The 72,089-nt window shown below is 45.4% G+C and overlaps 1 protein-coding gene and 1 long non-coding RNA gene across 3 annotated transcripts; both read left to right on the forward strand.

Moving 5' to 3' along the window:
* Positions 1-25,681: 25,681 nt before the first annotated feature.
* Positions 25,682-40,330, forward strand: LOC125509545 (kinesin-like protein KIN-7K, chloroplastic). Of its 2 annotated transcripts, none has more exons than XM_087520106.1 (25): positions 25,682-26,416; positions 26,536-26,633; positions 28,634-28,723; positions 29,098-29,150; positions 29,427-29,492; positions 30,214-30,267; positions 31,047-31,106; positions 31,932-32,010; positions 32,621-32,688; positions 33,510-33,566; positions 33,651-33,755; positions 34,047-34,151; positions 34,284-34,391; positions 34,478-34,609; positions 34,774-34,953; positions 35,073-35,237; positions 36,374-36,514; positions 36,918-37,037; positions 37,123-37,173; positions 37,285-37,332; positions 37,439-37,570; positions 37,882-38,562; positions 39,617-39,691; positions 39,827-39,927; positions 40,018-40,330. In XM_087520106.1, exons 1-24 carry the CDS (start codon positions 26,097-26,099, stop codon positions 39,884-39,886), a joined length of 3,048 nt encoding a protein of 1,015 aa, XP_087376232.1. In that variant the 5' UTR covers positions 25,682-26,096; the 3' UTR covers positions 39,887-39,927; positions 40,018-40,330. The 2 variants fall into 2 exon arrangements, with proteins under 2 accessions (XP_087376232.1, XP_048530492.1); XM_048674535.2 differs by having other exon boundaries at positions 25,685-26,416; positions 39,617-39,746.
* A 3,774-nt stretch (positions 40,331-44,104) lies between these two features.
* Positions 44,105-47,357, forward strand: LOC147991071 (uncharacterized). Its single transcript, XR_015611198.1, has 2 exons — positions 44,105-44,362; positions 46,994-47,357. It is a non-coding gene; the product is annotated as an uncharacterized LOC147991071 (long non-coding RNA).
* The last annotated feature ends 24,732 nt before the right edge of the window (positions 47,358-72,089 follow it).

Below are 72,089 nucleotides of genomic sequence, written 5' to 3' on the forward strand. Positions count from 1 at the left end.
ATAAAGGTGCATTACAGGTATCTCCGAAAGTGTCTGTTGGGTTGACACGGATCGAGACTGGGATTTGTCACTCCATATAACGGAGAGGTATCACTGGGCCCACTCGGTAATGCATCATCATTATGAGCTCAAGGTGACCAAGTGGTTGGTCACGGGATCATGCGTTACGGTACGAGTAAAGTGACTTGCCGGTAACGAGATTGAACAAGGTATTGGGATACCGACGATCGAGTCTCGGGCAAGTAACATACCGATTGACAAAGGGAATTGTATACGGGGTTGATTAATCCTCGACATCGTGGTTCATCCGATGAGATCATCGTGGAGCATATGGGAGCCATCATGGGTATCCAGATCCCGCTGTTGGTTATTGACCGGAGAGTCGTCTCGGTCATGTCTGCTTGTCTCCCGAACCCGTAGGGTCTACACACTTAAGGTTCGGTGACGCTAGGGTTATGAAGATATGTATATGCAGTAATCCGAATGTTGTTCGGAGTCCCGGATGAGATCCCGGACGTCACGAGGAGTTCCGGAATGGTCCGGAGGTAAAGAATTATATATAGGAAGTGCTGTTTCGGCCATCGGGACAAGTTTCGGGGTTATCGGTATTGTACCGGGACCACCGGAGGGGTCCCGGGGGCCCACCGGGTGGGGCCACCTGTCCCGGGGGGGCACATGGGCTGTAGGGGGTGCGCCTTGGCCTATATGGGCCAAGGGCACCAGCCCTACTAGGCCCATGCGCCTAGGGTTTCCACCACGGAGGAGTCCAAGTGGTGGAAGGCACCCCGAGGTGCCTTGGGGGGGAGGGAAACCCTCCCCTGGCCGCCGCACCTAGGAGATTGGATCTCCTAGGCTGCGCACCCCCCCCCCCTTGGCCCTCCTATATATAGTTGAGGAGAGGGAGGACTTCATACCTCAGCCTTTGGTGCTTCCTCTCTCCCCGTTACGTCTCTCTCTCGTAGTATAGGCGAAGCCCTGCTACTGTGACACCCTGCATCCACCACCACGCCGTCGTGTTGCTGGATCTTCATCAACCTCTCTTCCCCCCTTGCTGGATCAAGAAAGGAGGAGACGTCATCCGTTCTGTACGTGTGTTGAACGCGGAGGCACCGTCCGTTCGGTGCTAAGATCATCGGTGATTTGAATCACGTCGTGTTCGACTACATCATCCCCGTTCTTTGAACGCTTCCGCTCGCGATCTACAAGGTACATAGATGCATCTAATCACTCGTTGCTAGATGAACTCCTAGATGGATCTTCGTGAAACCGTAGGAAAATTTTTGTTTTCTGCAACGTTCTCCAACAACAATCATATACGTGAGCCAAAAGGCGCAAATGGTCCCGGGCCAGGGTAAGGAGACACCCATGGGAATACCGTGCGTGAGGCCGCAAAGTGATATGAGGTGTTACCGGCTAGATCGATGTGACTTGGAATCGGGGTCCCGACAGCTTTGGTATCAGAGCATGACTGCCTGTAGGATTTCCAAGCCAAACTGGTCGAAGTTGAGTCTAGAAATTCTTTAGCTATATAGGGGAATTGATTGTGGAAGGGAATGTAAGGCTCTTTTTACTCCTTATACCTCATGCCTTCTGATCTGAGTCATCCTATCTTTCCTATGGGGTTAAGGAACTAGGATTCCTCTTCCGTCTATCAGGATCACGTGTTACTACTCCGTAGTCTCTTAGGATTGTTTGATCAGAGTCTTATCCCAGTTCAAGTACTTCTAGTGTAGTCTGTTTAGTAATATCTCAGAACCTTGAGTGATGATGTTGAGTATGGTGCTACCCCGTCTTTTGCAGCATGTCTCATTTTGAGCATTTTACTGCCGTTGTGCTGCCGGAATTGTCCTAGGAGTTTGAGAGATACTAAATTCTTGTGCTACCTTCTACCTCCTTATGATGATACTGAATCCATCCTTGTTTTCCTTGGTTTCGTTCTTCAGGATGTTGCCGGTTAACCGAAGTTCTGTTGCTCATAGTCGGAACCCCGGAGATGGTAGGGATGAGGATCCTCCAGACCAGTCTTTGTTGGCAGAGTTTATGTTAGAGATGGAGAGGAACAAGCGTGAGTCTAACCGCTTGCTAGCACGTATTGAGGAGAACACCGCACCCCAGTGCAAAGAGTCAGCGACCATCTATGATTTCATTGGTCTGAAACCACCTACCTTCCCTCATTCCATTGAACCACTCGATGCAGATGACTTTCTCCGTAGTATCACTATCAAGCTGCGTTCTGCGAACGTAGCTGAAAGTGACAAGGTCACCTATGCTGCATATCACCTGGAAGGTCCTGCTAGTCTTTGGTGGCAGAACTATGAGACTATGCTTCCAGCTGGCCAGATAACCACCTGGAGAGATTTCACTAAGGCTTTTCGCGAGCATCACATTCCTCAGGCTCTCATTGACCGCAAGAGAGAAGAGTTCTGTAGTTTCACCCAGAGTAAGATGGCTGTTGATGCTTACAGTAGAGAGTTTGAGAACCTTGCCCGCTATGCTACAGAAGAGGTGTCCATGGACGCCAAGAAGCAGGCTAGGTTCCAGAAGGGTCTCTACCCCAAGTTGCGTTGTGATCTCCACCTGCATCACTGCGATACATTCCAGGCTCTTGTGAGCAAGGCCATTAATGCAGAGACAGCTCAACTCACTTACGAGGAGTCTCGTAAGCACACCCGTGATTTGGGTTCCTCCTCCGGTTCTAGTTCATAGAAGCGTCGAATTTGGGTTCCGAACTCCGCTCTTCCACCCGGTTATTCACCGAGGCCCTCTTATGTGGCGCCTCACCCAGTTCAGTTACATGCTCCACCCAGGCCTACTGGTAGACCGCTTGTCAATGCGGGTCCACGTCCTACTTCAGGGACTTGCTTCACATGTGGAGAGCCAGGACACTATGCACGTGACTGCTCTCAAACTAACTATGCTCCACCCCAGCCTGAGAAGTCTGTTGGCCGTGGTAAGCCATCACGCAAGATGATCAGTGTCAAGTCAGCTCCCACTGAACGTGGATGTGTGCATCACGTCTCAACTAAAGACGCTCATGATGATCCGGATGTCGTTCTTGGTACACTCCTTGTCAATTGTCATCCAGCATCGGTTCTGTTCGACACTGGAGCATCTCACTCATTCATTTCTGAAAGCTATGCTAACTTGCACAACATGTCATTTTGTGATATGCCCTCTCCACTAGTCATTCAAACCCCTGGATCCAAATGGCAAACTTCTAGTGTAAGCCATGGTAATGAAATCCTTGTTGACAGACTTGTATTCCTTGCCTCACTTGTAGCCCTCAAGTCTACAGATATTAACATCATCTTGGGTATGGACTGGATGAAAGCTCATTATGCCAAGATTGATTGTTACACCAGGTCCATTCAGCTTACACACCCATCTGGCAAGATAGTCACCGTCACCACTAGAGTTGCAAAGCGCCAACTCTGTTCTCTTAATGCCAGCCCTCTTCCAGACCTTGAAGATATCCCGGTAGTCCGTGACTTTCCGGATGTCTTTCCAGAGGAACTGCCAGGTATTCCACCTGACAAAGATGTAGAGTTTGTCATAGATCTTATCCCAGGAACCGCTCCAATCTCTAGGAGACCTTACAAGATGGCACCCTTAGAACTAGTTGAGCTTAAGAAACAACTCGATGAATCCTTGCAAAAGGGTTTCATCCGTCCTAGTTCTTCTCCCTGGGTTTGCCCCGTCCTCTTCGTCAAAAAGAAGGATGGTACAGACCGAATGGTTGTATATTATCGTCCCGTTAATTTGGTCACGATAAAGAACAAGTATCCGCTCCCCAGGATCAACGGTCTGTATGATCAGCTCGCTGGATCCTCAGTCTTTTCCAAGATGGATTTGAGGTTAGGCTACCATCAAATCAATATTAGAAACGGGGACATTCCTAAGACGGCTTTTGTCACTCGTTATGGTCAGTACGAGTACACCATCATGTCCTTTGGTCTAACCAATGCTCCAGCTACATTCTCTCGTTTGATGAACTCGATCTTCATGGAGTACTTAGATAAGTTCGTCGTGGTTTACCTCGATGATATTCTTATTTACTCGAAGAACGAGGAAGAGCATGCCGAACATCTTAGACTTGTGTTAGAGAAACTCAGAGAGCACCGCCTTTATGCCAAGTCTCCAAGTGCGAATTTTGGTTGCCAGAAGTGACCTATCTAGGCCACGTGATATTTGGTAAGGGCATTGCTGTCAATCCCGAGAGAGTTTAGGCCGTCCTTTATTGGACTTCGCCTGAAACAGTTAAGCAAGTTAGGAGTTTCCTTGGTCTAGCCAGTTATTGTCGCCGCTTCGTTGAGAACTTCTCCAAAGTGGCCAAACCTCTCACGGAACTTCTCAAGAAAGATAAAAAGTTTGAGTGGTCCCCACAGTGTGAGCACAGTTTTCAGGAACTGAAAAGATGCCTGACTTCTGCTCCCATACTTGTGCCACCAGATTTCACTAGACTTTGTTATCTACTGCGACGCCTCATGACAGGGACTAGGTTGCATTCTTATGCAGGATCGTCATGTGATTGCCTATGCATCTCGATAGTTGCATCCACATGAGGAGAATTATCCTACACATGATCTAGAGCTTGCAGCCATAGTCTATGCACTTAAGACCTGGCGACATTACCTTCTTGGTAAGCGTTGCGAGATTTACACCGATCACCAGAGTCTCAAGTATATCTTCACCCAACCAGATTTGAACCTTAGGCAAAGACGTTGGTTGGAGTTGATCTCAGATTACGACTTAGGGATTACCTACACCCCAGGCAAGGGGAATGTCATGGCTGATGCGCTAAGTCGTAAGTACTATTGCAACAATCTCATGTTGCAGCAGGGCCAACCACTTCTCCATGAGGAATTATGTAAACTTAACCTTCACATTGCTCCTCACGGATTCCTTTCTACCTTGGTGGCGAAACCTACTCTTGTGGATCATATCATAGAAGCCCAGAAGCATGATACAGGGATTACCCGGATCAAGAGAAACATTGCCAAGGGCATTGCTGGTAGTTTCTCTATAGATGATCTAGGTGTTGTTTTCTTCGGGAATCGTCTGGTGGTTCCCAAGAAGCAACATCTTCAGCAACTAATCCTTAAGGAGGCCCATGAATCTCCTCTCACGATTCATCCCGGTAGTACTAAGATGTATCAGGACCTGCACCAGAGGTTCTGGTGGACTAGGATGAAGAGAGAAATTGCTCAGTTCATTGCTAATGGTGACGTTTGTCGTCGCGTTAAGGCAGAGCATCAAAGGCCTGCTAGCACCATTCAGCCTTTAGCTATCCCTGAGTGGAAACGGGATAAAGTTGGTATGGACTTCATCACCGGCTTTCCCAGGACCAAGAGAGGGAATAATGCTATCTTCGTAGTCATTGATCGTCTTTCCAAAGTGGCTCACTTCCTACATGTTCGAGAGAGTATCACTGCTAGTCAGCTCGCTGACTTATATATTTCTCGAATAGTGTCACTTCATGGTGTTCCACTAGAGATCAATTCAGACCGTGGTAGTCTTTTCACTTCTCATTTCTTGGAAAGTTTCCAAACTGCCATGGGCACCCATCTTTCCTTCAGTACCGCTTTCCACCCTCAATCAAGTGGTCAGGTGGAAAGGGTCAACCAAATTCTCGAAGACATGCTTAGAGCTTGTGTTATCTCATTCGGTATGGATTGGGAGAAGTGTCTTCCCTTCGCCGAGTTTGCTTATAACAATAGCTACCAATCCAGCCTCAAGAAAGCTCCTTTTGAGGTTCTGTATGGACGAAGATGTCGAACACCTTTGAACTGGTCAGAAACCGGTGAAAGACAATTATTTGGACCGGATATGATACAGGAGGCAGAAGAGCAAGTTCGCATCATTCGTGAGAATTTGAAAACAGCCCAATCTCGTCAAAAGAGCCACTATGACCGTAGTCATAAGGAAGTGGCTTATGAAGTTGGCGACAAGGCTTACCTTCGGGTTACCCCTTTGAAGGGTACCCATCGTTTCGGTATCAAGGGCAAGTTGGCTCCTCGTTATATTGGTCCCTTTCTCATTCTCACTAAACGAGGAGAGGTTGCCTACCAGTTGGAACTACCCCCACATCTTTCTCGAGTTCATGATGTCTTCCACGTCTCTCAACTCAGGCGTTGCTTCTCGGATCCCATCCGTGGAGTGGACCACGAAGCGCTTGATCTTCAAGATAACCTCACTTATCGAGAGTACCCTGTTCGCATCCTTGATCAAGCAGAGCGTGTCACTCGACGTCATAACATCAAGTTTCTCAAGGTTCAGTGGTCTCATCATTCCGAGAGAGAAGCTACCTGGGAGCGTGAAGATCGTCTTCGACTGGAGTACCCCACTTTCTTTCCGCCAACTCCTGAATCTCGGGACGAGATTTCTTCGAGTGGGGGCTTCCATTTAAAATTGAAATGGGGATTTGTGAAACCCTTAGAATCATTCTGGAAATGACCCAAATAAAAAAATCTCTAAAAAGGGTCCAAGAAAATGCTCACGTTGCTCTCTGAAAATCTTGGACAGAGATAAAATTCAAACCGACATTTTCAGGAGCTCATAAGTATTTATTTTGGACTTTTGGAATTAATTCAATAATTATTTGCATTGGATTTATATTTGATATATTTCAAATATGATCCAATAACTCTGAAAGTTTGCAAGTGGCCTTGAATACTTTTAAACAGGCCACATAATAAATTTCAGAAGTTTATGAAATGATTTGGTATAAAAATCAAATCAAAACAAATATCAGAAAATAGAAAAGAATAACAAAAAGGGAAAAACCTCACCTGGCTTACCTGGCCCAGGAGAGAAGCCGGCCCAGCTGGCTGGCCAGCCCGACCCATCCCCACCTCCCCTGTCGTCTTCCTCCTCTTGCCAGGAGGACGAAGGGCGCGTGGTCGCCGCGCGCGAGCACACGCCGGCCACCTCCTGCTTCCCTGCTCGCCGCTGGAGGCACCCGACGATGCCACGCGCCCCCCGGACCCTCTCACTCTCGCCAGTCCTCTCCTCTCCTCTCCCTCGCTTTCTCGCTCGCGACCGAGCGCGTTTGTCGCCGCTACAGATCACCTCGCGCCCTCTCACTGCCACCGCTGGATGCGCACGAGCTCCAGCTAGCCGTAGAGGCCAACCGCGTCGCAAACCGCCGCCTGTAGCGCGAGCCCGAGCAACTCCGGCGAGCCTCCGCCGCGAGATGTGGTCGCCGGTGCTTAATCCGGTGACGCTGACGTGGCAAGATTAGTTTAGGACTAATCCCCCCATTAGTGACATTGACAGTGGGCCCTGGCGCCTTAATCTTTTAAGTTTAATTAGAAATAACCCCCTGTTTAACCTGTGACACTGACGTGTGGACCCCACACGTCAGGTTTGACCTGGTCAGCCCCGTTGACTCGCTTACATCATGCTGACGTAGTGCTGACGCAATATATCATTTTCTGGTATTAAAATAAATCAGGAAATTCCAGAAAATGATATAAACTTCAAAAATTCATAGAAATTCAACCGTAACTCAGATTGAAATAATTTATATATGAAAAATTATAAGAAAAAATCAATCTATCCATCTGTACCATTTTCATGGATGACAAACCAACTTATACCTACTGTATAAGTGAAACACTAAAATGACTTATATAAAGAGCTTATTTTGGAGATGCATTTGAATCTTTGGTTCAAATGGATTTCATCCAAATAAAAGCTAGTTGCATTAGCTCAATCAGCATCACATACTCATGCCATGATCATGCATCATATTGTTGCATATGCTTGTGTTTGATTGTCGACACCGTTCCTTCTCGATAGGTCCTGCTCCGGAGATCGATCCAGAGTACCTGTCAGGGGAGCAGTGCCCCCCTGTTGATCTACCAGGCAAGCAAACCCCCTTGTTCATTCCGATACAATCCTACTCTCTCGCTCCTGCTCTCATTTATTGCATTAGGACAACAACGATTCAACTACTACTTTGTGTTGCGGTAGTTGAACCCATTCCTCTGCATGACCTGTCATTGCCACAGTAACTAGTTGAAACCCACTAGCATGGTAGGAGTTGATTGAAGCCATTGTTGTGTTCCTACCATGCCATGCTTGCTATTGCTTAGAGTGTGTCAGGTCTGATTCATTGGGAATGAATTGGAGTACAATGCTATGTTCTGATGTTGAGAGTTAAGCGTGTGAACATGATTTGGTAAAGGTGGCGGTGAGAGGCCATGTAGGAGTACATGGTGGGTTGTCTCACTAGAACTGTCCTTAAGCACTGAGTTCTATGTATGTTGTCCAATGACTCGATACTACCATACATTGGGTTCCGGTAACTCGACCCCTCTCGACTTATTAGCCAACTTGATCTCTGTCCAGGAGTTGCAAATAGTTTCTCGTGTTTGTAGGTAGTGTTAGTAGTCTACCAAGTGGCACCCGGCCAGGTGGGCTTGGGACAGACTAGGCACAGTGGCACGGTGTACCAAGTGGCACCCGGATGGTGGGCTTGGGAACCCTGCTCACATCGTTTGGGGCCGTGAGCGACACCCCGGCCGGATCTCCTTGCAGATGGAACCCGAATAGGCGATAAACCTAGATGAGAGACTTGTGTGGTTAGTCAGGTCGTGGCCGACACCCTCGCCAGGCTTCCTCTTGAAGGTTGCCGAGGTACATGACGTGTACATGGTGATAAGTGGTGAGAGCGTGTGTGAAGAAGTACACCCCTGCAGGGTTATCATGATCTATTCGAATAGTCGTGTCCTTGATTATGGACTTCTTGGATGCTTACGTGGTACATTGACAACTTGAATTGGATACTCTAAAATGCTCAAGACAAGTGTGAGTGCTATGGATGGCTTTCTCGTAGGAAGATGAGGATGAATCCATAGTAGTGTATTGATGTGGTGTTTAGTGGACTCATGTGCGCTGCCTCACCTCAAAGAAGTTTCTCGTTGTCGTAGAACAGGATAGCCACTGAGTCAAAGCTGGCTTGCTGCAACTAAACCCCACAGTACCTTCTTGATACAAATGCATGTATGATAGGAACTGATGTAAGTCTTGCTGAGTACCTTTGTACTCACGTTTGCTTTATTTATGTTTTGCAGGTGAGACATCTGTCTCACTAGTAGTACCGCTTGGACTTCGACGAGTAGCTTGCACCTCAGCTACGATCTTCTACCTTGGGAGGGTCTTGTAGATAGTCAGGCTTCTCGGCCTTTTTCTTTTGTAGTTGTCTGTACTCAGACATGTAATGCTTCCGCTTGTTGCTTGTATGCTCTGAATGATGGGTCATGTGACCCCTGTTTGTATTTAATGCTATGTGGCTCTTCTGGGCCTTTATCTATATGAGTTGTGTTATGTTGTGATGCCATGTTGTACAGCACATACTTACATGTTATGCGTACGTGTGACGTGTATTGCTATGTGTGGGATCCGACAATCTAGTTGTTTATCCTTGGCAGCCTCTCTTATGGGGAAATGTAGTCTAGTGCTTCCTTGAGCCATAGTAGTCCGCTACAGCCCGGTTCACCGGAGTCCTGCTAGCCCAGCACTACTGCTCAGGACACTTGACTGGCCAGCATGTGTTTCACTTCGTTCCTATGTCTATCCCTTCGGGGAAATGTCACGCGGTGACATCCGGAGTCCTGCCTAGCCTGCTACAGCCCGGGTTCCCCGGAGTCCTGTTAGCCCAGTGCTACAGCCCGGATTCACACGCTGCTGACTGACATGCTCGATGTGAATCATGTATGCATGTCCCCATAGGTTAGTGCCGCTTCGGGTTCACGACTAGCCATGTCGGCCCGGGTTCTCTGTCATATGGATGCTAGCGACACAATCATATACATGAGCCAAAAGGCGCAAACGGTCCCGGGCCAGGGTAAGGCGACACCCGTGGGAATACTGTGCGTGAGGCCGCAAAGTGATATGAGGTGTTACCGGCTAGATCGATGTGACTTGGAATCGGGGTCCCGACATATTCGTACATGTATATGGTAAGTACAGAGCTTTTCTGCGAAGGAGAACTGTCCCATCGAAGGTCTTTTGTCCAATCACCATGTGTGAGGCAACAAACACAATTATGATACGAGCTAAGCCCGGGCACCAAAACACCCTAGTCATTTAGTTACACCTTGTTAGTTTGGAAAAATAATTAAAATGATGTCAAGCTGTCAGAAGATCACAAAATATGAAGTAAATTATGACATTTGAAAAAAGAAAAGTGAAATGCACTCTTAATTATATCAATATTTTCCTTTGATCCAATTGGACCCCAGTACCAATCTGACGTTCGATCTAGGGGACCTCCCAGTGAACTTAAATTTGAGGCTACCCCAAGCAAACTTAATATTCGCTGGGGAGGTTCCATCGATCGAACCATTGGCACTCTCCGAAACGTTAGCTACAGTGGAATTCAACCGTGGTTGCCATTGGCCCAAATAGTGAGCAGCAAAACAGACTAGGCCTAGTTGACCACATTTTTTTCTCCAAAAAATGCCATAAAAATAGGATACATAAAAATGAAGTGAAGCATGAGTTTATAAGTTGCCATGCCCTAACTTGCAAAAAGGCCGTGCTATATTATAAAAATGGGAAACAAAATGAATTTTAAACATGTCACATGAAAATTTTTACACATTCTCGTAATGTCCACATGACATTTTTCATGTTTTGAGATGACAAATTTCTCGCTTTTTGGTGTAGAAGGCATGGATTTTTTTGGAAAATCAAATAGGCAGATGGAAAATTGTACATATTTTTTCCTAATAGTTATTTTCTATATACATGGCAAAATTTAGAAATTTTCTCCTGGTCATAATGCAAATTTATGGAAGAATTTAGTTCTTCTTATAATTCTCCCATGAAAACAAATAGTCTCATGAAAACAAAAAAGATAACATAAAGAAGTCTCATGAAAACAAAAATTGCCAAGGGATGTTTAAAAACCAAATTTGCCATGGTGTATTGATGGCTCGTGTCCATGTCAGTATTTTCCCGAAGAGGAAATGATGATGCAGCACAACTACGGTAGGTATTTCCCTGAGTGATGAGACCAAGGTTATTGAACCAGTAGGAGAACCACACAACACTATGTAAACGGTACCTGCACACAAAAAACAAATACTTGTAACCCGACGCGTAAGAGAGGTTGTCAATCCCTCCCGGGTAAAAGATATATTGGTTTGTAGTAGATTGAATAAATAGATCTCGCGGAAACGCGAAATAAAATAAAATAAATGATGAATCCCTCCGTGATGGTGTCTAGATTGGATCTGGTGGTTCTGGAACTTGCGGCGGCTCGAATTGTGTTTCGTCGACTCCCCTAGGGTTTTTGGATTTTCGGGGTATTTATAGAGCAAAGAGGCGATGCGGGAGGCCACCGAGGTGGGCACAACCCACCAGGGCGCCTGGGCCCCCAGGCGCGCCCAGGTGGGTTGTGCCCCCCTCTGGGCACCCCTCTGGTACTTCTTCGGCCCAAGTTGTTCCTTCTGGTCTAGAAAAATTCTCCAAAAAGTTTTGCTACGTTTGGACTCCGTTTGGTATTGATTTTCTGCGAAGTAAAAAACAAGCAAAAAACAGCAACTCGCACCGGGCACTATGTCAATAGGTTAGTCCCAAAAAAGATGTACAATTGCTATAAAATGATTGTAAAACATCCAATAATGATAATATAACAGCATGGAACAAGCAAAAATTATAGATATGCTGGAGACGTATCATGTACAAGAAATGAATTTAGAATATATTTTTTCAAAAAATGTGGCATGTTCCAAAAATATGGCGCAAAAAATGAATTTGCCATGGTACCAAAAGTAAATTTTCCATGGCCTAAATATATAAATACTCCCTTCATCCTAAAATAAGTGTCTCAACTTTGTACTAATTTTAGTGAAAAGTTGTACTAACCTTGAGACAGTTACTTTGGGACGGAGGGAGTATGACATGATAGAAGAACAAAAATAGTATGTCATGAATTGTTCAATAAATTGTCGTGGTCTAGAAAAAGAAATTTGCAATGGTTCAAAAGATAAATTTGCCTTGGTTAGTAAGAGTAAAATTGGCATGTTGTAAAATAATAGTTGCACGGTCCGTAAAGTAAAATTGCCATGGTTCATAAAGTGAATTTGCCAAGGTCACATGGAAAATGTAAGGCATATTTGATATCGTCCGTGAAGTAAATTTCTCATGGCCCTTAAACTAAATGTTCCATGTTGCAAAAAATAATGGCAAAATATATGATTGCCATTTGCCATGGTTTGGAAAAAAAGAAATGTTTTGAAACTGCCACGTGATCGTACGAATATAAATTCAAAGTTACCATTTGTGTTGCATGAAAATCATAGAGTTTTCATGTCAGCATTAAAATATGTTTTAACAATTGCCATGTTTTGGAAAAAAAGTGTTTTTAAATTGCCAAGTAACCATAAAAAATAATTTCCAAAAATTATCATAAGTGGAGATAAAAAATCTAGAGTTTTCCATGTGAGCATGTAAAAATATTTATAAATTGGCCATATGTTGGATTTTTTTTCATAAATTTTCCATGTTCAAATAATTGACATATTATGAAAAACATATGGTCGTGGTAAAGATAATTTTCCATGCTATCTACAATGGCAATGCCATGATTCTTACAAAATGGTATTAGTTGCAAAATGTGTGTAAGTTTGCCAGTGATGACAAATACGGTGTAAAATTGCTATGGTGTATAGAAACCAATTACCATGGCAAAAGACACATCTTAAAAACTTCATGGAGACATTGAAAAGCATAAAATGTTGTCGGGACACATTATGATTTTACTGTTGGGAAACGTAGTAATTTCAAAAAATTCCTACGCACACGCAAGTTCATGGTGATGCATAGCAACGAGAGGGGAGAGTGTTTTCTACGTACCCTCGTAGACCGTTTGCGGAAGTGTTATATCAACGCGGTTGATGTAGTCGTACGTCTTCACAATCCGACCGATCCAAGTACCGAAAGCACGACACCTCCGAGTTCTGCACATGTTCGGCTCGGTGACGTCCTCGCCTTCTCGATCCAGCAAGAGGGGCGAAGTACTAGATGAGTTCCGGCAGCACGACGGCGTGGTGACGGTGTTGGTGAAGAACAATGTCCGCAGGGCTTCGCCTAAGCACTATGAAAACTAGGACAGAGGATAAACTAGAGGGGACGGGGTTGCCGGCACACGGCTTGGTGTTTCTTGATGTGTCTTGGGTGCTAGCCCTACCCCTCTATTTATATGTTGAGCCTTGGGGTCGAAACTTGGAGTAAAAGCCTCCACAAAGTCGGTTTCACCCGAAAGGCAAGAGTCCTTCTCGAACTCCAGGGCCAGACGCCAGGGTTCCCGGCGTCTGGACCCAGACGGCAGGGACCCTGGCGTCTGGCCCCTGGACTCCACAAAACTTCCTTTTGCGCTTTCCAAAAACCTTGTGGGCTTTCTACTTTGGCCCAAATAAAGTGTTCTTGTACCCAAACATTTCGGGAAACATCCGGAACCCCTTCCGGTGAATTCCGGAACCCTTCCGGTGACCAAACACTATTATCCCATATATCAAACTTTATCTTCGGACCATTCCGGAGTTCCTCCTCATGTCTGTGATCTCATCCCAGACTCTGAACAACATTCGGTCACCAACATACATAACTCATACAGTACTATATCGTCAATGAACGTTAAGCGTGCGGACCCTACAGGTTCGAGAACTATGTAGACATGACCGAGACACCTCTCTGGTCAATAACCAATAGCGGGACCTGGATGACCATATTGGCTCCTACATATTCTATGAAGATCTTTATCGGTCAGACCGCATAACAACATACGTTGTTCCCTTTGTCATTGGTATGTTACTTGCCCGAGATTCGATCGTCGGTATCTCAATACCTAGTTCAATCTCGTTACCGGCAAGTCTCTTTACTCGTTCCGTAATACATCATCCCGCAACTAACTCATTAGTTGCAATGCTTGCAAGGCTTATAGTGATGTGCATTACCGAGTGGGCCCAGAGATACCTCTCCGACAATCGGAGTGACAAATCCTAATCTCGAAATACGCCAACCCAACAAATACCTTCGGAGACACCTGTAGAGCACCTTTATAATCACCTAGTTACGTTGTGATGTTTGGTGGCACACAAAGTGTTCCTCCGGTAAACAGGAGTTGCATAATCTCATAGTCAAAGGAACATGTATAAGTCATGAAGAAAGCAATAGCAACAAACTAAACGATGAAGTGCTAAGCTGACGGAATGGGTCAAGTCAATCACATCATTCTCCTAATGATGTGATACCGTTAATCAAATGACAACTCATGTCTATGGTTAGGAAACATAACCATCTTTAATCAACGAGCTTGTCAAGTAGAGGCATACTAGTGACACTCTGTTTGTCTATGTATTCACACATGTATTATGTTTCTGATTAATACAATTCTAGCATGAATAATAAACATTTATCATGATATAAGGAAATAAATAATAACTTTATTATTGCCTCTAGGGCATATTTCCTTCAGTCTCCCACTTGCACTAGAGTCAATAAGCTAGTTCACATCGCCAAGTGATTTAATATCAATAGTTCACATCACCATGTGATTAACACCCATAGTTCACATCGATATATGACCAACACCCAAAGGGTTTACTAGAGTCAATAATCTAGTTCACATCGCTATGTGATTAACACCCAAAGAGTACTAAGGTGTGCTCATGTTTTGCTTGTGAGAGAAGTTTAGTCAACGGGTCTGCCACATTCAGATCCGTAAGTATTTTGCAAATTTCTATGTCAACAATGCTCTAGACGGAGCTACTCTAGCTAATTGCTCCCACTTTCAATATGTATCCAGATTGAGATTTAGAGTCATCTGGATCAGTGTCAAAATTTGCATCGACATAACCCTTTACGACGAACCTTTTTGTCACCTCCATAATCGAGAAACATATACTTATTCCACTAAGGATAATTTTGACCGCTGTCCAGTGATCTACTCCTAGATCACTATTGTACTCCCTTGCCAAAATCAGTGTAGGGTATACAATAGATCTAGTACACAGCATGGCATATTTTATAGAACCTATGGCCAAGGCACAGGGAATGACTTTCATTCTCTTTCTATCTTTTGTCGTGGTCGGGCTTTAAGTCTTACTCAGTTTCACACCTTGTAACACAGGCAAGAACTCTTTCTTTGACTGCTCCATTTTGAACTACTTCAAAATCTTGTCAAGGTATGTACTCATTGAAAAACTTATCAAGCGTCTTGATCTATCTCTATAGATCTTGATGCTCAATATGTAAGCAGCTTCACCGAGGTATTTCTTTGAAAAACTCCTTTCAAACACTCCTTTATGCTTTGCAGAATAATTCTACATTATCTCCGATCAATAATATGTCATTCACATATACTTATCAGAAATGATGTAGTGCTCCCACTCACTTTCTTGTAAATACAGGCTTCACCGCAAGTCTGTATAAAACTATATGCTTTGATCAACTTGTCAAAGCGTATATTCCAACTCTGAGATGCTTGCACCAGTCCATAGATGGATCGCTGGAGCTTGCATATTTTGTTAGCACCTTTAGGATTGACAAAACTTTCTTGTTGCATCATATACAACTCTTCTTTAATAAATCCATTAAGGAATGTAGTTTTGTTTATCCATTTGCCAGATTTCATAAAATGTGGCAATCGCTAACATGATTCGGACAGACTTTAAGCATAGATACGAGTGAGAAACTCTCATCATAGTCAACACCTTGAACTTGTCGAAAACCTTTTGCGATAATTCTAGCTTTGTAGATAGCAACACTACTATCAGCGTCCGTCTTCCTCTTGAAGATCCATTTAATCTCAATGGCTCGCCGATCATTGGCCAAGTCAATCAAATTCCATACTTTGTTCTCATACATGGATCTCATCTCAGATTTCATGGCCTCAAGCCATTTCACGGAATCTGGGCTCATCATCGCTTCCTCATAGTTCGTAGGCTCGTCATGATCAAGTAACATGACCTCCAGAACAGGATTACCGTACCACTCTGGTGCGGATCTCACTCTGGTTTACCTACGAGGTTCGGTAGTAACTTGATCTGAAGTTACATGATCATCATCATTAGCTTCCTCACTAATTGGTGTAGTAGTCACAGGAACAGATTTCTGTGATGAACTACTTTCCAATAAGGGAGCAGGTACAGTTACCTCATCAAGTTATACTTTCCTCCCACTCACTTCTTTCGAGAGAAACTCCTTCTCTAGAAAGGATCATTCTCAACAATGAATATCTTGCCTTCGGATCTGTGATAGAAGGTGTACCCAACATTTTCTTTTGGGTATCCTATGAAGACGCACTTCTCCGATTTGGGTTTGAGCTTATCAGGTTGAAACTTTTTCACATAAGCATTGCAACCTCAAACTTTAAGAAACGACAGCTTAGGTTTCTTGCCAAACCATAGTTCATACGGTGTCGTCTCAACGGATTTAGATGGTGCCCTATTTAACGTGAATGTAGCTGTCTCTAATGCATAACCCCAAAACGATAGTGATAAATCGGTAAGAGACATCATAGATCGCACCATATCTAATAAAGTATGGTTACGACGTTCAGATACACCATTACACCATGGTGTTCGAGGTGGCGTGAGTAGTGAAACTATTTCACATTGTTTTAACTGAAGGCCAAACTCGTAACTCAAATATTTTACTTTTGCGATCATATCGTAGAAACTTTTATTTTTGTTACGATGATTCTCCACTTTACTCTGAAATTCTTTGAACTTTTCAAATGTTTCAGACTTATGTTTCATCAAGTAGATATACTCATATCTACTCAAATCATCTGTGAAGATCAGAAAATAATGATACCTGCCGCGAGCCTCAATATTCATCGGACCACATACATCAGTATGTATGATTTCCAACAAATTTGTTGCTCGCTCCATTGTTCCGGAGAACGGAGTCTTAGTCATCTTGCCCATGAGGCATGGTTCGCAAGCATCAACTGATTCATAATCAAGTGATTCCAAAAGCCCATCAGCATGGATTTTCTTCATGCGCTTTACACCAATATAACCTAAACGGCAGTGCCACAAATAAGTTGCACTATCATTATTAACTTTGCATCTTTTGGCTTCAATATTATGAAAATGTGTATCACCACGATCGAGATCCAACAAACCATTTTCATTGGGTGTATGACCATAGAAGGTTTTATTCATGTAAACAGAACAACAATTATTCTCTAACTTACATGAATAACCGTATTGCAATAAACATGATCCAATCATATTCATGCTCAACACAAACACTAAATAACATTTATTTTAGGTTTAACACTAATCCCTATACTTTAGGGAGTGTGCGATGATGATCATATCAATCTTGGAACCATTTCCAATACACATCGTCACTTCACCCTTAACTAGTCTCTGTTCATTCTGCAACTCCTGTTTCGAGTTACTATTCTTAGCAACTGAACCAGTATCAAATACTGAGGGGTTGCTATAAACACTAGTAAAGTACACATCAATACCATGTATATCAAATATAGCATTGTTCAATTTGCCATCCTTCTTATCCGCCAAATACTTGGGGCAGTTTCGCTTCCAGTGACCAGTCCCTTTGCAGTAGAAGCACTTAGTCTCAGGCTTAGGTCCAGACTTGGGCTTCTTCACTTGAGCAGCAACTTGCTTGCCATTATTCTTGAGGTTCCCTTTCTTTCCCTTTGCCCTTTTCTTGAAACTAGTGGTCTTGTTAATCATCAACACTTGATGCTCTTTCTTGATTTCTACCTTCATCGATTTCATCATCATGAAAAGCTCGGGAATCGTTTTCTTCATCCCTTACATACTATAGTTCATCACGAAGTTCTACTAACTTGGTGATGGCGACTAGAGAATTCTGTCAATCATTATTTTATCTGGAAGATTAACTCCCACTTGATTCAAGCGATCGTAGTACCCAGACAATCTGAACACATGCTCACTGCTTGAGCTATTCTCCTCCATCTTTTAGCTATAGAACTTGTTGGAGACATCATATCTCTTAACTCGGGTATTTGCTTGAAATATTAACTTCAATTCCTGGAACATCTCATATGGTCCATGACGTTCAAAACGTCTTTGAAGTCCCGATTCTAAGCCGTTTAAGCATGGTGCACTAAACTATCAAGTAGTCATCATATTGAGCTAGCCAAACGTTCATAACATCTGCATCTGCTCCTGCAATAGGTTTGTCACCTAGCGGTGCATCGAGGACATAATTTTTCTGTGCAGCAATGAGGATAAACCTCAGATCACGGATCCAATCCGCATCATTGCTACTAATCATCTTTCAACTTAGTTTTCTCTAGGAACATATCAAAAATAAAACAAGGGAGCTAAACGCGAGCTATTGATCTACAACATAGATATGCTAATACTACCAGGACTAAGTTCATGATAAATTTAAGTTCAATTAATCATATTACTTAAGAACTCCCACTTAGATAGACATCCCTCTAATCCTCTAAGTGATCATGTGATCCATATCAACTAAACCATGTCTGATCATCACGTGAGATGGAGTAGTTTCAATGGTGAACATCACTATGTTGATCATATCTACTATATGATTCACGCTCGACCTTTCGGTCTCTGTGTTCCGAGGCCATATCTGTTATATGCTAGGCTCGTCAAGTTTAACCTGAGTATTCCGCGTGTGCAACTGTTTTGCACCCGTTGTATTTGAACGTAGAGCCTATCACACCCGATCATCACGTGGTGTCTCAGCACGAAGAACTTTCGCAACGGTGCATACTCAGGGAGAACACTTGTACCTTGATAATTAGTGAGAGATCATCTTATAAAGCTACCGTCAAACTAAGCAAAATAATATGTACAAAAGATAAACATCACATGCAATCAAAATATGTGACATGATATGGCCATCATCATCTTGTGCCTTTGATCTCCATCTCCAAAGCATCGTCATGATTTCCATCATCACCGGCATGACACCATGATCTCCATCATCTTGATCTATATCAATGTGTCGTCACATGGTCGTCTCGCCAACTATTGCTCTTGCAACTATTGCTATCGCATAGCGATGAAGTAAAGCAATTATTTGGCTCTTGCATCTTATGCAATAAAGAGACAACCATAAGGCTTCTGCCAGTTGTCGATAACTTCAACAAAACATGATAATCTTATACAACAACTTATATCTCATCATGTCTTGACCATATCACATCACAACATGCCCTGCAAAAACAAGTTAGACGTCCTCTACTTTGTTGTTGCAAGTTTTACGTGGCTGCTACGGGCTTAGCAAGAACCGTTCTTACCTACGCATCAAAACCACAACGATAGTTTGTCAAGTTGGTGTTGTTTTAACCTTCGCAAGGACCAGGCGTAGCCACACTCGGTTCAACTAAAGTTGGAGAAACTGACACCCGCCAGCCACCTGTGTGCAAAGCACGTCGGTAGAACCAGTCTCGCGTAAGAGTACGCGTAATGTCGGTCCGGGCCACTTCATCCAACAATACCGCCGAACCAAAGTATGACATGCTGGTAAGTAGAATGACTTATATCGCCCACAACTCACTTGTGTTCTACTCGTGCATATGACATCTACGCATAAAACCTGGCTCCGATACCACTGTTGGGAAACGTAGTAATTTCAAAAAATTCCTACGCACACGCAAGATCATGGTGATGCATAGCAACGAGAGGGGAGAGTGTTGTCTACGTACCCTCGTAGACCGTTCGCGGAAGCGTTATATCAACGAGGTTGATGTAGTCGTACGTCTTCACTATCCGACCGATCCAAGTACCGAAAGCACGGCACCTCCGAGTTCTGCACACGTTTGGCTCGGTGACGTCCTTGCCTTCTCGATCCAGCAAGAGGGGCAAAGTAGTAGATGAGTTCCTGCAGCACGATGGCGTGGCGACGGTGTTGGTGAAGAACAATCTCCGCAGGGCTTCGCCTAAGCACTACGAAAACTAGGACGAAGGATAAACTAGAGGGGATGGGGTTGCCGGCACACGGCTTGGTGTTTCTTGATGTGTCTTGGGTGCTAGCCCTACCCCTCTATTTATATGTTGAGCCTTGGGGTCGAAACTTGGAGTAAAAGCCTCCACAAAGTCGGTTTCACCCGAAAGGCAAGAGTCCTTCTCGGACTCCAGGGCCAGACACCAGGGTTCCCAGCATCTGGACCCAGACGCCAGGGACCCTGGCGTCTGGCCCCTGGACTCCGCAAAACTTCCTTTTGCGCTTTCCAAAAACCTTATGGGCTCTCCCCTTTGACCCAAATAAAGTGTTCTCGTACCCAAACATTTCGGGAAACATCCGGAACCCCTTCCAATGAATGCCGGAACCCTTCCGGTGACCAAACACTATTATCCCATATATCAAACTTTATGTCCAGACCATTCCGGAGTTCCTCCTCATGTCCGTGATCTCATCCCGGACTCCGAACAACATTCGGTCACCAACATACATAACTCATATAGTACTATATCGTCAATGAACGTTAAGCGTGCGGACCCTACGGGTTCGAGAACTATGTAGACATGACCGAGACACCTCTCTGGTCAATAACCAATAGCGGGACCTGGATGCCCATATTGGCTCCTACATATTCTATGAAGATCTTTATCGGTCAGACCGCATAACAGCATATGTTGTTCCCTTTGTCATCGGTATGTTACTTGCCCGAGATTCGATCGTCGGTATCACAATGCCTAGTTCAATCTCGTTACCGGCAAGTCTCTTTACTCATTCCGTAATACATCATCCCGCAACTAACTCATTAGTTGCAATGCTTGCAAGGCTTATAGTGTTGTGCATTACCGAGTGGGCCCAGAGATACCTCTCCGACAATCGGAGTGACAAATCCTAATGTCGAAATACGCCAACCCAACAAATACCTTCGGAGACACCTGTAGAGCACCTTTATAATCACCTAGTTACATTGTGACGTTTGGTGGCACACAAAGTGTTCCTCCGGTAAACGGGAGTTGCATAATCTCATAGTCATAGGAACATGTATAAGTCATGAAGAAAGCAATAACAACAAACTATACGATGAAGTGCTAAGCTAACAGAATGGGTCAAGTCAATCACATCATTCTCCTAATGATGTGATCCCGTTAATCAAATGATAACTCATGTCTATGGTTAGGAAACATAACCATCTTTGATCAACGAGCTAGTCAAGTAGAGGCATACTAGTGACACTCCATTTGTGTATGTATTCACACATGTATTATGTTTCCGGTTAATACAATTCTAGCATGAATAATAAACATTTATCATGATATAAGGAAATAAATAATAACTTTATTATTGCCTCTAGGGCATTTTTCCTTCATTTACAATAACATAAAATGTATAACTGCCATGGTGTGTTCAAGAAATTTGCCATGGAATATGTGAAATAATTTTCCGCCATGATATATGAGAAAAAGTGTTAAATTTGCCATTATGTACAAACACACACTTTCACCTATAATAGCCGTGTTATAATTGTTGTGTGATCGGTCCAAAAACATTTTGCACAACTTGCATGTTGTATAGATCAAATTTTCAAAAAGATTTGCCAAGTGACTATTACAACTTTTCTAATTATTGCCATGTTGCATGAGATAAACTCTTTATAATTTTTCCATGTGATCAATTAAACCATTGTTCTGTAAAATATACCATGTTGTAGAGAACAAAGTTTCTACAATTTGCCATTTCACTATTACGAAATCTCTAATTTTTGCCATGATGTTGTAAATAAATTTGCTTAGCAAATCTAGTAAACAAATAATTCCTTAGAACTTGTGATGTGCTGAAATCGGTGGAACAACACAATTCTAGGGGATTCATCCTCCACAGCTTACACACATGTTCATAAAACCCGGACCAACCAACATCTCAGTAAAAACATAATACAAGTGATCACAACATGATAAATCTAGAAAAAACATATTAATTAATTTGAATAGGACGGAGTAATACAAGCGAACACAACAAATTTGCCATGTGAAATGAATTTCCTATGCATTTATGAATAAATATAGTCCTTGGACATTATCAATGATGCGTATCAGCAAGTACATGACTTGTTTTAGGACTATGCATTGTATGATGACTGTCCTAAATGGTCCCTAGTCGAAAGGGCTGTGTGGACGCGCAACTGACTAGACTAGCATATGACACGATGGATGGCTTGGTCTCACTAGCCATGAAGCATTGGATGCTATTCGGATAATATGGGCTCGAAAGGATCCGGTCGGCTTCGACATGGTCAGATCCGGGTCAAGAGAAGGTCCAAGACAGACATACCCAACCATGAGATGCAACGATATGTCATCTGTGAGTCTCTAGCACAACATAAGTGTAGGGAAAGGTAGCATGCAATTTCAAAAAAATTCCTACGCTCACACAAGATCTATTTAGGAGATGCATAGCAACAAGAGGGGAAGAGTGTGTCCACGTACCCTCATAGACCGAAAGCGGAAGCGTTTGACAACACGGTTGATGTAGTCGAACTTCTTCTAGCTCCGACCGATCAAGCACCGAACGTACGACACCTCCGAGTTCTGCACACGTTCAGCTCGATGACGTCCCTCGCCTTCTTGATCCAGCAAGGTGTCGAGGAAGTAGATGAGTTTTGTCAGCACGACGGTGTGATGACGGTGATGGTGAAGTGATTCTTGCAGGGCTTCGCTTAAGCACCGCAAAACTATGACCGAGGCCGGGGGTGAAACTGTGGAGGGAGGCGCCACACACGGCTAACGATTGTTGGTGTGTGTTCTAGGCGCCCCCTCCGCACATATATATAGGTGGGAGGGGAGGAGAGACAGCTAGGGGCGCCCTAGGGTTGGCCGCTGCCCCTAGGGGCCCTGCCTTGCCCTGCGCCCCCTTTTCATGTATGCATGAAGGGGGAGGAAAGGGGGGGGTGAGGGAAGGAAGTGGGAATCCTAAACCACACTTTCCTTTCCCTTTCCCCCTTTCCTTCTCCTACTCCTATAGCCTTATAGGGCGCACGAGCTCTTTGTGGGCTGGTGTGTTCCTTCACAAGGCTCATATGACCCATAGGATTGCCGGGGGTACCCGAAACACCTTCCGGTGACCCGATAAGTACCTGATACCCCCCCGGAATACTTTCGGTGTTTGAATATCATCGTCCTATATATCAATCTTTACCTCTCGACAATTTCGAGACTCCTTGTCATGTCCGTGATCTCATCTAGGACTCCGAACAACATTCGGTCACCAAATCACAAAACTCATATGATACTATATCATCATCGAACGTTAAGCGTGCAGACCCTACGGGTTCGAGAACTATGTAGACATGACCGAGACACTTCTCCGGTCAATAGCCAAAGTCGTTGGTATCTTCATACCTAATTCAAGCTCGTTACCGGAAAGAATCTTTACTCGTTCCGTAATACATCATCCCGCAACTAACTCATTAGTCACTTTGCTTGCAAGGCTTCTTATGATGTGTATTACCAAGAGGGCCCAGAGACACCTCTCCAATATTCGGAGTGGCAGATCCTAATCTCGATCTATGCCAACCCAACAAACACCTCCGGAGATACCTATAGAGCATCTTTATAATCACCCAGTTACGTTGTGACGTTTGATAGCACACAAGGTATTCCTCCGGTATTCGGGAGTTGCATAATCTCATAGTCAAAGGAATATGTATATAACATGAAGAAAGCAATAGCAATAAAACTGAACGATCAATATGCTATGCTAACGGATGGGTCTTGTCAATCACATCATTCTCCTAATGATGTGACCCCGTTCATCAAATGACAACACATGTCTATGGTTAGGAAACTTATTCATCTTTGATTAACGAGCTAGTCTAATAGGGTCACGGTGGTTTTGTCTATGCATCCACACATGTATCAAGTTTCCGGTTAATACAATTCTAGCATGAATAATAAACATTTATCATGGTATAAGGAAATATAAAATAACAACTTTATTATTGCCTTCAGGGCATATTTCTTTCAATAAGTTATATGTCCTAAGACCTGAGCCGTCGCATGTACTTGGAATGGTGACAGACTTGCTTTGGGCCGATCAAACGCTACTCTGTAACTGGGTAGTTATAAAGGTAGGTTTCGGACTTGTCCAGACCCATGCTGCGAGACATGGTTGAGCAAGATGTGATTTTGCCCCTCCTGTCAGGAGAGATATACTCCGGGCCCCTCGTGTGATCCGACCAAGATAAGCATGGCCACACAACAAGGATTATGAGATAATCCTGTTTGTGGTCGGCATAATAGCAACGAGAAAGAGGTCGGGCTAGCACAAGGATGAAAAACTCGCCTTGAGCCCCACAACATATATCGTGTGGCAAAGGGAAGAGAAGTGTGACATGTTGTACAGGTTCACCAGCCAACTTCATTGTCTACTTGGTGGTCGGCACGTCTTGTTAGAGGCCGCTACCAACCGAGCAGGTCGGAGATGATCCGACCTGCAACCAAGCCAACTTGAGCCTAAGGGGCCACGCGCTTAAGAGAAGGAACCTGTGAGGCCTGATCCGACTCCACGAGTCAGATGTGATCTTACTCGAACTCGGATCCAGGCCGAACGGACTTTGGGCTTTAGGATCTGTGATCCATCTCATGTAGCGTGTTCCTGGATGTTCTGCGGGTAGGAATTTTCAATTTGCAGTTGACGCACCCTACCGTAGATCCCAACACGCACCCTGTGCCGCCATCCTCTACTCAACGCCGCCACACCGTCGTCGCACCTCACGCGTCAATTCGCGGCACAGCTCCCCGCGAGCAACCTCTTTTCCTCGGACTACCATATCCACACACCATGCCACCGACCTCTGTTGCGTTCCCCGACATCAGACGCGGCGCAACACCACACCGCTGGAATCCGCTGCCGCCCTCGCCCCCACCCCATTGTCACTGTGCAACATGCCACACATCAAAAGTGCGCGAGCGAGCATCTCCTCGCCCGCATTGCGTGTCCCTGGAGTTGAGCCATGACGTGCGCCACCACCCACTTCGGAGAACTGCTCGGGATCCGTCTGATCTGCTCATCTCGCCACGATGCGGGGGGAATGGAGGAGCAGGGAAAGAGAAAAAAACCCTAGGAAGACAGGGGAGTGGGGGTGTTTGCGGCGTTTGTCTTTTTTCATGAACGAACAAATTTATTTGGTGTCGTGGCTGATCTCCCATGCTCAAGATTCATGCCTCAATCCAACGGTAAATGAGACGTTTGCCCGCAAAGTTCAAAATTCTGAAGTCTTCATGTTTCTAGCTTTTGTGCCAAACATTCGGTAGTCGGTACTTCAGACGAGCGGCGATCTCTTTTGTAGGTTCAAATTCGTATTTCAAATCCCATCTCGAGAACAACAAAACCTCGGGTTTTAAAAAGTCCAAAGGATCCCGGCAAAAGAAAAAAAACCCAATAACAACAGACCAAGCAAAGCTGGTGACCACACCACACCAACCAGCTCCCCAGCGTCAGCGCTCAGTTGCCGCAGTGGCAGCAGATCGCGTGCGCCTCCAGGAAAGCCGCACGCTGCCACCACCCGTTTCACCACCGCACCTCAGTTTTTTTTTCCCCACCTCACGCCCGCTGCCTTCTTCCCTCCTCCCCCCGGCCACCGCTTCCCTTTCCCCTGGGCCCTGGCCCCTCCCCGAGACCCCGACCCCGAGAGCAATAAAAACTCCCGCAGAAAGCGAAACACGCCGCAGTTATTCCCGCCCGCCACACGCAACCCGGCTCACCGTCCTCCCCATTTCAAATCACCGCCGCCGACCGACGGGTGGGCCGCGCGGGCGTACTACCCCGGCAGCTCAGTGTAACTGCGCCGCCACGTGGTCAACGTGGTCCCCACCTACGCTCCTGCGTCGAGCAAGGGGTAGTAGCAGTGCAGCCTCCTCCGCCTCCTCCTTCCTCCCGTGCTGCTTCTGCTGCTTCTTCTGCGGCGTGGCGTCTCGCTTTTAAAATCCCGCGACGCAGCGGCCTCCCTTCTCTTTTGGATTGAATGGAGCAGGCCATGTGAAGCCTCTGACCTTCGGATACCTTCCCCCCACCTCCGCCTCGCTCCCCCCCGTCCCGCGCCGCGCCGCGCCCCACCGCCGCGTGCGTGCGTGCGTGCGAGATCCGCGATGTCGTCGCGGCCGTCCTCGTCGTCCTCGTCGAGGCGGAGCAGCTCGCCCTTCTCCGCGGGGAGCCGCCGCCCGCCGACCTCCTCCTCCTCCTCCAGCTCCTACATGGCCGGGCGGCTCATCCCCCGCTCCTCCTCCTCCGTCTCCTCGTACGGCGGCGGCGGGGGCTCCAGGTCCACCACCCCCGGGCGCCGGTCCGCCCCCGCCCCGCCGCCGCCTCCTGCTCCGGTGCCGTTCCCTAGCGCGGACGAGCTCGTCATTGAGGACACCTCCCGATCAGGCGACAGCATCTCCGTCACCATCCGCTTCCGGCCACTCAGGTGGGGATCTGGGAGGGGGGCTGCGGGGATCTGCCTGCGGGCGCTGTTGCCATGGGCTTGTGCCGGGGCGCGGTCGCCAGTATTCCGACTGATTTGAGCTGGATTCGATGTGGTTGCAGCGAACGGGAGATCCAGCGCGGCGACGAGATCACGTGGTATCCCGACGGGGATCGGCTTGTGCGGTGTGACTACGTCCAGCCATCGGCTTATGGTTATGGTAAGCAGCTACGCTTTGTTGCTCCGTCGGTTTATTTGGGATTTGGCAATGTAGGTTGTGGGATTGGTGATTTGGCAAGTTAGGTACCTGACTAGTAGTTGTGAGCTATCTGTGATTTGGGGGCTTGGATTCTTCATGCAAATTTTGAGGATGATATCGGTTCGGCTATTGAATGCAATTCTTTCTCCAGGGTACATTGGTGAAATATGCATGTTTACACATAGTCACATGCACACTTTAACTGATATATATATATATATATATATATATATATATACATATACATATATATGCATGTTTATACATAGTCACACACACGTTTTACACCATAAGTGAGGCACTACTGAAATTAGCACGGAGGCGGCTAGTATTGTGGGCTGACAGAATTCATAAGAGCCAAGACAAGGGAGGATGAACTGAAAATTTTAGTCCTGGTTCACATTTCTTAAGAGGCAGCTGATATTGTTTAGTCGACAGCTAGTAATTTTTCACGAGATTGACGTCAGTATGCCGTGAAGACTGTTTTTATGGAGATTGCAGAAGACTGTTTGCTCTCAATTGCCCTCACTAAGTATGCTGTGAATTTCAATTAAGAATTTCAGATGACTTAACAGTGAGATCTACGGTTTACATAGGCAATGCTAGTACAGGTCTCATGGCCCAATTTGTTCTCCATGACCAGTGGATGTTTGAAAGCTTGTTCAAGCTATGGATACAGAATATTTGTGAAGGGAAACATTGGTGTTGGCTGGTAATTTGAGAATGGGCACATGCCAGCCAGATACCTGGAGTAGTTAAGAACATATATATCATCAGTTTGTGGCTTTTTGGGCGTGGATAATTTTTGCCGATTCTACATTATATATACCTGAGAGAGAAGTTCCAATTCTCACTGTATGATTTCACTACTTGTGTATTATACAATGTATATGCATATGGATATTTTGACTTATCCTTCTTTTGTACTTATTTGTTAAGTACAATGAATAGTATGGAGTGCATTATGATATTATCTGATCTATGTTATTAAAAGGCACAGTGATAAGACAGTCTTATGCCCACACATTTACACATAGCCTATGAAGCCTATGATTTAGAAGGGCGTTTTGAAATCTAGACTGAAGATGGGCGTACTTCACATTCACACATAGCCTACGAAGCCTATGATATAGATACAGTTTATGAGATCCTTCTTTTGCTCGCAAGAGTGTCCAATGCGGGCATGAAACCATAACAAAGCTTATCCAGAGGCAAGGATGCTGTTTCCTCTGAGATGTTGGGAAGTGCTGAGATCCCTGAAGTTTCATTGAAGTTTGTGGCATGATTCGTGGCTTCATATAAATATACACAGATGGGTTTGATCACCTTTGATATGCGGGGTATGGACATGTGGAGGGGGGGGGGGGGTCCTGTGTTCATACTTACGCAGGGTTTTGTTCATTTTAGTTTTCGCCTCCTGAGATGTAGATATATTCAAAATTTGGTCTGAAGGTATCCATTTGCAAATTCAAGAACTGTGGTTCACTGTTGAGATGCATTAGAATATAGATACCAACAAGGTCTTTATGTAGTTCTCTGGAATGTCTGATATTCTCCATGGACGTTGATCGTAGGACATGGATGATGCTGATGCCCTGTGCTGTGATCTTTATCAATAGAAATCGGACACATGTGCTGAAAAAAGACCCAGAAAATTGTTTCACAGCAAACTTAATGGCATTTACTCCCTCCGTCCCCTATTATAAGATGTTATTACAGCCAATGTACTCATATATTGGTTGTAATAAGTTAATAACATCTTAAATTATGGGATGGAGGGGGTAGTTTCTAAACAGTTATCCTGATTCTTTCCCTTACTGTGATAAAACGTTATTGGTCACAGCAAATCAATATAGCTGAATTTAAAACTGGCGAACCAACTAAGATAAATCAACATATTATGTCACCTTGATTTCTACATGATAATTAATCTCTTTTCTCCACTTTGTTTCTTTGTTTAGATAGAGTTTTTGGGCCTTCAACAGCTACAGAGGCTGTCTATGATGTTGCTGCTCGGCCTGTTGTGAAAGGTGCTATGGAGGGCATAAATGGTATGCCACTTTCATTTATTTAGGTTACTCTACACATTTTATTTTGATTTTTGATATAATTATAATGTCATATGTAATTCAACAGCCACAGAGACTTTTATCTGTCCACCTTCACTCTATGCCCATATGTAATGTTACTGTCGTGACTGCACAGTGCATTATGAGATATCCAATCTCTACCTTCTCATCATGTTTCCTTTGATACCTAATTTACTCTTATTGTCCATATCGTTTTCTTCAATGCTTCAATATTTTATGAGGGCTATTGCTGTAATGGCATCTATTCTTACATAATTCATATTTTACCTTGTATGGTGAATTGTTAGCTTATCATAGTCACTGATCTCTGAACACATCTTTGTACTAACTTGTAGGGACAGTTTTTGCCTATGGTGTCACAAGCAGTGGGAAAACCCACACAATGCATGTAAGTTCTTATTTTCTACAGAAATAAGACCAAAACACAGGTAGAATAGCAGCAAGATATTATTCTTTGAAGGGTCTTCCCTTTAGCACATTCCTTTCAGTTCAATTCTGTTGTTCCAATCGATTTTCTGCACCTGCTACTTCACGTGGTAACAATTATGATTGTGCTATATCCATTTTTCGCAAATAATATTGTTGGATACAAGCCCATTTGTGATTTGTGAAGACAAGACTAATATTTATACTGCCTATTCATTTGTTCCCCAATCTTCCGCAGGGTGACCAGAATTGTCCTGGAATAATCCCATTAGCCATCAAGGATGTCTTCAGCTTAATACAAGAGGTATGACAGCAAGTGCTTGAGTTACATAGCAATATAACATTTAAACTCCACACTGTAAATATGTTTAACTGCACCAATGGATTTGTTTTATATTTTTTAATGAAGGAACACTTTACTTTGGTGACTAGTTAATCACCTCGTAAATCTGTACCTATGTCTTCCTAGTCATTACTAGCCACAAAGCATCGTTTAGATAAACACTTAATATAATTTCGAACACTGTATCACCAAAAGCAGCCCATGTTTATGCATGTCATGCAAACATGATCTGTTATATCCAAACTCAGCTGACCACAATAATCTGAATTTCCAAACAACAGAGCATTAAGAGTTAAGAGTTAAGACTGAGTCTGTATAACTGTGTGGTAGCTCTTTGTTGAAGATAAACTGCCTGGAAAGTGGACTTATGAGTTTGGAGAGTTCTTTTGTTGGTTTTTACACAAGGATTTCCTCACTCACTTAGCGAACAAATAAAACAATCTTATTTATTTGATTAACTGAAGAGCATTGAGAGGCTGAGAGGGAAGGCTGACAACTTCAGTTGTGGCCACGATGACATACTCAAACCTATATACAAAACTTGCACGTTCTGTTTTGTTGTCAATCGTGTTCTTTATCAACTCTACTGTTTACTCTTTGCTGCTCATATCTATTGAATATTTTGTCATTTTTTCTGGTTATACTGAACTTGAACCCTTGATTTGCATATCTTGACCAACAGACTCCTGGAAGGGAATTTTTGCTACGTGTATCATACCTGGAAATCTATAATGAGGTATGGTATCTCCTTTTCGTAAATTTCTCCAAAGTCACTGCATTTATCCCTTTCTTGAATAGTCCAACAGCGTTACTCAAGTAACAGTTGATCCTTGTGTGCTGTGCCTTTTCTCTTTGTAATAAATTAATATAAATACTGACTTGTCTGACCATTCGCAAAATATTTCCTGGTCATTTCCCTACCTAGAGTGTGCTCCCATTAATTATCCTCATATTTCCCTTTTTTGTTTTGCTGCATGCTCTCAGCACTTATTTTTGTTGGTTGGACTTCACGTTCCTGATGGTAGATGTGTGGATGTGCCTACCTCCTCATATATGGCTGGCCTTTGTTTGAACAAAGTCAAAAGATCTACAGAGATTAATCCACTAAAGATTAGTCTCTTATTTAGTCTTGATTAGTCTCTTATTTAGGGAAATATCTAATCTTAGGTCTTAACTATTCTTGGTGTGGGTGCAGCTTGCATGAGCCACACCCATGCCAGTTGGTGATTGTCATATATCCCTCCAATCTTGTGCTATAGAAATACTGTCTGAGTGATACTATGATTTCCATATATTGATTATTGAGCTCCTTGCCTTTCATGAAGATCAAGTTAAAAGTTACTCCCTCCGTAAAGAAATATAAGAGTGTTTAGATCACTAAAATAGTGATCTAAACGCTTTTATATTTCTTTACAGAGGGAGTACAAGTCACACTCCATCGCAGATTATCTGTATCCAGAATGCACTTTCATCTAGTACTATCTGGATGGTTTAAATCTGTACATTTTATTGCAGGTGATAAATGATCTGCTTGATCCTACTGGACAAAATCTGCGTGTGAGGGAGGATGCACAGGTTTAATCCCCTACAGTTGTTACACTATGTTTATTGTCTTGCTTCTGTATCTGTGCTGTAATTCTGTATTTAATTGTTTTGCATCTCCTCCTGAAACCTAATTTTGAGTACATTTTTGGTACTTATTTTCTTAGTTTTTTGCTGTTATTCTCGCTAGTATGAATCTGCTTTTCGTTTTGCCCCTCTTTTTACCTTGTTTCGTTTTTAAAGTTCTGGTATCATTCCATCCAGTTAACAAACTGTGAAGATATTGTAATATTGATAGTTTAGCTTTCATGGGTTTGATATGGATATTACTCTTACTTGCTACACATTATCTTTCTGCCCCTCTTTTTATCTTGTTTTGTTTTTAAAGTTCTGGACATCATTCCATCCAGTTAACAAACTGTGAAGATATTGTAATATTGTTAGTTTAGCTTTCATGGGTTTGATATGGTATTGCTCGTACTTGCTACACATTATCTTTCTTTAAACCTTGTTGTTTCCTCATGAAATGATGACTAGATTAATGGTTCCAGCAGAATGCCATCTATTTGATTTGCAAGTTAACAAAATGACAAGCAGTTTTTGTGGCCTTCTTTTGGTAATGAAATTGTTACATGTCAAGTGAGCACGTAAACTATGCCTGGAGTGCCATTTGGCTCTGAGAGTGATTGACATGTAGATCTTGTTTGTGTAGTCAGTGACTCAGTGTTGTTTTTTCCTTGTTCATATACAATGCAAGCTGTGTTATATGCAATAACGCCAATGTAGCTTCATGCCTTTATCTACTGCAGTGATACCTCTAGTTTTGAGCTTCCGCTGATCTTCTTCCTTCTGCTACAGGGAACATATGTAGAAGGAATAAAAGAAGAAGTTGTACTTTCTCCAGGACATGCTCTCTCTTTCATAGCTGCTGGCGAAGGTGATAATAATATATTGCTTTCCCTACTACTAGAGTGTTACTGGCTAGATGGTAGGGGTCACCGATTGGCATGGATATGCACCAGGAAGGTGTTGTTTCTGTGAGACATGTGCTATTAGCCATGCAGTATCTCTCTACAATGCATTAGTCTGCTTGTGAACTGTATGATTTTCTTCTCATGTAGAACCAATAACTAGCCACTCATTTCCTATGATTGCTTTTGTTTAACGGATCAGCAGTTTCTCAGTCTGCGAGAAATTGTTGTCTCTCAATCAGTTATGCTGCATATTATCAAGACTACTATTGTCCATTGACTTCTCTCCTATAATCTATTCTCAACGCTGGTCTCTCTTATATTCCCAATCACAATATGATTAATTCATAGATACTTTAGCTTGCGAATATTATTTCTAGACAATATATGATTTTACTCACAGTTGTAATTATTCAGTTTGCTAACTCAATTTTGGTGCTAATTTCTGAATTACTCACACTTTTTGTCTTACCTGAGTGTTTCACAGTTTTTTCTGTTTTGGTGATATTTTAATTCATGACCTACTATATAATTGTAGTCTTATTAGAGTCAAACTAATACTACTTCAAATGACAGAGCATCGGCATGTTGGTTCAAACAACTTCAACTTATTTAGCAGCCGAAGTCATACTATTTTCACTATGGTGAGCTCAGAAATTCCATCAGTATTTAAGGCATTTAATCAAATTTTTTTCTCGAGAAAACGCAAAAGACCTTTGCATTTCATTTCATTGAAAAGGTAGAAGTATGGTACAATCCTCCTAGGAGGCAAGGGTTACAGATAGATGGGAGGAAGTCAGTGGACATCCCAGGTAGAGGGGAAGACAGTTCTAAGTCCTAGAGCGCCGGCCGTCGCCCAAGAAGAAGCTTCGTCCTTGATCCTGCCTACAAGTGTAGCAATTGAAGGGCTGGCATTGTCGAAGACACACTCGTTCATGCGCTTCCAGATCATCCAAGGCACGAGGAGGGTGACAGATGCCAGCGCTTTGCGCTGCAGCGTTGTTGCTCCTTGTGTTCCGCGCAGCACCAGTCCATTAGCGTTGCCTCATGGTTTGGTGTAGGTATCTGAACTCCTAGCCAAGTCAGTATCTCATGTCAGGTTTGCCGGGCGAAGGTGCAGTCCAACAAGAGGTGTCGCATAGTTTCCGGGGTCTGATCGCATAGTAGGCAGCGGGGGTGGTGCTGCAGGCCGCGGCGGGCGAGCCTGTCGGCTGTCCAGCAGCGATCCTGGTTAGCCAGCAAGTGGAAGAACTTAACCCGCGGTGGCGCCCAGCTTTTCCAAATTAGTTTCCAGGAGTTGCAGAGTGAAGAACTTAATCAATTTATTTATGAATATTGCCTTATTGTTCTTGTATGGCGGATGCTATTGAGTTTCTTGATAATGATGCATCATGTTTCTGAATCTCACATGTGATATGTTGTATTTATTTATTTGGGTCTATAATATTTGTGCGCTCTTCTGCAGATGATTGAAAGCAGTGATCGTGGTGACGAGTACGATGGAGCCATGTACTCACAGCTTGTATGTTGTTTTACCCATAAACAAGATTACATTTTTCAACCGTTACGCTTTCTAGTCTTACTTTTTAATGCTTCTTCTCTATAGAATTTGATTGATCTAGCTGGCTCAGAGAGTTCTAAGACAGAGACTACGGGGTTAAGAAGAAGGGAAGGATCTTATATTAACAAGAGTCTTTTAACTCTCGGAACAGTAAGCTTTTGTTTCTAATTACCTGTCACAACTCAGGGTTTTCGTTTTATGTCTATTGTCGTAAATTTCAACTTGAAACACATCTTGTTAAGATCCTGTTTTAGAACTTCAGGGAGCACACCTGAACTTATATTTATATTGGACATCATCTGGTAATTAGTTGGAGCTGTTGAATGTGGCAACATATTTTGTACATTTATTCTAAGCAACCTCTACTTCAGGGCCACTTATGTTTCTGGTATCCTTAATGTAATCACTGATTAATTCTGAACTTAACTTCCTAATTCAAAGGTTATCGGGAAGCTCAGTGAAGGGAGAGCAACACATATACCCTATCGAGATTCTAAGTTGACTCGTCTGCTGCAGTCATCACTGAGTGGCCATGGTCACGTCTCAGTAAGTATCTACCCGTTCTTTAGAGCTTCCTGCTTTGGAACTCACTACATGTGCTGGTGGAGGCTATCTTTGCAGCGTGTAGTGAAACTTTATTTTCAATTATCCAGCTGACATACTGACTTCTTTATGCAGCTAATTTGCACAATTACGCCAGCATCGAGTAACATGGAGGAAACCCATAATACATTGAAATTTGCAAGCAGAGCAAAGCGTGTTGAAATTTATGCCTCTCGTAACCGGGTAAATGTTCTCAGCATGCGATTCTTACTTCCCGTGGCACCATTACTTGAATAATTAATGAACATTTCATTATTTTCTCTGTGCAGTTAGTTGATGAGAAGTCTTTGATCAAGAAGTATCAGAGAGAAATATCGTCTCTAAAGCAAGAGCTTGATGAGTTTAGGAGAGGAATGCTTGGGGGTGCTAGTCAGGAAGAAATAATGATTTTACGGCAACAGGTCTGCTTCATTTGCTTTTGCCAGATAGAACTAAGGAGCACAATGGTTTATGAAGCATCTATGCAAATGCTTGATTTTTTCCTGTTCTATATATGAATACTTATATTGATTTCATATTGCTAAGTTGTAAATGCTTAAAAAATGACTTCTTTTGCCTTGTTTAGTTGGAAGAGGGCCAGGTAAAAATGCAATCTCGCCTTGAGGAGGAAGAGGATGCCAAAGCTGCTCTGATGAGCAGAATACAGCGGTTGACCAAGTTAATACTTGTTTCCACGAAGACCAATATTCCTGCTTTGACAGATTCGTCTCGTCTTCAGCGCCAAAATTCTGTTAGTGAGGAAGATGTAGGTGCTCATTATTGATCTGATTCTGCATTTGTTACCATATTTAAGGTTTTTGATTCTATGAAGTTATAAGTCATGCTCTTTTAACTTAGAAGGTGTACTAATTCTATCTATTTCAGAAGTTAAGCTCTTCCCAAGATAGTACTACGGTAGTCCAAAATGACAGTACATCAAAGGACACCTTATCATCTGCTTTGCCTGACCCGTTGGATGAGATCAATGGACTAAGGTCTGCTAGCGGAGATCCTTCTTCAGTAGCTGGTTCAGGACAAGATTCAATGCAGGTTTGCATTCTACATTTTTTAATTGACCAGTAAACCAGTGACATGTGCCCATGCCATAATCCTAAGGTTTATAGCTATCATCTTGCCGTTCTTGATTTTTTTGATGCACAACTTCTTGTGGAAAATATGCTTTGTCACTTGTTTGGCTCAAAACAACATTTGGAAAACTACAATATTAGAAATCCAAAACCTATTTGGCCATATTACTGGTTTTCCACTAAAAACATTACGTGCAATCAGTGTGTGTAACAGTCACAGCTTATTCCCCATTGCAGTCATGCATTGTTTCTTAACAGTCATGGCTGGGTTTTTTTTTTTTTTTGAGAAAAGTCATGTCTGGGAGTTGTGTTCTCTAGTTGACTGTATTCTCACTGCCACGAATATTTTTGTGCTGAGCTCTATTTATCCTTTCCCAGAACAGAAGGCATCTGAGATACAGATACTGCGATATGCTGATACAATATTTCCATAAAGCAAGAATGGATCGATTAATCTGTATTTTTGTTAGATAATACTCCTAGAAGCATTTATTTGTACTTGAAAATAAATAAATTATTTAGTGAGGCTATGAGAGAGCAAGGAGTTGATATTACCATATGAAAATGGAAAACCTAAACTAAGATCGAGAGCGTCCATTTGCCATGCCCTAAATCCAAATGCAAATACCAAAATCAGATCTAAGCACCGGACATCTAGAATTAGTCCTAGAGTGGAGGCGGCAGCAGCAAGAGGTATGGAGGAGGTGGCTGTGGCGGGAACAACAGTTTAGTGCAGAGGCAGCACCATTGTGTGGTGGAGGCAGTGACCTTTGGTGAAGAAGGGAAAGGAAGAGGCAGCGACAGCCGATAGGAGTGAGGAGGGGAAGGAGGAGGAGATGCAAAGGGAGGGCAGACAGAGGAGTCAAGGACCGAGTGGACACTTGTCGTGGACCTTTATTTTGCACTGGCTGATGGAGCATATCCAACAGTCTATATTAACAATGGTCCTGGCTTCAGTAGCTCTGATGCTAGACATTCAATACAGTACAATGGTTATTTTATACTTTTTTAGAATCAATTTTATACTGGATTTTGAAAGAGAACGTGCTGAATTTACGAATGATTATTGGTTATAGCTTAATGTACTTTGTATATCAGGTGGGAATCACGGAATCGGATCATTTGGATCTATTGATTGAGCAAGTTAAGATGCTTGCTGGGGAGATTGCTTTTGGTACCAGTTCGCTGAAAAGATTAATTGAACAATCCATAGAAGACCCTGAAGGGACAAAGAATCAAGTAGGTGTCATCCCATTCTTAGCATTTTTTACATTTAACTTCCTGCTCAATATTCAACTTCTTGTTCTACTGAATAAGTATCCAGACGAATAAGCATATGTCTTCGTGTTACTGAAAGACAGACACATGGAGTGCTTCACAGTTGCATACACTACACACTTCTGCTATTTTTCTAGGATTCTGAATATGTTCTAAAGCTCATGTTTGATATTTTATCTTGCTTTGCTCCCTTTACTTTAACCGTTCCATTTTAAATATGCCACTTCTGATAGATGGCTCCTTAACATCCTCTTTTGATAGTTTTGTAACTCTTTTTGATAGAATGTATCATCTTCTATATCTTCATGATGTTCCAATGCGTTGCACTGTAACTAATGCTCATGCATGTATCTTTTGATAACAGATAGAGAATTTAGAGCATGAAATCCAGCAAAAGAGGAGGCATCTGCGAGCCCTGGAACAAAAAATCATGGAAAGCGGTGAGGCATCAGTTGCTAATGCTTCTATGGTGGATATGCAGCAGGTAATGTTGTCTAGTATAAAGATAAGCCTCTTAATTATTTGTGTATCCCCTTCCCTGCGTAGTAACATACATTTTGTGGAAACAGACTATTACGAAGTTGACAGCTCAATGCAATGAGAAGGCTTTTGACTTAGAGGTGATCTTACTAAATTTTCAGTGTGCTTCCCACAAAACTGATGTGTCTTCAATGTACATGTATAGATATATTTTAGAAAAGTTCTGATTGTCTTCTTATATGTTGGGACAGTTAAAATCGGCCGATAATCGTGTCCTTCAGGAGCAGCTACAACAGAAGGTTCTCTTTCCTTCTTCCTTCCTTTTATGTGTGCGTAGTTTCAGTTTAGAATATCCGAGTGGGAAATACTTAATTTGTTGTATGATTTTTTTTTTGCTACTTGCAGAGTATGGAAATCAATGATTTACAAGAAAAAGTTCTACGCCTCGAGGCACAGCTCATACCGAAAACCAACATATCCCCTGAACAATGCACACACCAGGAGATTCTTGATTTGAAATCTAAACTTCAGTCCAAGGTTTAATCCGTTTTATCTTCAGTTTAACTAGATTTCTTTCAAGATTTCTGCACTACTTTTTTGTGTCTTTAATTTATTTTGTTTATAATGATATATTGTGCATCTATGACATATTCTTATATTGTATGAAACCCACTACGTATTTGTGGATGATTTGCTGGAACATTGCACTGAATTTTGTGCTGCACTCTTTTTAAGCTTGTGGATATGCAATACTAATTTATATGTTCATTTGTTGGTTGTACATAATTAGTTTACGTTTTTTCCCCTTATTAAACGAGTCAATCAACTTTGCCAATATATCTTGACAGGAAGTTGAAACTGAGAAGCTTAAATACCAGCATCTGGAAGTGATTGAAGAAAATCGAGACCTAATCAATCAGAACCACAAATTAAGTGAGGAAGCTGCTTATGCAAAAGAATTGGCATCTTCTGCAGCTGTTGAGCTTAAGAATTTGGCTGAAGAAGTTACAAAGCTATCGATACAAAATGCAAGGCAGGCAAAGGAGTTATTAATTGCCCAGGAGATGGCACATTCCAGGGTTCCTGTTAGAAAGGGGCGCCCAGCAGGTAGGGGCAGGGATGAAGTTGGGACCTGGAGTCTTGATTTAGAGGATATGAAGATGGAGCTACTGGCGCGAAAAAAGAGGGAAGCTGCTCTAGAAGCAGCTTTGGCAGAGAAGGAGCTTCTTGAAGAGGAGTACAAGAAGAAGTTTGATGAAGCAAAGAAGAAAGAGCTTTCTCTAGAAAATGATCTAGCAGGCATGTGGGTTCTTGTTGCTAAGTTGAAGAGAGGGGCTTTCAGCATATCTGATTTAAACGTTGATGACCGGTCTATCAATCTAGCTGACATAACTAATGATGCAAAGGAAAACAAAGGTGACACAAATGCAGCTTTAGTTGAGAAACAAGTGTCAGATGATACTGTGAAGTCATTGACTGCAGAAGAATATAGAAGTCCAGAATTTGAACCTCTTCTTGTTCGTCTCAAGGTATGTTTATAATTTTCGTTTCATGTTATGGTGTGTCTTCGTGAAGGGGTGGACATATGTCCATTACTTTGTGTACCATTACCATTCTCATATGCATCAAAATAGTTTGTGGGATAAGTGTGATGCCTTTGTAGTATTAGTAAGACTTGGTATAAAATACTCCCTCTGATTCACAATTTAAGTAGTCTAGGACGTTCACATGGCTTTAAAAGTAGCATTTTGGTCACAGTTTGCTTAAGAAGTGTTGTTTTTAATAAAACAACTACTCCCTCCGTCCGAAAATAGTTGTCATCAAAATGGATGAAAAGGGATGTATCTAGAACTAAAATACGTCTAGATACATCTCCTTTAATCCATTTTGATGACAAGTATTTCCGGACGGAGGGAGTATATGTTATGAGCACATATTCATGACGATGTGTGCAATTCTTTCTATGCTATAAAGGTCAAACCTAAAAATGTTTGAATGATTTTGTTTTTCGTAAACTGCTATTATTATGAATCAGAGGAAGTGGTTAGTAACTAAGGCCCTTGCGTGCTAAGCTGTTGATCCCTGTACAAACCTTTGAGGTATGCCCTGCAGTGGTAATCTAAATTGACTTACATCGTCAGCTTCAACTAAAGTGATCGATTTGAACATAACAGCTTTTACATTTCACAAGTAAACTAATGTCCTCATTCCATCGTACTTCCTCCGTTCCTAAATATAAGTCTTTTTAGAGATTTCAAATGGACTATCACATACGGATGTATATAGACATATTTTAGAGTGTAGATTCATTCATTTTGCTCCGTATGTAGTCACCTGATGCAATCTCTAGAAAGACCTATATTTAGGAACGGAGGAAATAGAAGGCTGCACTGGCAGCTGGAGTAGGCTTTGGGCCTGGTTTAGTCAGTGGGATGAGTCTGTTGTTTCAGTTTTAGGCCGGTTTCTCTTATTAACTGGCTAATTCTTTTCTCCATTTAATGAAGAGGCAGAGCTTCTGTTGGGTACTAAAATAAAATTCTATCATGAATGGCTGCTGGATTATTGATGTTTTGCTGCATGCAGGCTAAAATTCAAGAGATGAAGGAGAAGGAAACTGACCCCCTGAGTGATAAAGATGGCAATTCCCATGTCTGCAAAGTATGTTTTGAATCCGCAACTGCTGCAGTTTTGCTTCCTTGTCGGCATTTTTGCTGTAAGTCATGATAGGGAATTGCGTTCATGTGCTAAACATCCTTGTCGTTTATGTTTACTAATGTTATGCCTTTTCTTCAGTGTGCAAGCCTTGCGCACTTGCCTGTTCGGAATGCCCTCTGTGCCGCACACGAATCTTAGACAGGATAATTACCTTCACATAGATCACTTGTTAGCCTAAGGTACCAAATACTTCGCCACTTGCCTGTTGGTATCTTTGATCCTATCCTAATTTCTAACGTTTGAAATTGTCCGATGAAAATGCTTGCCAGGAAACTTTTGACGCGCCCAATCTCTCCATGTAAAATCACCAACCTTATATGTTTCTTTTTCTGTGTAGCAAAGAAGGTTACTTTTATGTTCCTTCTATGTTGTATTGCCATTCGTTTGATTTCCCTATATGGCTTTACCTTGGCTCCTTGTTGTATTGAGAAGTTCAGCGACTTCTCAACAAATGTGTATAGATATGTGACTCAACATTGTCCTCAAGTAAAGCAAATTGATGTGGCAATACATATTTTTTTCTTTTCTTTCAGAAGTAAACTATGAACATGAGATCCTCAAGCTGATGCAGTTAATTATTTTTCTGTTGTTTATATGCTTGTTCGGTTTAGGACGTGGATTAACCGAGCGAGCACTTAGGCAGTTTGAGACTTGGAAATCTCCCAGTATTGTTTCCAGACGGTCGGTAGTGTGGTTGAAAAATATTATATCTGGACACAGACAGCACTGACTGACCGTTTCACAAATCAGCATGCGAGAGCTGTGAACTCTAGTTCGTAGGTTGCATCACCTGCACCTCTGTCATCATCTGATGCGTGGGGACATCCTGCGGAGGAACCTTGATTAGAAGCGTCATGCTGTTGTTTGAGCTGACAATTTAAAACCACCTTGCAAAAGTGAGTTGGCCATTACATCATGAAAGTTCCCAACGTTCATCGGCTGCTTCTTGAAGACGCTTCCCTCCAGTATAGCATTGCCCTTTGAACAGTTTGGAAAATCGTTATCAAATACGTGGAGCACACTTTCATGAAGATCATCGATGAACACAAACCTAATACAAGAACTCCTTTTCTAAATACATGAATCAACCCCCCCCCCCCCCCCCCCCCCCGCGCGGTGATGTATGTGGCTACCGGTTGCCTGTTGCACATTCAAAATTGTTCGAAAAAATCTGGAAAAAATTAGTGCATTGACACAACATCAATGTACATTGTGACAAAAATTAAAATCAATATTCCAAACATTGCTCGAGATATAAAAAAGACAATTTTGACATTGAATAGTACAGAACACAAGTTGGGCTTCAGTTTTCGCCCACTAGCACATTGTCGTCAAATTTGTCATTTTTGTATCTTGAGCATTGTTTTGAATTTTTGTGACAACTTACATTGATGTTGTGTTGATGCACTAATTTTTTTCGGATTTTTTTAAAACATTTTTGAACGTGCAACGGGGTCTGGTGCACCGGTAGTACCAATTGCCTTGGTGCACCAGATATGTCCCCCCCTCCCCCAACCAAGCCCATACTCCACACAAAATACAACCTTCAATCAACACGCAAATCGATGAATCTCCATTGCCATTATCGACCCATAGTCGATGATAAAATGCAATAAAAAACAATGCAACATTATAACTGGTGCCATGATCTAATCCAATGCGCAGAGCTCGACACATGGTCGAACCAACTACTTTAGAAACCATAGCCGTTCACTACAGGAATCAACTTCTTTGCTGTCTGCCATGGCGGACGGCAAAGGACCCAAAAGCGGACGGCAAGCCTCTTTGCCATCTGCCACCGATGGCAAAGCTACCCGGCAAAGAAAGTTACGGTAAAGAGGTTCTTTGCCGTCGGTGGCAGACGGCAAAAAAACGGCGTTAGCCACGTTAGGTGGCTAACGGGAGGATTTGTTGTCTGCCAGCAGACGACAAACATGTTGTATGACGTCAGCCATGTGTCATGCCCCCCCAGCCTTTGCCGCCCGCCGCAGACGGCAAAGTCCCACAACCAAAGTAACCAAATGGGTCAGCTCCCAGACTGCACAGGTTGCTACCACGTGGCCTCTTTGCCGTTGGTGGCAGACGGCAAAGACCACTTTGCCGTCGGTGGCGGACGACAAAGTGCATGTATTGTTTCTGTTTTTTCTGTTTTCTGTTATATCCCTACATTTTCAAAAGATATATATGATATATATTGTTTCAACCTCAAACATAGCCCATGTATCAAACATCTAGCAGCCCATCAATGCAATAATACATAGGGTATTAAAGGATCCAATACATACATAGTTTCACGGAGTTCATCCATATATACATACATAGTTTCACATTGTGCATCAATACAAATGAAAACAAAAACTAAACACCAGTAGTCCATCAATGCTGCTTCCATGAAGTGAATCAAACCTGCAAAAATGGGAGTAAGAAAGTTAGAAGAAGAAGAAGACTAGAAGAAGGAGGAGAAGAAGACTAGAAGAAGAAGAAGAATAAGAAGAAGACTAGAAGAAGAAGAAGCATGAACCATTTTGGAGAAAAATAAGCTAAATATATGACATCTATGAGAGAACAAGGTTATTATGCCATTTTTGAAATGAATAAGCTACTTATGTCATAAATGAACTAAATAAGCTAACTATGTCATTTGTTAAGCAAAACACTAGAGAAAACTTACTCTCATCACAATAAATGTGATCAAGATCGCAACTAAGGTAACAATTGATCCAACAGCATAATGATACCAAGCCTCATTATCAATGGCATATTTTCTAATCTTCTTAATCTTCAAGCGCATTGCATTCATCTTCATCTTGTGATCATCGATGACATCAGCAACATACAACTCCATTTTCATCTTCTCTTCTTCAATTCTTTTCATTTTTTCTTTCAAATACTCATTTTTCTCAACTAAATTTAACTTCTCGACAGGAGGGTCGGTTGCAATTTTTGATTCACATACCTTCTAGATAAAAATATCTCTATGCCAACTTGATGGCCATAATTGTCATAAATGCGAAATGCAACAAATAGTTATAAAAGAGAATATACCACATCTGAATCATAAACCGGGCGAGGGCCGACGGGGACAGATATCAAGACCATGGCACTATGTATAACAAACAATCATACAAAGTAAGAAAATTATACAAGTAACTACATAAATCATACAATCATACAAGTAAAACTATAAATCAAGTACAACATAAAAATGAATACCTAATAATAATCTTGATCATCGGGTTCAATAAATGCTCCAGGATCAATAAATGCATCATCATCATCATCACTATCATGAATGAAGTGCTCATCGGGTTAAGTGGCATCAACATGTGGAAGGCCACCTTTACGTAATCGGTCGAGTATTGACAAGTCATCCGCAACAGTAACCTCTTCTTGTTCATGCTCTTCTTGTTCCGGCTTAGGGCTGAAGTCGGCTTCACTGTCGCTGTCTAATTCAATGTTCTGGGGTGAAGTAGAGCCTTTCTTGAAGCGTTTTTTTGGAAAGACGTGTTTCTTGGAAGAAGTCACCTTCATATGTGTCTGGGTTAATGTGAGGTTCATAATCCTCTTCATTGGGGGGAGGTGGTTTAACACGTGGTGGCACTTCATAAACGACCTCCGACCATTCAGATTTGGATCAGTTTGGCAGGCCCACAGTAGATAGAAAACTTTGGTCGCCTGTTGAGCCGTTGTGACGCCCGGATAAATAAGCTATAGTAATGACACACTAATGGTGCCATGTCATCACAATTAATTTGCTAAACCTCACTTTGATCCAAACCGAGTTCAAATTCAAAATTTAAAACAAAAGTCAAGAATAATATTTCTCCAACTTGCAAAACTAAATGTTCGCTCGGTTGCAAATATTCACTACATATTTGTTTCTACATTAAACAAACATTTTTGGAGATGTTTAAAATGCCCATTGGATTTTTAAACAATGGACCAATAGCACCAAATAGCCCCATTTAATTTCAGAACCTATTTTGAATTAAATCCAAATTGACTAGAACCCTTTGGAGCATGGGCATAGTATTGCATCAAATTTATGTGACAAGTTTCACATTTTACAAGAACCTTTTACTATGCAAGATAATTAGAAAATAACACCTAAAAGAAATAAGACAAAAAAATGAAAAGGGCCTAGTTAGTACTGCACTAGTGGGCTCTATGTGCAACAGTAGGGCCCAGCCCACCTCCCCCACTCTTCCCCTACCTAGCTACAGAGAAGAGATCGTGGCGGCCATCCAGGCCGCCATGGCCACCGATGGCGCCGTGTCGGCAATCCAACGAGCCCCGTGGTGGATTAGAGCACCCCCGCGACCCCATGGACAAACCCTAGATCGATTCCCCCCTTTACCTCGCTCGCTCTCTTTAAAAAAATGTACTTGCCCGAGCCGTGGTCGTCATCGCGGCCACCGCGCTCCCCCGTCGCGTCGAACGTTGTCCGTGAGCCCCCCTCGTCACCCTCAACCTCTCCCGTGAAGACCCCAACCAAAGGCGCATCGGGTCCCCTTCTTCAACCTCGGCTCCGTTGGCCCCTGCCGCTGTCTCGTCGTCGTCCTGCGCTCCGGCAAGCCCCCGACCCGTCTCAAGCTCGCCGTTGACCTCCCCTTGGTGAGCCTCGTCCGACCCCCTCCTTTCCCCACTCGATTCATCGCCATAAGCCACCACCACTGCCATAACCGGAGCTCCCCTCCGCGAGCTCCTGACTGCGCCCGCGCGCCCTGCTGCACGCACGCCCCGCCGCCTTCGGCCACCACCACTACCGCGCTGCTGCCTGCTTACTGTTGCCGCTGTAGGCCGTCGCCGCGAGCGCCGCCCCCCTGCTTGTCACCGCCTAGGGCCGCTCCGGCCGGCCGTGCCACCGCTCACCCCGCGCCCGCGGTTGCGGCCCTGCCGCTCGCCGCCCGCCTGCATCACGCCCACCCCGCACGCTCCGCCCGCTCCTGCCCGCGATGCCGCCCAACGCGCCCCCTGGCCGCGAGCCCGCCCGCGCCTGCTGCCGCCTTGCTGCCGTCCGCGCATGCCGGCCCTCGCCGCTACTTCGGTCGCAGCTCGCTAGCTGCGCCGCCCCCGCTTGCTAGCACTGTTACCGCTGCTTCTGTTGCGGCTTGCTCTACCTTGCTGCTGCTGCCACGCCAGGCTGCGCCCGCATCGCCTCGCTCGCCGCTCGCCTCGCCGCCGCCTGCAGCTACTGTTGCCTTGCGCCGCCGCCGTCGATGCCCCCTGCGCAGCCGCCGGCCCCCTCCTGCCGGTCCCTGCTCCCCAGCTGCCGCCGTCACCCGTTCGAGCCGAAGGCTCTGGCCGCCGGCGCTTCCAGCGCCCGTGCATGCCGGGCCTCTTCGGCCTCGCTAACCCACCTCGCTAATGACCCCCCCCCCTCTGACCCGCTGACACCAGGACCCACCTCCCTAATTGACCAGTTAGTAAACTAAAACTCTGTTAATCTAACAATAGAGTATGACATGTGGGTCCCCTATGGATTAAACAGATTTAATTAAAATCTAGTAACTATGAGTCAATGACAGGTAGACCCTGTTGACTGGTCAACCATGACCTTTGACCTACTGACTAGGCAGTTGACCTGGTCAACTGGGCCCACTGTTAGTCTCAGAGTGCATTGTTGTGTGCACTTTGCTGGGTGCACTTAACAAATCTCTTTTTTAATTATTATTATTTCTTAATATTAATAATTCCAGAAATTCAATTAAACTTTAGAAAATCATATAAATTAAACCGTAAGTCGGATGAAAAAACTTTGTACATGAAAGTTGCTTAGAACGACGAGACGAATCCGAATACGCAGCCCGTTCGTCCTCCACACATACCTAGCATAGCGAACATGCAACTTTCCCCCTTCGGTTCATCTGTCCGAAAACGTGAAACACCGGGGATACTTTTTCGGATGTTTCCCCCCTTTGCCGGTATCACCTAGTACTGCGTTAGGTCACCTCTAGCATCGCGTATTGCCATGTTATGCTTTGTGATGCTTTGATTGTTCTGTTATTTATTGTGTTCCCCTCCGTTACTTCTTTCCAATAGACCCCGAGACCACTGTCGGTACCCCAGTGATTGACTACGGTGTTAACGACCCCTCCTTGCCAGAGCAACCAGGCAAGCCTCCCCCTTGATCACCAGATATCGCCTATTCCTCTCTCTACTGCTTGCATTAGAGTAGTGTAGCATGTTACTGCTTTCGGTTAATCCTATTCTATTGCATAGCCTATCATTGTTCCTACAGTTGTTGATACCTTACCTGCAATCCTAAATGCTTAGTATAGGATGCAAGTTTATCATCAGTGACCCTACATTCTTGTCAGTCTGCCATGCTATACTATCGGGCCGCGATCACGTCAGGTGTTGATCACGGGTATATACTTATATATTATACATGATACATGTGGTGACTAAAGTCGGCTCGGCTCATTGAGTACCCGCAAGTGATTCCGAAGTTGGGGCTGAAGGGGCAGGTGGTTCCACCCAGGTAGTGGTGGGCCTGGGTTCCCGACAGCCCCCGGCTGTTACTTTGTGGCGGAGCGACAGGGCAGGTTGAGACCACCTAGGAGAGAGGTGGGCCTGGCCCTGGTCGGTGTTCGCGGTTACTTCAAAATAACACGCTTAACGAGATCTGGATATTTGATCTGAGTTTGGCCACTGGCCTATACGCACTAACCAACTATGCGGGAACAGTTATGGGCACTCGACGTCGTGGTATCAGCCGAAGCCTTCGTGACATCAGTGACTGAGCGGCGCGCGCCGGGTTGGACTGGAACGCCTGCTCTTGTATAAGGGAGGCTAGGTCTGCTCACTGGCCGCGTACGCAACGTGCAGGTGTGCAATGGGCGATGGGCCCAGACCCCTACGCCATAGGATTTAGACCGGCGTGCTGACCTCTCTGTTGTGCCTAGGTAGGGCTGCGACGTGTTGATCTTTCGAGGCCGGGCATGACCCAGACAAGTGTGTCCGGACAAAGGGGATCGAGCGTGTTGGGAAATGTGGTGCACCCCTGCAGGGAAGTTTATCTATTCGAATAGCTATGTCCCTCGGTAAAAGGACGACCCGGAGTTGTACCTTGACCTTATGACAACTGGAACGGGATACTTAATAAAACACACCCCACCAAGTGCCAGATACAACCCGGTGATTGCTCTCTCACAGGGCGACGAGGGGAGGATCGTCGGGTAGGATTATGCTATGCGTTGATAATTGGTTAACTTACCATCTACTCTCTTCTCATGCTGCAAGATGGAGGTTGCCGGAAGCGTAGTCTTTGATAGGACTAGCTATCCCCCTCTTATTCCGGCATTCCGCAGTTCAGTCCAGGAGCAAGACGCCACCGTTGACGACGACTCCTACTACATTGGAGGTGCCTACTACTACGTGCAGGCCGCTGACGACGACCAGGAGTAGTTTAGGAGGATCCTAGGTAGGAGGCCTGCGCCTCTTTCGATCTGTATCCCAGTTTGTGCTAGCCTTCTTAAGGCAAACTTGTTTAACTTATGTGTGTACTCAGATATTGTTACTTCCACTGACTCGTCTATGATCGAGCTCTTGTATTCGAGCCCTCGAGGCCCCCTGGCTTGTAATATGATGCTTGTATGACTTACTTTATTTGTAGAGTTGTGTTGTGATATCTTCCCGTGAGTCCCTAATCTTGATCGTACACATTTGCGCGTATGATTAGTGCACGATTGAATTGGGGGCGTCACAGCCGTAATATAGACATCAGGAACATCTAAATGGGTGCTTTGTTTGATTTCGACTAGCCCTATATGTTCATGAGTTCTTCTAGTCTCCTTCGGCTAGAACCAATAACATTTGAATACTACGACGTTTGGTGGGTTTTCACCATAGAATATAAGTTCATAAATTGCTTCAACTCTCCGATAATACTCGATACCTCCATCGCCGATAGCAGAGACACAACAATTTGTAGACTTTCGGTTGGCCATAGATAGCTCTTTGCTGTAGGTACGAAAGCGATACCCGTCGATGTCGTATTTGTCAAATGAACGGACCTTATAGTCAAAAGCATTAGTGACTTGTCTCAAATCGGCGTCCATAGACTTTGAATTAGCCTACAAGTTTAATACGAAAGGATTGTTGCATTACCCGCAAATTAGATGAAGAAATGAGAATGGTCTAATGGAAATTACCGTTTGTTTGAACTAAGAGATAAATCCGGGAAAGCCGCCTCCTTGCTTTGCTAGAAGCTCATACCCTTTGATGGATTCCTTTTCGATCTCCGCTCCATCCGAGAATTTGGCGACATATCGACTGTATCAAATATCCGAGAATAAGATATTTTCAAAGGAATTAGAAGTTGCGAAACAATGTACCGCGATAACTTACTCGATGTACAACCACACTTCTATTAGGTTGTTGAAGGTATACAACGAAATGGTCCGCCATTCTTTGACATCCAACGATATTGGTTTAGAAGCACCGGCCGGTGCGAGATTCCCTTTGAATAGGCTGAGGTTGGATCCACCTTTTTTAGGGTCACCAGCATTGTACCGAGGCTTCGGATTACGCAAATGACGATTTTTGGCTACGTAGCGTGCTGTCACGAAGTTTGCTGCCTCCTCAGTAATGAATGCCTCGGCCATCGATGCTTCAATTCTATATTTATTTTTACATTTTTCTCGGAGCATCTTCTGTATCCTCTTAGTTGCGTAGCACCAACGATTTTGCACGCCCCCCCAATCTTGCCTCGGTCAGGAGATGCAAAATCAAGTGTTGCATTGGATTAAAGAAGCCCAGCGGAAAGATCTTCTCTAACTTGCAGATCAACTCCGGTGCCAACTCTTCCATTTCTTCTAGCATGGCGGGTGATAGTTCTTTCGCACAAAGAACACGGAAGAAATAGCTCAGCTCGGCCAGCACTAGCCATTCATCCTTAGGGATAAAGCCACACATCATCACCGGCATTACCTGCTCAATCCATATGTGCCAATCATGACTCTTGAGACCAAATATTTTCAATTTTTCAAGACTCGCTCCCCTCTTTAGATTCGCTGCATACCCATCGGGGAACATCAACTGAATTTTCACCCACAAGATAATTTCCCTCATAGCCGGCCTCCCAAGATTGAACCATGCCTTTGGCTTCGTCCAGTTCTGCTTTCCTTTCGGTTCTTTCATGTTTTGTAACGGTCTATCACATAGCGCCTCTTGATTGACTCTAGCCTTAGTATTATCCTTTGACTTCCCCTCTGTGCCGAACAATGTACTAAATAGGGCCTCGACGATATTCTTTTCAGTGTGCATCACATCGATATTGTGTGGGCAAAGGAGGTCTTTAAAGTAAGACAGATCCCACAAGCATGTCTTGTGAGTCCAAGCGTGTTCTGAGTTATACCCCTTGAAATACCCTGGACGCTCTAGATCTGGATCGAGAGCGTTTAACTGATCTAGGGTCTCTTGGCCTGTCAACGGAGGTGGTGCACAGTTTTTGACAACTCTACCTTTCATGAAGTTCTTATTGTCTTTCCTGAACTTATGGCGAGGATCCAGGAACTGTCTATGCAAGTCGAAGCAAGAAAACTTGCGACCCGCCTGCAACCAACGAAACTCAAGAGCTGCCTTGCATGTGGGGCACAAGAACCTTCCATGCACACACCAGCCAATGAATGGCGCATACACCGGCAAGTCATGCGTCGAGTACATGTACCAGACACGCATTATGAAGTTCTATTTGCTAAAGGCGTCGTATGTCTTGAACCCATGACCCCAAGCTTCTTGCAATTCGTCCTTAAGCGGCTGCATGTACACATTCATATTCTTCCCCGGATAGTTCAGCTCTAGAATTATCAGTGTCAGGAAAATGTTCTCTTTTTGCATAATCTGTCCGAGGGGGGGGGATTGAGTGGAAAGACAAATACAGGCCAACAACTGTATTGGGTTGCCGTCAGACCAAACACACTGGACCCATCTGTGCAGATGGCTACTCGAGGATGCCTTGGATTTGCCGCTTTTTCTGCATGTAATGCATTGAAGCGCTTGCACGCTTCGCCATCCGATGTGTGTACCATCATCAGATTCTCATCCGCGTCTAGTTCAGTTCTTTTGCCCATTTTGTGCCATGTCATATGTCTGGCCGTCTCTTTGACCATGAAAATACGTTGAAGTCTTGGTACGATTGGCATGCACCGAAGAACATTAACGGGGATTTTGGTCTGCGTCTTCTCACCCATACCGTTGTCTACCACAATATACCTAGAAGACTTGCAAATGGGACAATAGTTCAAGTCCGCATACTCATGCCTAAATAAGGCACATCCTTTCTCACAGGCATGTATCTTCTCATAGGGCATCTTAAGAGCACGGAGGATTTTGTCTGACTGGTACATGTTTGCAGGCATTGCATGGCCTTTGGGTAGAAAGCGTTCAAATACTGTCATCATCACGTCGTGGCATTCTCTGCCCAAGTTGAATTGAGCCTTCAGAGCCATTATTTGTGAGATGGCATCCAGATGACAAAGCTCAGTGTGCTCGTGGAGAGGACGTTTTGAAGACTCCAACATTTCATTGAAGGCCTTTGCAGATTCCTCCATCTCATCGTCCGAATCCCGAGCATCATCAAAGTTTTGCACCATGTTTTCCATCCTGGTACCATGCTCGTCGATGTGATGACGAACCACCTCAGCTCTGGCATGTTGGGTAGACTCACCATGAAATCCCGAGCATCATCAGATTGGGGGAAAAGTTAGATCATGTTGTCATATGCACAACTGCGCTAAGTTGATATCTACATCTGTAATATATTTATTTAGCTTGCCATTTCATCAAACAGGTGCTGGGCACCTTGACTTCTGAACTTTCATGATCTTTCGAGATGAACAAGTGCAATTCTTCATGGAACAAAAATTCTGAACTTTTACAAAGACACTCTTTTGAACATGTGGCGGCGTGCACTAGTGCCGGCAAAAGCTCGTTCGTGAAGGAGCATGGCAGGAGGTGCTCGAATGGGTAAGGGAGGAATAATTGTACTGGTGTGAGCCCCATACCTAGATGGGGACCGGAGGAAGTAGTGCGTGTGGGCGGCGGGGGCTGTCTATAGAATTGAGCTTTTTTTTGTCTTGCAGTCCGTCCAACCTCCCCCGTGTTGCAGTACAGAGAGAAACAAATTAGTGACAGAAAAGAGCAGTAGAGAGGAAAGAGATGTATGTACTGCTGCCGTTCTTTTGTTGAACCGCAACTGAATGTCATAATGCAAAGAAATAGGAGAAGAGGTTGCGTGTCAGCGGTGCTGGATGCAGAGGACCGTGAGGAACTATCGTGTGGCGCGCGGCTGTTCGTCAGAGGGAGTGTCGGGTGCGCTAGTAGAGTTGCCGGAGGGGGAGCGCGGGTGAGGGAGGGAGGCGGTGCTAGAGCTAGCCCAGCTACGGAGGTGTTCGCCCTGGCCGCGGGAGGCGGCGACCTCCATGACCTCGACGTCGCGGCGTGGGGATCCATGGACAGGGTAGCGGTGAGGGTGCGCCAGGGGCCATGACCGCGCATGTAAGGCGCGCCGACGGTGATGGCGCGCCGCTTGGTCAAAGGAGGAGCGGGGGCGGCGGTGCGCTTGGCCGGAGCAGGGGAGGCGGGGGGAACGGGGGCAGCTGCGCGCTTGGCCAGAGGAGGAAGGAGGACCGGGGACGACGACGAACTTGGTCGGAGGAGGAAGGAGGGCTAGGGGCGGCGGCGCGCTGGTGGGGCTCGGGCGGCGGCGGGATGCAGGGGTGGATCGGGGTCCTGGTGAAGACGATGGGTTGTGTGGTGGTTTTCTTTTTCATTTTGTTTCCGGGCCGGGAAGGATCGTGTGGGCTTCCTTCGGTTTACTGGATTCGCGTCGATCGATCCTATATAGGGCGAGATAGTAACAGAATAATATTCTGTTACTGGTAACAGAATAGCCTTGATATACATATATATATATATATATATCGGTCTATTCTGCTGATATTAGCAGAATAACTATTCTGATAACACTTCCACACTGCACGTTCAACGCAAGTGCACGTCATTGTTTGAACCAAGTGTGCTGCAGTACTCACGCGAGTGAACTTCCTGTCGCAAAAAAACTGCACGTCGTGTTTTTTCGATGCTGTTTTCGCTCTAATTTTTTAACCGTTTATCGGAATGAGGCCTATAATATACTGTTGGAAAGCTATGGATTAGGCGCGTGTTCGACATGTTGAACACTTTTTCGAGATTCCTCGGGTTTTAAGAGCAGTTTTGAAAACGATGCGGCCCACAACGAGTGACAACAAGCGTATTTTTGTGATTTTTTCTAAACCACTCATCGGAATAAATCAAATGATACGCCGTTGGAAAGATATCGCTGAGGCGCATCTTTTTCATATCTATTATTTTCTCTAATTCGTTACGGTTTAAGAGCAGTTTCAATTTTACTAAATCGTGGAATTATGTTTTTTTGAAATTTTTGCAATTTTCGGCACCGTTTTCGCTCTGGTTTTTGAACCGTTTGTCAAAACGAGGCGTGTAATACGTCGTTGGAAAGCTACGGACAAGGCGCAACTTTCATATGTTGAAATGTTTTTGAGATTCTTTACGGTTTTAAGTTAATTTTAAAAATTGTGCGGCGGACGACGAGTGGCAGCGGCCGTTTTTCGCGAAATTTTTACAAACCGCTGGTCGAAATGATTCAAAAGATACACCGTTGAAAAGATATCGACGAGGCGCAACTTTTTCATGTAGAACACTCTCTCTAATTCTTTACGATTTAAGAGGAATTTTTAATTTACCGAAATGCGGACACTCTGTTTTTCGCGACACCCAAATCGACGTGGGTACTTCATCCGACTGAAAACCGCATTGCATCGGACAAAAAATCACACTGTATCCGACGGGTAAAAGAACTACATGGTTTCTTTTATTCAAACGTATTTTTTCAAGGACGAGAAAGTAGAGTGCACTTCACATCGGGTGTAAATGAACCACAACACTGTCAAGAAGTGAACCGCATTACTTTTTTCCGCTTCCGTAACAATTTTTTTGCACTTACGGGATGAACAACATCGTACGGCCGACCGCACTACTTCAGAACAAAAACCGCACTGTATCGGACAGGCAAGCGAGTTGCATAATTTCTTTTGTCGTATGTAATTTTTCTCATACGAGTTTTTGTTATCTTTTTTTTCCAACAATTTTTATGAACGAGAGTGGACTGCAGAGACGAGGGCAAAATGAAACGCGACATATGACGAAGTGAACCTCATTGCTATCTTGTTTCGTTTAAAAAAAATCGCACTTTCATGTTGGGCGCAGGTGAACAGCATCACTCTTAAAAGTGAACGACATCGGAGGACCAAACACACTGCAAGTGTTGATGTGGTCGACTAAATTTTGAGACATGTGAAAACATTTTGCACTTCATACATGAGTCTAAGCGAATCGTATGAATTTTTCCATTTTCTAACTTTCTTTCATAGGATTAAGTGGACCACATGGTCAATGTTTAGTGTACCACAACAGTTTGCAAAGGGAACCACATTACTGTTTTTTCAAAAGTGCATCCTTTTTTTAACCGGATTGCGGAGGCGAGGTCAGTGCACTACAAGTTTTAATTCAGTGCACTACAAGTTTTAATTAAGTGGACCACATGGTCAATGTTAGTGTACCACAACAGTTTGCAAAGGGAACCACATTACTGTTTTTCAAAACTGCATCCCTTTTTTAACCGGATTGCGGAGGCGAGGTCAGTGCACTACAAGTTTTAATTCAGTGCACTTTTGAATTACCATTTTTTTGCCATGCAGGACATGGAGGAATGCACACAGCCGAACTAGACCAAACCTAACAGTGTACCGCACCCATTGGAGATTTTTCTTTCCCAAGTCAAAAAGAACCAAACTAAACAAATGTGAAGTACATCAGGAACAACATTAGGGATGGATTGAAGCACAGGGGGTGCTCCTGGAGCGGGCGCACACTAAAACGGCCGTGACACCGGGCCGCATGCGAGGCCATGGTGAACTGCATCCGAAGGCAAAAAAAGAAGTAGGAAAACAAGCAATTTCTAAACTGCACGAGGCGTTGTTGCCGCCGTGCATTGCAAAAGGGAGAGAGAGAGAGAGTGCCGTCGCGCGCCTCCACAACTTGGAGACCGGCCGACCGGTGAGGAGGGGCTGGTTCTCGGCAGCGATTGAGCCCGTCCTCACCTCGGACAGAGCAGCAGGACAAGGCGCGGCGTGGCAAGTGCCCATGAATCTCACTGAATGCAAAACAAAATTCAGAGAGCTTCAAAAGAAAATCAAATGAACTGCATATCAGAGAAATACGTGTGACGAGGAGCCATGGCACGACCATTCACGGGTGTTCGGGATCTAGCGGATCCGGGGATGGGGAGAGGTGGCTGTCCTGCGTGTCTCTGCAATCTGTAGCTGAGTCGACCTACGAGTAGAGGAAATATGGGGAAGGAGGGGGACGTGGGCCGGCGAGTTTGATGGCAGAGGAGGTCGCGGGATCGATAGGAGGCCGGTGGAGCCGCTCCTTTCCCATCTCCGGCACGCTGGACCTCGCCGACCCTCCCATCCGGCCACCACACGTAGGAGGGCGTAGATCCATGGGGAGCGGGCCGCGCAGCTGCCGTGTTGGTGGTGGTGGAACGCGGTGGCCGTGACCCAGAGCAGTGGCAAGCAGAGGAAGGTAGGGGCAGTGGGGGAGCGCCGCACCGCAGCGGGTTGGATCCGTCGACTGTCAGCGCGGGGCCGAGGGGAGGGGGCGGTGGAGAGTTGGATGGGGTGGGGCGGCGGTCGTCGGTGGTGCGCGGGGGCGGGGTGGTGGCGTGTTGGAGGGGTTTGGGTGGTGGCGCGCCGGGGGGAGTGGGGATGGTGGCGCGCGGAGAGAGTGGGGGATGGTGGCGCGCTGGAGGGGTGGGGGTAGTCGGGGCCGCGGGAATGGGGGGCGACGGGGCGCCGGAGGGGTGGGGGTGGTGGGAGGTCGCGGGAATGGGGGGCGGTGGGGCGCCGGAGGAGTGGGTTGGTGGGGTGCCGGGTGGTGGTGGTGGTGTGGTGGTGGGGAAGAAGGTGGGCAAGAGGGGGCGGTGGTTCTGCTCGCAGTTCATTTCTGTTGCGCTGGTTGGTTGGAGAGGTGTTAGCAGAATAAGGTCTTAAGGGGTGTTGTTAGAATAGACCCACCCTATATATATGCACCAAAAATTCAACTGTTCCACACATTTATGCACAGTTTGATGGGTCTGAGTGAAACCACTAGGTGAGACCGGCCTATACAAAAGGTTTGAACTTTAGGTGTTTCGGTGAGACCGGATGAAACCTCTCGGTGAGACCGAGTCGTGCTGACCTAAGCACTTTCCACACTTCGGTGCCAACTGAAACCTATCGGAAATTCCGATTAAATAGGCGACAGAAGGTTGGCTAGTGCTCATTGGTGGGTCCAAGGGGTCAACTCGGTGGGACCAAGATGCTAGGGTTTAGGCAACGACTACGTGTTGTGTATCTCGGTAAGTCCAGATGGATGTTATTCGGTGGGCCCGAGATGAATTTGGGTTTTGGACATAGTGGAATGTGCGAAAATGTTTGAGGCTTTTGGAGAAATATCTCGAAGGACTTGAGTAGTTAGACCATCACCATGACCTCATCCCCTTTTAATAGTATTGTCTTTCCTATGGACTCAATGTGATCTTGGATCACTTAAATATGAAATGAGGAAATGAGGAGTCTTGAGGCTTGTTCAACATTTGTCCTTAGCATTTTGAGGGGTCCACTTTCACATCCGAATTGTTGCACCTAAATCAAACTTTCGTGTAAATGAAGAGTCATACTACAGACATAGTCACGAGCATCAAATGCCTCCTTGAGCTTCTCAAAATCATCAAACATTGCGGTCACCTTGATATCAAGGTTGTGGAACTTTGTCTCAACTATCCTTTTCCAAGTTCTTCTGGTTCTCTACAAGGTTAGCTAGGCCTTGCTCAATCTGGAGAGTAGCCTGAAAGAGATGTGCCATCTGGTCTGATCTAGACCTGGTCATCTCAACAACAGCAACCGTGCAGTAGATGAACTAGGCCCACTGGCCTGTGAAGCAGCCCTGGTAGCCTCAGCTTGCTCCTGAGCAGCAGCTGAACTAGGATCAGCTAGATCCAGAGTAACAATGCAGTCCTCTAGCTCTCGCTGAAGGGGCAAATGTTGTACTGAAGCTAGATTAATATGTTGCTACCAACCTCGGAGTTGATGAGCAACTGAATGTAAGGTGCATATACGTGACACGTCTCCAACATATCTATAATTTATGAAGTATTCATGCCATGTTTACAACAATTTTATATGGTTTTGATATGTTGAATGGAACTAACCCGGACTGACACTGTTTTTAGCAGAACTACCGTGGTGTTGTTTTTTTTGTGTAGAAATAAAAGTTCTCAGAATTAGATGAAACTTTTTGATGATTTTTTTTGGAAGAAAAGAGAAATAATGGAGCAAAGAACTACCAGAGGGGGCCCCCTGCTGCCCACAAGACACCACGACACGCCAGCCCCCCTGGCACGCCCTGGTGGGTGGTGGGCCCCTTGAAGCCCATCTTCCCGTGAAACAAACGCCAAAAAATCCTGTAAATACAGAAACCCCCGGAAATAACCCTAGATCAGAAGTTTCGCCGCCACAAGCCTATGTAGCCACGAAAAACCAATCTGGACCCTGTTCCGGCACTCTGCCGGAGGGGAAAATCATCACCGGTGGCCATCTTCATCATCCCGGCGGCCACCATGATGAGGAGGGAGTAGTCCACCCTCGGGGCTGAGGGTTTGTACCAGTAGCTATGTGCTTAATCTCTTTTTCTCTCTCTCTCTCTCTTGTGTTCTTGATTTGGCACGATCTTGTTGTATCGCGAGCTTTGTTAATATAGTTGGATCATATGGTGTTTTCCCCTCTCTATCTTGTTGTGATGAATTGAGTTTTCCCTTTGAGATTTCGTTATTATCGGATTGAATACTTTTATGGATTTGAGAGCACTTGATGTATGTCTTGCTATGAATGCCCGTGGTGACAATGGGGTACCATATTGATTCACTTTATATATGTTTTGGCACTCAACTCGCGGATTCTCGAGGTGACATTGGGGTAATCTATGCATAGGGGTTGATGCATATTTTCGTCCTTGATAGGTTTGTGTGAAGGTACTTGATAGGTTTTGGTGATGTCTCCTCGGCAACGGCGCCAGAAATTCTTCCTGCTACTTGTGAGCCGCGTTGGCATTTCCTCAAAGAGGAGAGGATGGTGCAGTACAATAGATATAAGTATTTCGCTCAGTTAATAACCAAGGTTATCAATCTAGTAGGAGAACCACACAGAATCTCGTTAGCAGCACATGCACATGCAAAAGCAAATACTTGCACCCAAAGCAATCAAGAGGGTTGTCAATCCCCTTGGCGGTTATTTGCAAGGATCAAATCTTGTAGTGGTAGATAGATAAAATAAATTACAAAATAAAATGAAGGAAATAAAATTGCAGCAAGATATTTTGGATTTTATATATTACTCCCTTCGTGAACAAATATAAGAGCGTTTAGGCCACTACTTTAGTGATCGAAACGCTCTTATATTTATTTACAGAGGGAGTATTAAAGTAGACCCGGGGGCCATAGTTTTCACTAGAGGCTTTGAGGGAGTCCTGGATTAGGGGGTCTCCGGACAGCCGGACTATATCCTTTGGCTGGACTGTTGGACTATGAAGATACAAGATTGAAGACTTCGTCCCGTGTCCGGATGGGACTCTACTTGGCGTGGAAGGCAAGCTAGGCAATACGGATATGGATATCTTCTCCTTTGTAACCGACCTTGTGTAACCCTAGCCCCCTCTGGTGTCTATATAAACCGGAGGGTTTTAGTCTGTAGGACAACATACAATCATACCATAGGCTAGCTTCTAGGGTTTAGCCTCTCCGATCTCGTGGTAGATCTACTCTTGTAATACTCATATCATCAAGAACAATCAAGTAGGACGTAGGGTTTTACCTCTATCTAGAGGGCCCGAACCTGGGTAAAACATCGTGTCCCCTGCCTCCCGTTACCATCCGCCTTAGACGCACAGTTCGGGACCCCCTACCCGAGATCCGCCCGTTTTGACACCGACATTGGTGCTTTCATTGAGAGTTCCACTGTGTCGTCACCACAAGGCTCGATGGCTCCTTCGATCATTGCTAGCAATGCGGTCCAGGGTGAGGCTTTCCTCCCCGGACAAATCTTCATATTCGGCGGCTTTGCACTGCGGGCCAACTCGCTTGGCCATCTGGAGCAGATTGAGAGCTACGCCCCTGGCCATTAGGTCAGATTTGGAAACTTGAACTACACAGCCGATATCCGCGGAGACTTGATCTTCGACGAATTTGAGCCCATGCCGGACGCGTCGTACAGTCTTGACGAGCATGACGTAACTCTGCCATCAGACAGTATTCGGGAGATCGCATCAAGCTACTCCGTCCATCAATCCGGAGCAAGTCGCGTCATCCGAGAGCGGAGGGATGGACCCCGCCATGGAGGCTGTACTCTCAGCGGCGATAGAGCCGAATACTGACTTCACCCCTTACGAGAGCCGTGTTGCCAAACCACTGGATTCATCTTCGGTCACGGACTCCGAGCCGCTCGTATCCGCGCCTGTCGAGCCCGACTGGGCACCGATCATGGAGTTCACCTCCGCGGATATCTTTTAGCACTCACCTTTTGGAGTTGTGCTAAATTCATTAAGGTCTCTCTCCCTGTCAGGAGAACCTTGGCCGAACTATGTCCGGCTAGAATGGGATGCGGACGACGAAGAAATTCGCCGCCCACCCACCACCCACTTAGTAGCCACTGTTGACGACTTAACCAACATGCTGGACTTCGGCTCCGAGGACTTCGACGGTATGGAAGACGAAGCCGGAGATGAACCGGAACCGCTGTCCACAGGGTGCTGGACCGCTACTTCATCACATGACGTGTACATGGTGGACACCCCCAACAAAGCCAATGGCGACGAGAAAGCGGAGGATGACCCCTCTAAGAAGCAACCCAAGCGCCGATGTCAGCGGCGCCGCCCTAAGTCCCGCCATAGCAAAAACAGCAATAACAATAGTCCACGCGACTTTGGAAAAGACGACAACTGCACCACCCCGGTAGCAGAAAACGATCAAGATGCAAACAACAAACATAGTACGGATCCGACGTCCGAACACGATGACGCCAAAGATAAGCATCATCAATCCCCATCTAGGGAAGAAAATAGTCCGGACGATGATGCACCCATCATCCCGGAAACACACTTGGAGCAAGAGAACCTCCGCAGGAGGCTTACTACCACAGTGAGAAGCCTGAAGAAACAGAAGCAAAGGCTCTAGGTCGCACAAGATACGCTCAACATCAAGTGGAACAAAGTAACAAAGTATGGTAGAAGCTACCACCCAAATAGCTATTCAAAGCGCAAGCTATTACCGGAATTCGACGATGAGGCCTTAGAACCCATACAGCCGATAAGTGATACGGCCAACCGGCCGGATCCACCACCCTGTGAACGCGATAGAGCGGCTAACAAAGACACGCATAAGTCAACACACGTTCTACGTGAGAACTTGCGTCAAAAATCCGGCGTGACCAGATCTATCTATGGATCTAGGAAGCGCGCTATGGTACACAACCAACACCGAACACAACAACCGTCCGAACACTATGGCGCATCCCAATACAGGGGTGCCGCACACCCATTATGTTTCATTGATGAAGTGCTGGATCACGAATTCCCAGAAGGATTCAAACCAGTAAACATGGAGGCGTACGACGGAACCACAGACCCTGGAGTCTGGATAGAGGACTTCATCCTCCATATTCATATGGCTCGTGGAGACGATCTCCATGCCATTAAATACTTGCCCCTCAAGCTTAAAGGGCTAGCTAGGCACTGGCTGAAAAGCCTCCCCGAAAACTCAATTGGAAGTTGGGAGGAGCTCGAGGACGCTTTCCGGGCCAATTTTCAAGGGACTTATGTCCGACCTCCGGATGCAGACGATTTAAGTCATATAATCCAACAATCCGGAGAGTCCGCCCGAAAGCTTTGGAATAGGTTCCTCACCAAGAAGAACCAAAAATAGTCGACTGTCCGGACACCGAAGCCTTAGCAACTTTTAAACACAGCGTCCGAGACGAATGGCTCGCCAGACACCTAGGTTAAGAAAAACCGAGAACAATGGCAGCCCTAACAAGCCTCATGACCCGCTTTTGTGCGGGCGAGGACAGCTGGTTGGCCCGTAGCAGCACCAGCGATCCAAGCACATCCGAAGTAAGGGATGGCAATGGTAAATCACGATGCAACAAAAACAAGCGTCGAAATAAAGAAGGTAGCCCAGAGAATACGGCGGTAAACGCCGGATTCAGGGGCTCCCGACCAGGTCATCGGAAAAAGCCTTTCAAAGGCAGCAAAGAAGGACAATCTGGCCTAAACAAAATTCTTGACAAACTCTGTCAGATTCACGGCACCCCAGACAAACCTGCAAATCATACCCACAGAGAATGTTGGGTCTTCAAGCGGGCCGGTAAGCTAAACGCCGAACACAAAGGGGAAGAGACACCAAGCGAAGACGAGGATGAACCTCGCCAGCTAAGCGCCGGAGGACAGAAAAAGTTCCCACCGGAGGTTAAAGCAGTAAACGCGATCCATGTGACAAGGAGGAGAAGCAATCACGCACTCTGGTACACACGCGCCATAGAGCCTGTAACCCCTAGGTCCAACCCCTGGCTGGCCTGCCCGATCACTTTTGATCGTAGGGATCATGATACACATATCCGGCGCGAAGGACTGACGGCCTTGGTGTTAGACCCAATAATAAATGGGTACCATTTCACAAGGGTCCTCATGGACCGCGGCAGTGATGTCAATCTGATATATCAAGACACAGTCCGCAAAATGGGGATAGACCCGACACAAATTAGCCACAGTAATACTACCTTCAAGGGAGTAATACCAGGCCAAGAGGCCCACTGTATGGGCTCTCTACTACTAGAGGTGGTATTCGGTTCTCCCGATAACTTCCGAAGTGAAACGTTAACTTTTCACATCGCTCCATTCCGAAGTAATTTTCAAGCACTACTCGGAAGGGCGACTTTCGCTCGTTTTAACGCAATACCACATTATGCTTTTCTGAAGCTCAAGATGCCCGGTCCACGAGGCATCATTACAGTTAGCGGAAATACCAACCGCCCTTCACGTACAGAAGAGGACGCGACGGCTCTAACAGCCGCACACTAGGCGGCCTCACCAACCAGAAAAATGGCAGGTCGTCAAGACCACGGACACGGTTAGACGAGTCCGGCGTTCCATCATACATGCATGAGATTGGTTCTCGAACCCTCATAAAACGATACCAGGGGCTTCCCGCGTGTAATCAGGGCCAGCCCGGCTCAACTAGGCTTCTCTGGAATTCTGATAACTCATTCTTCTTTTCGGCACCTAAATTCTTTCCTTTTGCAGGTTGCAATCATGCTACACCCGTCCAGGACACGACACAACGGAGACACAGGCGCAGACGTGCAGTAGGGACCCGCCCCAAGGTTTCTTTTTAGATTAAGGCCCTGCGTAAACCTTTTTTACTGTCTCTTGTTGCTCACATCCTCCGGATACTCCATACAACCGAGAAGGATGCCGACGTTATTGGCATGTGGCCACGCCAAGATTTTGCACGTACCTGGACACATGGGGTTTCTTATAAAGGGCATTGTTTAGCCCGGTATCTGTTATAAAGACCAAACACCTTAGGGAGTGTTCGGCGTCGCGAGTTTGTCCCTATATGCATCAGCTCCGAATCATGTCTTTGGTCAAATGTTGGGTTTGCCCGACTCCCACGTTTTGGTACCTTACGTTCCATTATATCAGCTATGGTAGCACTGGGAGAACTACTGCGATTGTGCCCTGGTTCATCCGGATGAGCACATCAGTAGAGAAAGCCGAAAACTGACTGTCATGATATAGAGAGAGACTGGTCAACCACTCAATGACTAATTGGAATCTTCGGGATTCCTCCGCATTAACGAAGGGCCGTTTCCTGGTCATGTACGTACGCACATCGTATTCGGACGAGCGCAGAAGTACCAGGGGCTATATAGTAGCCCCACTGTCAAACCCCTATGGCTAAGTGAAAGTGTTAAAGCAATATAGTCTGATTGCCTTGTTCGCTACGCTATCACCTCCTTAACGGACCAAGACGTTGGATCAAGTGTGGATATGCATCTTTTGCGAACACCCCCACATTATATGCGTGGGGGCGGAAGCCGACGACTGCAAACTTTCAGGTTATATACATATATACACAAACGGCCGCACAGGAGGCATCATAGTACTTTCGGGAAAAAGTATAAATACATCCTTGATTAATTCAGAAAAACATTGTTTGTACAATGGGACTACATGTCACTGGAAAATAATATTCTTCGAGCACTGAGCCTCTATCGAGCGAGCGCCTTCAAGGACTTCTTCAAAGTAGTGCTCGGCAGCCACTCGGCCTATGGCCGAACCCTGTGCCGCAACAGTGGTGGCCTCCATATCCGCCCAGTATGTTTTGACATGGGCTAGGGCCATCCACGCACCTTCTATGCACGCTGATCTCTTTACAACATCGATGCGTGGCACATCTTCAAGGAATTGTTGCACTAAGCTAAAGTAGCTACTCGGCCTTGGCCCTCCCGGCCACAGGTGATCCACAACGGACCTCATGGCAAGTCCGGACAACCTATGGAGCTCGGCCCAATCGGTCAATCGCTCATTCAGCAGTAGCGGACGGACTGGAGCATGGAACTGTGACCAGAACATCTTCTCCACTTCAGGACCTTTCTGATCCTTGAAGTACTCGGCTGCATCAGCAGCACTTGCAGCCAAATCCATGTACTCGTCCACAGAACTCCATAGCCGGTCCAGAGGAGCATACTTTGGATCTCCAAACTTAGTCCACAACAAGAAGGGCTTCCCAGACACGATATCTGCAGCTTGATTCAGCTCCTCCTTCATCGCTCTAATTTTCGAGCGGGCTTCCTTGGCAGCCACCCGGGCCTTCTCCAGGCCCATCGCTTTCGCCCGGTCTTCTTCTTCAAGAAGCTGGTAACGGTCAGCAGCATCTTTTAATTCCACATCCATCTTGGCTATTTTCTCCTTGCTCTCGCAATGCGCGGCCTGTTCGGCCCTTAACTCTTCGACCGCCTTTAAAGCGGCCGCATTGCTACTCCTCGCTTGCTCCTTGGCTTGGGCAAGCTCCGCCCGAAGGGTCTCCAAGGTGGCAGCTCCATCTGCAGTCACAACATATTAAAGATACTGGCATCATGCTGCTCTTACTATGTGACGATCACCAGAAAAATCACTCACCCCGCGCCTCGTCAAGCCGCTTGTTGACAAGAACGATGTCGGCATCTGCCGCATCCAGCTGCCACTTTAGTTCGGCAAACCCATCAGTCCGGCTAGCCACCGGAGCTTCAACCACCTGCATATAAAGGCGGCCTGGTTATTACCTGGGACTATGATCCTCTATTTGCCGCCATTCTCGATGACAACCAGAGTCTCAGGGGCTACTATCTGCATGGGCATACCTAACGTATGCGGTACCGTTAAAGGCATACATTATTTCACATACCTCGAAGCCTTTCAGCAGACTCATAAAAGCTTCATGCAAACTGCTTTCGGCGGATGAAATCCTTTTAATTACCGTACCCATTAGCATACGATGTGCTTCCGAGACGACAGCTTGCCCCAGAAGATCCTTCAGCACGTCCGACCGCACACTGTACGGACCCTTACTGTCGCTCTCCTCAGGAGCCAGATACTGGGGACACCGGGCAGCCAAAGGGTTATCTTTCGGCAATAGTGGATCCGGAGATACACTTAAGGTCGCCCGCTTCTTGAGTTGGGGAGTCCGGGGGAGGCATTTTGCTCTCCATCATCTCCGGAAGAAGATCCCCCGAAGATGAAGTCTGTCGAGAAGGGCTGCGATCCGGACTACAATTTATAAGCATCGATTATTGTCTTCGGAAGTAAGATAGGATATCTTCACTATTAAGTACTTTTTGACTAGTTACAGCTCGGTAGAGGGCTGATCCCCACGCGGACATTGTGCGGCAAGAATACCCTCCGAGGCAGGACCCTCTGGCGAAGATTTCTTCTCCCGTTTGGAAACCTTAGTTTCCGGATCTTCAGAGGTAGTCCTCTTCCTTCCCCGGGGAGGGAGAATGTCAGATTCTTCCCCTTGGTTATCCTCCCTCGCGGAGGTGCTCATTCCTTCGATTGGAATAGGTAGCGATGGAGGCCCGCTTTCGCCCTCTTTATTCCCCCTTCATCTTCCTTTGAGGGCACTAGATGAGGTGCTGGCTCGAGCATCTTTTCCAGCACCGGATTGTCCAAGCCTTCAGGAAGGGGGCCGAACACCGGATCTTCTTCGCCTTTGCTATCCAGTCCTGGTCAAAGAGTGATTCGTCAGAACGATGTCATGATAAACAAAAGGATAGTGTGTTCGGCCAGGAGATTACTTACTTGGGCAGCAGGGCGGTTGTAGCTCAGGCCCACGTCCTCGGTGGTGTCCGGACACTCTATTTGGGGTCCGAAGAACGATTTGTACATCTCCTCGTGCGTCATGCCGAGGAAATGCTGAATAGTGCATGGTCCTTCCGGGTTGAATTCCCACATGCAGAGGGGCCGGTGTTTGCAAGGATGGACTTGACGAACCAGCATAACTTGCATTACCATAACTAGACTGAAATCTCCCTCGAAGAGATCTCGGATATGGCTCTGCAGTATTGGCACGTCCTTGGCTAGACCCTAGCTCAGCCCCCTGCTGATCCATGACATCAGTTGCGGTGGGGGGCCCGAGCGAAAGGTGGGGGCAGCTACCCATTTGGTAGTTCGGGGAGCTGTGACGTAAAACCACTCTCGTTGCCATAATCCGGACACCTCTGGAAAGGAACCCTTTGGCCATGGAGCGTCAGCAATTTTGCTTATTAAAGCACCTCTGCACGCTGCGTACTGCCCCTCTACCATCTTCGGCTTCACATCGAAGGTCTTGAGCCACAGGCTGAAGTGAGGGGTAATGCGGAGGAAGGCCTCACAGACGACAATAAATGACGAGATGTGAAGAAGGGAATCCGGGGCCAGATCGTGAAAATCCAGCCCGTAATAGAACATAAGACCCCTAACAAAGGGATCCAGAGCGAGGCCTAGTCCTCGGAGGAAGTGGGAGACGAACACAACGCTCTTGTTGGGTTCGGGAGTAGGGACGGCCTGCCCTCGGGCGGGCAGCCTATGCGAAATTTCGGCGGCCAGATATCTGGCCTCCCTCAACTTCTTGATGTCCTCCTCCATGATGGAGGAAGGCACCCACCGGCCTTGAAGGCTGGGTCCGGACATGATTGAAGCTCCGAGGCACCTGACCTGAGCTTTGGGTGTTAGAACTCGAGGCGGGGGAAGGATTCCATTGAGCACAGGAGGGAAAAAGAAAAAGCCTTGTCCCTTTATAAAGGGGATGAATATCAGGCATCCTCCTCGTGGCCGTTCGAGACTTACCTAAGATCTAGGAGTCATACCAACAGGCACGGTTGGGTTATCCACGTTCGTATTGATGAGAATCCCGTGATAAGGGAACACGATCTCTGCTTTGACAAGACGTGTCAAGAAACCGCCTCGCGTTATGTGCGGGGCTGGTTAAAGAAAAACGGTTCTAATGATTACCAGGCCGTGGCGTGATGTCATGCTGCCAAAACGCGTCAGCAGATTAGCTTTGTGGAAATATTATTCTCTCTACGGTGGTATGTGGAACTTATTTTGCAGGGTCGGACACTATCCTTGTATTCAAACTCTTCCGTGGTGTATTCGGAGGAGGAACCCGCCTTGCAATGCCGAAGACAACACTGCGCGCCGGACTCATCGTCATTGAAGCCTGGTTCAGGGGCTACTGAGGGAGTCCTGGATTAGGGGGTCTCGGGACAGCTGGACTATATCCTTTGGCCGGACTGTTGGACTATGAAGATACAAGATTGAAGACTTCTTCCCGTGTCCGGATGGGACTCTACTTGGCATGGAAGGCAAGCTAGGCAATATGGATATGGATATCTCCTCCTTTTTAACCGACCTTGTGTAACCTTAGCCCCCTCTGGTGTCTATATAAACCGAAGGGTTTTAGTTCGTAGGACAACATACAATCATACCATAGGCTAGCTTCTAGGGTTTAGCCTCTCCGATCTCGTCATAGATCTACTCTTGTGTAACGCCTCGGACACACCCGCCGGTGGTCGTTACTCCTGGCGGGATCTAGACTGGCCCCACAGATCAATACTAGTCTTTTCTGTGCACTTTGTCCTCACTCATGCGCACCTGGGAGCAACTTCCCGGTCGGTCTCCCATCCTGACACTACTCCAAGCTGAGCATGCTTAACGTTGGAGTTCTATCTGAATGGGCTACCGGAAAAGAAGGAATTCCTTATTGATATGAGTAGTCTATCATCCCTAATAAGCCAGGCCATCACATACACCCCCACTCAGAGGAACCGACGTCCTCGTCGGGCCACAGGAACGTTCCCTCTTGGCACATACGTCTGTGCTTCCAGTCCAGTACATGTGCCATGCCGTGTGCCACGACGGGTCACAAACGTCATGAACAACATGACCACGCACTTGTCCGCAACCATCCGTGTAACCGCGAGGGTCGGCTCTGATACCAACTTGTAACGCCCTCGATGCGGCTATATCTCCTACGTGTCGAAGCACGACTTAGAGGCATAACCGCATTGAAAGCAATGTCGCAAGTAAGGTAATCTTCAGAACAACCCATGTAAATAGATAAAAGGGGAAAAAGGTACATAGTTGGCTTTCACTCGCCACGTCACACAAATACATGAATAACGTTACAATCATCCAATACACTCATGGTCCGACTACGGTACCAAAATAAAGATCAACCCCCACATGCGACAAAGTCCCCGATCGCCCCAACTGGGCACCACTACTGATCATCTGGGAAAGACACATAGTAACAGCGAGAGTCTTCATCGAACTCCCACTTGAGCTCAAGCGCATCGTCTGGAGCGGTATCATCGGTCCCTGCATCTGGTTTTGGAAGTAATCTGTGAGTCACCGGGACTCAGCAATCTCGCACCCTCGCGATCAAGACTATTTAAGCTTATAGGTAAGGCAAGGTATGATGTGGAGCTGCAGCAAGCGACTAGCATACATGGTGACTAACCTATTCGCAAAAGAGAGCGAGAAGAGAAGGCAAAAGCACGGTCAAACAACTATGATCAAGAAGTGATCCTAAAACAACCTACGTCAAGCATTACTCCAACACCGTGTTCACTTCCCGGACTCCGTCGAGAAGAGACCATCACGGTTACACACGCGGTTGATTCATTTTAATTAAGTTAAGTTTCATGTTATCTACAACCGGACATTAACAAATTCCCATCTGCCCATAACCGCGGGCACGACTTTCAAAAGTTCAAATCCCTGCAGGGGAGTCCCAACTTAGCCCATCACAAGCTCTCACGGTCAACGAAGGATATTCCTTCTCCCGAGACATTCCGATCAGACTCGGCATCCCGGTTACAAGACATCCCCGACAATGGTAAAACAAGTCCAACAACACCGCCCGAATGTGCCGACAAATCCCGATAGGAGCTACACATATCTCGTTCTTAGGGCACACTGAGATGAACACTACATACAACTAAAACCAACCCTCAAGTTTCCCCGAGGTGGCGCTGCAAGTGGCTCTGTTTGGACCAACACTCGGAGGAGCACTGGCCCGGGGGGGGGGGTTAAATAAAGATGACCCTCGGGCTCTGGAAACCCAAGGGAAAAAGAGGCTAGGTGGCAAATGGTAAAACCAAGGTTGGGCATTGCTGGAGGAGTTTTATTCAAGGCGAACTGTCAAGGGGTTCCCATTATAACCCAACCGCGTAAGGAACGCAAAATCCGGGAACATAACACCGCTATGACGGAAACTAGGGCGGCAAGAGTGGAACAAAACACTAGGAAAAAGGCCGAGCCTTCCACCCTTTACCAAGTATATAGGTGCATTAAGATAAACAATATAATATGGTGATATCCCAACAATAAACAATGTTCCAACAAGGAACGATCTCCAATCTTCACCTGCAACTAGCAACGCTATAAGAGGGGCTGAGCAAAGTGGTAACATAGCCAATCAACGGTTTGCTAGGACATGGTGGGTTATAGGTTTGACATGGCAATTTGGGAGGCATGATAAGCAAGTGGTAGGTATCGTAGCATAGGCATAGCAAAAGAGCGAGCATCTAGCAAGCAAAGATTGAAGTGATTTCGAGGGTATGGTCATCTTGCCTGCGAAGTTGTCAGAGTTGACTTGATCCTCGTAAGCGAACTCAACGGGATCCTTGTTCACGAACTCATCTTCTGGCTCTACCCAAACAAGAACAACAAGCAAACAAAACACAATCAACCACGTGCAATGCTCAAACAACATGATGCAAACATGGTATGATATGTGGGATGCGGTATGCGATGCATATGCAAGATTTGACAAAGAATGATTGAACTTGGCCTCAACTTGGAAATCCAAGAGTGTCACTGGAAAGGTGAGGTGATTTCGGTTGAAATCGATATAAAGATCACCGGAATCGGATGCACGGTTTGAAAATGGCAAATAAAACACATATGGCACCGGTCTGCGATAATCAGCAAGTGACCAACTAAATGCATCAAGATAAATATGCTACAACACTCAAACATGACAACAAAATACATGGCAGAGATCCACTCATGAAGCTTGATAAAAGATGAACACTGAGCTACAGCTAATGCATTCATTAACAGGTTCAAACAAGCAAGGCAAAAGTGCAAATGATAACAGGCTTCAGACTTTGTGAAATTAACACAAGTGTGGAATTTATCATCAGGAAGCACACTTTAGAGAATGAAAACTACATGCTACAGAAACTTAACATGGCAAAGCAAGGCATGGAATGAAGCTACTCAAAGCACTTAACAAAAGTCCCATAGTGACTTTGAGCCAAAAGGGATCAGAAAATACAATTGCAAGCATGTGAACATGGCAAAAACATAAACAGATTCAGACTTAGTGAAAAACTGGAGCATGCAAATCAGTTAACGAGTAGGCATGTTTACAAGCTCGATGCACTCACTACAGAGCATGGCATGACAAACTAAGCATACAACCATCAAGAAGACATGGCATAGAGGCTATACATGGCAAGAACAACAACATAGCATGCACGGATCAATAGCAACGTCCTCGGCAAAATTGCTAAACATGTCAACAATCTGCCAGGATTCACTTTATAGCAAAAGTAGAGCTCGATTGACTCAAGCTAGGGTACTCCATAAATGCAAACAAAGACATGGATGGATAGAGCACCACAATGTTAACAAAACATCCTTACTGATCATCCTCAAAAGAGGCACGGATCACAAGGAAACAACATGAACATATGGCATAACGACAAAATCAGGACAAAGACTTAGTGAAATTCTAAGTCCCTGAAATCAGCATTACTGATTACGCTACTTTGCAAGCTTGTTCTAGTCACCACAAATATCACAAAAATACATGACAAGCACCTCTGTAAATATGGCATGGCATATAACAAAACACATGTAGAGCTCAGGATCATATCATGCATGCATTAATCATGGCAAAAATGACAAATAGCTATTTGCTGAAACAGATCTGCCAAATTCATCACATAGCCCTCTTCCAACAGCATTTCTGGCATCAAGATGAGCTCAAATGAAAATGACGCAATGAGATGAAATGATTTACTCGTCGAGACGAACATTTTGATATGCTACATGCACAAATCAGAGCTACAGATGCAGAGTTATAGCATGCGGCAAAATGCTAAAAAAATACAGAATTAGGGTTTGGGGTCAACCGAGATCTAGATCCAGATGGGGATCCGGGTACTGTAGCAGGTACTGTAGCTTCGCGGATCTCGCCGGAGACAATGGACGCGGCGGCCGGCGTCGACGAGGTTCGCCGGAAAGGAGGGCACCGGCCGGAGGAGGACGCCGGGAATGGAGGGGTTCGTCGTCGGTGCGGGAGGAGAGGAGAGACGGCGGGCGCGGGGCGCTGCGGTGGCCGGTCGGCGGCCTTGCGACGGCGCCGGACGACGGAGGGCGGTGGCCGGCGTTGAGTCCGGGCGGCGGCGCGGTGTCGCCGGGCGGTGGGAAGAAGGCGGTGGCGTCGGGCGCGAGGGCGCGCCTGAGGCGGGCGACGAAGGTCGCGAGCCTGGAGGGCCGCGCGCGGGCTCTCCGGGCCGGCGCGGTTGGTGGAGGCGGCGGCGACACATGGCAGGCGGCGATTGGCGGCGGCGGGATGTCTGTTAGGCGGCGGATATGTCCGGCGGCGGCGAGAGCAAATTTTTTTAGGGTTAGGGTAGAATGATCCGCGAATTTCGGAGGAGGGGCTAGTTTTATAGGTAGAGGGAGCTAGGAAGCTCCAAATGAGGTGCGGTTTTCGGCCACGCGATCGTGATCGAACGCTCTAGATGATGGAGAGGGTTTAGGTGGGTTTTGGGGCAAATTGGAAGGGTGTTGGGCTGCAACACTCACGAGGCCTTTTCGGTCCCTCGGTTAACCGTTGGAGTATCAAACGAAGTCCAAATGATACGAAACTTGACAGGCGGTCTACCGGTAGTAAACCAAGGACGCTTGGAAAGTCTCGGTCCAATCGGAAATGTTTAACCCCCACACACGAAAAAAGTAGAAAGGACCACCGGAGGAGATAGGAGCGCCGGAATGCAAAACGGACAACGGAGAAAATGCTCGGATGCATGAGACGAACACGTATGCGAATGCAATGCACATGATGACATGATATGAGATGCATGAAAAAGTCAACAACACACGAAGACAAAAACCCGACACCGAGGAAAATAAAATAACTTAGGCCGGAAACGGCAAGAGTTGGAGTACAGATAAGGTAAATTACATCCGGGGTGTTACATCTTGTAATACTCATATCATCAAGAACAATCAAGCAGGACATAGGGTTTTACCTCTATCAAGAGGGCCCGAACTTGGGTAAAACATCATGTCCCCTGCCTCCTGTTACCATCCGCCTTAGACGCACAGTTCGGGACCTCCTACCCGAGATCCGCCGGTTTTGACACCGGCAGGCTTCTCTCTCGAACACAAAGCATATAGTGGGTAAACAACTTACTGTTGGGCAATTGATAGAAAAGCGCATAGTTATGACGACATTCAAGGCAATGATCATGTATATAGGCATCACATCCAAGACAGGTAGACTAACTCCTGTCTGCATCTACTACTATTACTCCACCCATCGACCACTATCCAACATGCATCTAGAGTAAGCTGTAAAAACAAAGTAACGCCTTAAGCAAGATGACATGATGTAGACAAAGTAAATCCAGGCAATATGGACAAACCCCGTCTTTTATCCTCAATGGAAATAATACAAATACGTGTCATTTCCCTTTCTATCACTCGGATGGAGCACCACATGATTGAACCCGTCACAAAGCACCTCTCCCATTGCAAGATGTATTAATCTAGTTGGCCAAACCAAACCGATTGATCAAAGAGAAATACAAAGCTATACCAGTCATGCATAAAAGAATTCAAAGAAGACTCAATTAATATTCATGAATAATCTGATCATAAACCCACAATTAATTTGATCCCAACAAACACATCACAAAAGAAGATTACATCAGATAGAACTCCAAGAAGATCGAGGAGAACATTGCATAGAAGATCAAAGAGAGAGAAGAAGCCATCTAACTACTACCTATGGACCCGTAGGTCTGTGGTGAACTACTCACGCATCATCGGAAAGGCAGCAAGGATGATGTAGAAGCCCTCCGTGATTGATTCCCCCTCCGACAAAGTACCGGATAAGGCCTCCAGATGGGATCGTGGAAGAACAGAAACTTGCGGCGACGGAAAAAGTGTTTCGGGCGGCTCTCTGATGTATTAGGAATATTTGAGAATTTATAGAGGTGGAAGTAGGTCAAGATGTGCTACAAGGGGCTTACAAGCCCAGCCACCCCGGGGCGCACCTGATGAGCCTGTCGCTCCCTCATGGTTCCTCTGGTCTTGTTCCAGAAAAAATCATCAAAAATTTCGTAGCGTTTGGACTCCATTTGGTACTGATTTTCTGAAAAGCCAAAAACAAGAAAAATAGCATGGAACAATCAAAATTGGCACTGTGCACTAGGTTAATAGGTTAGTCCCAAAAGATGATATATAATTGCATATAAAACATCCAAGATTGATACTATAATAGCATGGAACAATAAAAAAATTATAGATACGTTGGAGACATATCAGGTTTGTTGTTGACGACTTTGTGAAGTTTTACTTG

The sequence above is a fragment of the Triticum urartu genome, chromosome 1A (assembly GCF_056163025.1).
Source record: "Triticum urartu cultivar PI428250 chromosome 1A, HENAU_Tu73, whole genome shotgun sequence".
Lineage (NCBI taxonomy): Eukaryota > Viridiplantae > Streptophyta > Magnoliopsida > Poales > Poaceae > Triticum > Triticum urartu.

Bases quoted from the DNA above. Each gene is read 5' to 3' on its own strand.
- LOC125509545 (XM_048674535.2), top strand. From the start codon at position 26,097: ATGTCGTCGCGGCCGTCCTCGTCGTCCTCGTCGAGGCGGAGCAGCTCG. The intron at 26,634-28,633 runs GTAAGCAGCTAC...TTCTTTGTTTAG, and splicing joins GCCATCGGCTTATGGTTATG to ATAGAGTTTTTGGGCCTTCA. The intron at 35,238-36,373 runs GTTTGCATTCTA...TTTGTATATCAG, and splicing joins CAGGACAAGATTCAATGCAG to GTGGGAATCACGGAATCGGA.